This window comes from Pyrus communis, chromosome 13 (assembly GCF_963583255.1).
Source record: "Pyrus communis chromosome 13, drPyrComm1.1, whole genome shotgun sequence".
Taxonomy (NCBI): domain Eukaryota; kingdom Viridiplantae; phylum Streptophyta; class Magnoliopsida; order Rosales; family Rosaceae; genus Pyrus; species Pyrus communis.
This window is the reverse complement of record NC_084815.1, coordinates 22,036,673-22,106,666: the sequence shown is the minus strand read 5'-3', so window position 1 is coordinate 22,106,666 and position 69,994 is coordinate 22,036,673. Positions and strand designations below refer to the sequence as shown.

The 69,994-nt window shown below is 36.6% G+C and overlaps 8 protein-coding genes, 1 long non-coding RNA gene and 1 other non-coding gene across 10 annotated transcripts; 8 read left to right on the top strand and 2 right to left on the bottom strand.

Annotated features, from left to right (window-relative positions):
* Nucleotides 1–5,099: 5,099 nt before the first annotated feature.
* On the bottom strand, nt 5,100–7,282 carry LOC137711860 (transcription factor bHLH162-like). Its single transcript, XM_068451015.1, has 3 exons — nt 6,972–7,282; nt 6,005–6,361; nt 5,100–5,868 (listed from the first exon to the last, which is right to left on the bottom strand). The coding sequence occupies exons 1-3, from the start codon at nt 7,110–7,112 to the stop codon at nt 5,803–5,805; spliced, it is 564 nt and encodes a 187-aa protein (XP_068307116.1). The 5' UTR covers nt 7,113–7,282; the 3' UTR covers nt 5,100–5,802.
* A 16,240-nt stretch (nt 7,283–23,522) lies between these two features.
* LOC137713830 (uncharacterized) lies at nt 23,523–25,714 on the top strand. Its single transcript, XM_068453186.1, has 5 exons — nt 23,523–23,841; nt 24,257–24,502; nt 24,916–24,997; nt 25,101–25,315; nt 25,427–25,714. The coding sequence occupies exons 1-5, from the start codon at nt 23,591–23,593 to the stop codon at nt 25,545–25,547; spliced, it is 915 nt and encodes a 304-aa protein (XP_068309287.1). The 5' UTR covers nt 23,523–23,590; the 3' UTR covers nt 25,548–25,714.
* A 556-nt stretch (nt 25,715–26,270) lies between these two features.
* LOC137712370 (uncharacterized) lies at nt 26,271–27,368 on the bottom strand. The gene has a single exon (XM_068451458.1). It carries the CDS (start codon nt 27,366–27,368, stop codon nt 26,271–26,273), a length of 1,098 nt encoding a protein of 365 aa, XP_068307559.1.
* LOC137712368 (uncharacterized) lies at nt 27,367–28,872 on the top strand. Its single transcript, XM_068451457.1, has 3 exons — nt 27,367–27,467; nt 28,168–28,425; nt 28,632–28,872. Exons 1-3 carry the CDS (start codon nt 27,367–27,369, stop codon nt 28,870–28,872), a joined length of 600 nt encoding a protein of 199 aa, XP_068307558.1.
* A 2,420-nt stretch (nt 28,873–31,292) lies between these two features.
* On the top strand, nt 31,293–33,904 carry LOC137712539 (uncharacterized). Its single transcript, XR_011065230.1, has 2 exons — nt 31,293–31,468; nt 33,589–33,904. It is a non-coding gene; the product is annotated as an uncharacterized lncRNA (long non-coding RNA).
* A 6,079-nt stretch (nt 33,905–39,983) lies between these two features.
* LOC137713125 (E3 ubiquitin-protein ligase SIS3-like) lies at nt 39,984–43,260 on the top strand. Its single transcript, XM_068452384.1, has 10 exons — nt 39,984–40,244; nt 40,349–40,387; nt 40,483–40,549; nt 40,629–40,702; nt 40,809–40,947; nt 41,036–41,128; nt 41,253–41,318; nt 41,584–41,703; nt 42,235–42,348; nt 42,654–43,260. Exons 1-10 carry the CDS (start codon nt 40,216–40,218, stop codon nt 43,062–43,064), a joined length of 1,152 nt encoding a protein of 383 aa, XP_068308485.1. The 5' UTR covers nt 39,984–40,215; the 3' UTR covers nt 43,065–43,260.
* Nucleotides 43,261–44,724: 1,464 nt separating this feature from the next.
* Nucleotides 44,725–50,515, top strand: LOC137712748 (protein EXECUTER 2, chloroplastic-like). The gene is made up of 11 exons (XM_068451899.1): nt 44,725–45,225; nt 46,105–46,221; nt 46,307–46,372; nt 46,922–47,028; nt 47,099–47,180; nt 47,287–47,985; nt 48,468–48,594; nt 48,676–48,842; nt 48,951–49,025; nt 49,539–49,631; nt 49,775–50,515. Exons 1-11 carry the CDS (start codon nt 44,878–44,880, stop codon nt 49,874–49,876), a joined length of 1,983 nt encoding a protein of 660 aa, XP_068308000.1. The 5' UTR covers nt 44,725–44,877; the 3' UTR covers nt 49,877–50,515.
* Nucleotides 50,516–51,897: 1,382 nt separating this feature from the next.
* Nucleotides 51,898–53,986, top strand: LOC137713259 (CASP-like protein 4A3). The gene is made up of 3 exons (XM_068452549.1): nt 51,898–52,598; nt 53,057–53,192; nt 53,555–53,986. The coding sequence occupies exons 1-3, from the start codon at nt 51,988–51,990 to the stop codon at nt 53,747–53,749; spliced, it is 942 nt and encodes a 313-aa protein (XP_068308650.1). The 5' UTR covers nt 51,898–51,987; the 3' UTR covers nt 53,750–53,986.
* An 8,235-nt stretch (nt 53,987–62,221) lies between these two features.
* Nucleotides 62,222–66,226, top strand: LOC137713522 (serine/threonine/tyrosine-protein kinase HT1-like). Its single transcript, XM_068452831.1, has 3 exons — nt 62,222–63,309; nt 63,766–64,221; nt 65,800–66,226. The coding sequence occupies exons 1-3, from the start codon at nt 62,950–62,952 to the stop codon at nt 66,037–66,039; spliced, it is 1,056 nt and encodes a 351-aa protein (XP_068308932.1). The 5' UTR covers nt 62,222–62,949; the 3' UTR covers nt 66,040–66,226.
* An 858-nt stretch (nt 66,227–67,084) lies between these two features.
* TRNAL-UAG (transfer RNA leucine (anticodon UAG)) lies at nt 67,085–67,164 on the top strand. Its single transcript has one exon. It is a non-coding gene; the product is annotated as a tRNA-Leu (tRNA).
* The last annotated feature ends 2,830 nt before the right edge of the window (nt 67,165–69,994 follow it).

Here is a 69,994-nt window from a genome sequence, read left to right as displayed (position 1 = left end):
GCTCTTTAAATAAATCAAAAGCTTCAAATCCTCGTCAACCACTCCAAGTAGGCCCGAGTTGCCAGCTCGAGAGCCCAAAGGCAACGTGACGCAAGGTTGATGTTTGGGCGACGTCAGCCATCATCTCCTCTGCATTTCTGGGCCTCAATCTTACAGCTACTCGACCTCCGTCGTCCTTGGAAGCTGCGGAGATGACCCTCTTCGGACCCAAACCCACTGGAGCATCCGGATCCGTCTTCTTTAAAGGCCAACTTGGCATCGTGGGCTTTCCCAAAGTCGATGTCGTGCTTTCCTGAAGCCGGCGTAGTGACTTCCTCGAAGATGGTTGTTGGAGAAGATGCAAAAGATGCATAATTGAAGAAGAAGTTTTCCGATAAACAAACAAAGAAGGAAGAAGGAAATGAAGACGAAGATGCATAGTTGAAGAAGAAAAATTGAAGAAGAAGTAGAACCAAATCTGCAGAGAAGCAGGAAGAAGGAAATATGCGGAGAAGAAGGAAGAATGAGGAGGATCCGGAGATAAATTAATAATATAATATTAATTATAAATAAATAAAATACTAATATTTTATTGCCTATTGTTAGAGCTATTCAGTGTAAGGGTGGAGATGTAAAAGGCAGTTACTGTTTATTAATTGTAGTTACTGTTCACTGAGTGGATTAAATAGTGAATAGCCTGAGGGAGCCTTTGCAACGGTGGAGTTGCTCCTAAGGGGATGGATCCCCATTTTTTTAAAAAAAATAGGGGCACTCTCTTGATTGTTAGATTTAGTTTTAATGAAATTCTGTGGCCTGTGATTTAATCTCAACCACAAAATTTCATTAAAGCCAAATCTAATGGTTAAGAGGGTGTCCCCAATTTTTTTTTTTTAAAAAATGAGAATTCCTTCCTTTAAAGGGCCTGTATATATACACATTTATATTTGGGTTCGTGTTCGTGTTCTCTTCAAAATTTGTGTCGTCCCATAAGTCATTTTTGAATCACTCCAGCAAGAATTAAACTTGTTTTGTTTTGTTTGAAATTATGCATATAGCACACATGCACACCGTTTGTTAGGTTGGAAATTATGCAATCTTTGATCACCATGTGAATCACAGTAGTCAAGTACCAATCTAATTTTCTTGGCTGTTTGAAACTCAATTTTAGTCTCCGCCCAGCTGTGAATCCAAGAGCCTCAACCCTACGCCTCAATCTGTAACGTGATATCACTCATTGTTAATCCAAGAGCCATCCCCAACACAAATATATATATATATATATGTGTGTGTGTATTTATATATATACACATAGTAATACTAAAAAGAATACTCTTTATCAACTGAAACATTGTGAAATAACGAAGATAGTAAATTCAATCCATCTTACTTTTCAACTTTCTCTCCCCCACTTTCTACATTTTCTCACGTTACTTCCATTTTCAACGATTTTTTTTATTTTCTTTTATATTCTCACTTTAAATTGCACACAAATATTTCAACCGAAAGAAAATTTTAGACACGCATAGTGTGCGCGCTCCATCTAATATATATATATATATATATATATATATATATATATATATATATATATATATATATATAACAAATTCACATGCATCTATCAGCTGAAAAGATCATAAAGCTAATCGTGTTAGTTGTTTTTTTGGTAAAAGGATGATAAATGATTGAGGAAGTTAGCAACATATAAGGCTTGGTCATTGGTCTACCATATTAATCTTACTCTCTAAACCAGCACATGACAATTAGAAAGAATTAGGATCCCGAAATTTAGCCATCACCTGCAAATTAGGTTATTTCTTTCCTACTCAGAGAGTTTAGAAAGAGCTAACTCTACAATAAACTGATCCCTTGTCCCGTATTTATATAATTTTAGTAAATAATAAAAATCATTAAAGAATAAATGCAAGGGGGGACAAAGTCAAAACCCACAAAGAAAAAAAAAGATCATTATCGGATACGCATTAGTTTGTAAAGCGGAATCCATGCAAGCACACACAATCTGTAAACAAAGCAGTATGGACAACCGAGAATTGTGCCAAACCAAATTAGTAGAAGGCATGCCTATGTTAGCAAAACTATCGGCTACAACATTTCCATCTTGAAATACGTGAGAGAAGAAGAAGACAAGGAGGATCAAGATCATTCTAATAGAGAAATAGAAATAATACTAGAAGAGTTACTTTCTAACTACAGATAATGCCAATCCTTTTAAAAAAAAATAAATTCCACACCAATAATAATGAAATAAAGTTCAGTGAAAAGAGGAATTTCAATGGCCAATATCCTAACATAAACCACCAAAAAACCGATTACAACAATCTCTGAAAACGTCCCCTACAAGTGAGAGGATCAAAATTTCCTTTAGACAAACCATTCGTATAAAGTTTAATCCAAAAGTCTCAAGGAGGATATCATAACACAAAAAGAAAAATAAAGACCTTGTGAGGAATCGGCGGAATCCCTAAAAAACAAATAATACGAGCATCCAAACCTGAAAAGCGTGTTAGCTGGTTTGACGCTCAATTCCAAAATTAATTTTCTACATAGAATTTGACTCTTCCGTTCCCCTAAAAGACAAACTATTCATGCATGCGGCCGTACGAGTGGTCTTTGAAAGTCAGCCGTACTTGTTATAAACCTGCACATAGCTTTCCGCTGTCTCTGTGTGAACTTTAGTATCGGTATCCCTCGTCATGGATTTGGATTCCCTCTTGAGCACAAGAAAATAATCCTTCTGATCAAGCAGTGTGGATCGTTAGATTTTTATTTAACGATTATAATTAATATAATTTTAAAGAGATCCTCATATTTGTAGCTGTTAGATAAAAATCCAACAATCTACACTGCTTGATCAGAATGATCCTCTCATTAGGCTCAGGAGAGGATCCAAATCCCCTCATCATCACTTTAATATATTCTAAAATTTTCTCATACACATGCATTGGTGAATGCATGCGTTTTGATGACTAAATCATACGTGAGTAACATGAATAATTGGGACTGTGGAAGGTATGTTATATATGTTTGACTGTACAACAGTTAGTCTTCTTGGGTATGGGATTACAAAGTAGATCCATGCCGAATCGTAACTAGAAGATAAATCGTAATGAAAACAACAGTATGATGAAATTTTTTTAACTGCATGTAAGACTGACTATAAATATGTCTTACTAAAACATAACTATATATTATTATATTTATTTTCTGTAATATTTAATAAATAAGTGATGAATTTACTAACAGCTAAAACAAATGTCAAATTTTCATTATTCCCTTCGCCTTTTTATTCAATAAAATGATTAAAGCTTCACTTTATCATTTTAAAAAATATTTGGAAAAGAATGTGTTTGGTTTATATGGACATCTGTAATTTTTCCTTACAAGTTACGAATGTATAGGTAGTATTTTTGGCACATAGCTAGGAGAACAAACTAGTTATACGTACAAAAATAATTATTAATAGGGCAAATCCGTTACACCATATTTTTACTTAAAATTTAACACAAGTTTTAAACTATTAAACTATCCCACTATCAATAGTTGAGGTTTAACCAAATATGATAATTAATTAATTTGATTTTTTAAAAATAAAAAATTACATTGAAGGTAAAAATATGAAACCTTTCTTCTTCTTTTTTTCTCTTGGTCTTCACCAACAATCTCTTCTAATCCCCATTAACTTTCCATTTCTTTCCTTTTCTTTTCTCTTGGTCTTCACCAACAATCTCTTCTGTTCTCTATTTTTATTGAAAGTTAACCCCAGCTTTAAGTTCATACTTCGTACAGTGCTGCCAAAAAAAAAACTTCCATCTTTCTTCTCTATCCATCCTCACTTGAGATAATTTTTTTGCTTCTGCTAAACGATGTTAAATATTAATTGTGCAAATCATTGCAGAACTCTTTTGAATTCCAGAGATGAATAACAAGGAAGGGAAGAAATAGCGTTGGCTGATAGAACAATTTTGTTTTTTGATACTCATGTCGAAAAAGAGGAACCCTTTTAGTTTCCAAATTACCCGGATTAAAACTAAAGAAGAGCAATGAACCTTTTGTATTTGGAAGATGGTCAAATTTTTTTTAGAAAATTTAGGTTCTTTCACTCAACGTGAACAAGGAAAAGAGACGGAACAACTTTGAAAATCCAATATGAAGGAGTGCCTGCGTAGGGGAGAGAATGTTCTTCCTTGGCCTGCAGTGGTGAATAAAAACTGGAGATGGAGAGCCATTGAGAGTTTTCTTACTTGATTAACCTTTGAAATTCATACCATACGAGGCTTGATTGATTACTGTGCATTTTAATTGTTATTTTGTATATAAGTTAAAAAAAAGTAATAATAATTTCTTATGAAGGGAAATTATAATAACTAATTAGATATCAGACTAAGTCTTAAACATTGATAATGGGATAAGCTAATGGTTTTAAAACTTGTGTCAAATTTTGCGTAAAAAATATGGTGCCACAGATTTGTCCCCATATATGATACTAAAATAGTTGTACAAAAACTTATTAACCTAATGGTAGACAGGGAATAAACTCCGTTTCATATGATTAGCACATTAACACTGATTAGTTTTACACAAACTATATTACTAGAAAAAAATAGTTATGTTATATAATATAGTTTTCGAGCATTTTATGGGGTTGCAAGGGGGATATATATATATATAGTTCAAGTAGTTATAAGTATTTACTTTGGCATTTGAAGTCCTATATTTGTTTCTCTCTCCTTCGCTTTCGTTTCTTGTTAGAAAAGTCCATAATTTTAAGATGTTTATGTAAGACTTGTTATTTTAATTAAGCTTCACCTATGTATCACTGCTAGAATCCTAGCTACTAAATTTAGTCTTGCTGTAATTATATAAAATGGACGTTAATTTGCAACAAAATTTCTCGAGAACACATAATTCTACATGGTATAGGTTTGCCCTCTGCCTCACAACTCTAAAACCCTAGCTTTCCTTTCTTCTCTCCAAACCGACGTTCCTCCCCTGAAAACCCTAACCTTCACTTCCTGTATCAATGTAAGGCAATGATTCTATATATATATATATATATATAGATGCGAGTTTGAAACTTGTTTATGATCATTTAACCCTTATTTCATGTCTATACAAAAATCCTTATTGTGATTGAACTTGTCACTCGACTCATAACCTTCCAAAACACAACCAATATTTGTCCGAACCCCCTTTACTTGTAAGAATACATCTTGGATCAGCCGATTATGTTATGGCATGAGCCCCACTCATCGCGACATGTCCCTGGAGTTGAATATATACCTCATTCAAGAATTGTTTTAATTTTTATTTTTATCCAATCCAATAGAAAAGGCAAATCTCTTATGATACACCAGATCCAGCTTGGTTACTGATAAGGTGAATAGATTTGCCATTTCTTGAAATCTCTCTTCTGATCGATTTCATGAGGATGAATATGTGTAAAAACATAATATTAAGGATTCAACACCCTCTATGTGTAATCTTGTATATAAACATGAAATTTTCTAATTTTTTTTTTATAAAGATGGTTAAGAATCAATACTTTGAGACCGATGTAGAAAGGGGAAAAACAACAAACAAAATGCTAACTCCAGACATCTGTGAGTGTGTATATATACATACATATATATATATATATATATATTAATTGATTTGTTGACCATTAGCTCAATGGCTCGTCCAGCAACTGGGAACATCAGTTTATCCTAATTAAGCATCTCTCTCCTTTCGGATCTCCTTTATGATGCAGTTGCTAAAACCTTATTTATAAATCTTCAGTTTTCAAAAGGTAAAGCTAGCTAGCTACATCAAATCCTGTAGTCTCTGCAATACCGTCGAAGTATCTACTCCAACTCTAGAAATTTTGACCTACAAAGAATCATCACCAAAATAAAATTAATTAATTCCGTTTCATAAATGACCTTAATTAATTGTTTTAGTATTTTTTTTAAGGTTAAAATAAAGGGTTAGACGATATTAGCTTCTCGGATAAATGTTTTAGTACCTGAGCATGCACCGAGTGGAAAACTTTATCGCCTATGGTGGTAAAGCTAGCACTGACAACTTCAGCTCCTTCTTCCTCAAGAACACTGATGACTTCATAAAACATGAAGTTCTTATTCAACCCACTGATCAGCATCACTTCTATGCTTGAACCCGAGTCTCTTAATTCAATAACTGGCAATCTTGAGCCCATCATCGCGGTTTTTTCTGGGTCAATATTGCCAATGTCAGACTTAGAACTGCCTAATTGTGACCTCATTGCTCTCTCCTTCCTCTCTTTCAGATTCTCGATTCTCTCTCTCAGTTTCTTTATATAGGATGCCGCAGTATCAAGCTGATTTTGCTGTGACATGGTATCCTGATCAATAGGGGAAAGGAATATTGCAATCAGTAAAGCCAATAATAAAATTTGATTTCTATTGAAATATATTTAATAAGGATCAACGTTCTCTCATCCCAGATATTTGATATGTTACGTCATTAGATTATTGAATGATTCATATTCACCGTCTTACAACATAACATGTCATAAATGATACAGTGAATCATTTTTCCATTCTTAAGACCTGGTTTGGTACTGAGGTGATTCTGAAAAAAGCTGGTATCAAAAAAAGCTGGGAGCTGTTTTTGTGTTTGGTAAACATTCAGCTTCAGCTTTTTTTCACAGTTTTGGGTGAAAAAAAGCCAAAAACAAGAAGCTGCAAAACCTAACTTTGAAAAACTAGCTTTTTTTCACATCCGTTTTACATAAAAGTTTACCAAACATTATAATACTGCTTTTTTTTTTCAAAAGCACTTTTACAAAAAAGTTTACCAAACACTCTGCTGCTTTATTTCACAGCCGCTTATTCTCACAGCACAACAGAAGCAGCTTTTTTTCAAAGCACAACAATACCAAACCAACCCTAAGTAAAGGGATACTGATCTTTCAAAGCTAGTTAGAGAGGGTGATGACTATATTTGTATACCTTGGAGTTGGTGGTTTTGAAGTGTTGAGGAGGAACAAGTGAAGCAAGCTTGAAGCAGAGACTTTTCATGTGAATTCTTCTGTTTCTTTCCACTGTCTTCCTGTCCGGTTTGGAAGAAGACTCACTGTTACACCTCTTCATCCTCTCTCTCTCTCTCTCTCTCTCTCTCTCTCTCTCTCTCTCTCTCTCTCTAAAAAGAAGCAAAAGCCACAACACCCAAAATCCAAGGAAGCATGAAAAGCAAGAAATAGAGAGCAAATTAAGGGAGAGACTTTGGAAATAAGGAGGAGAGACTTTGGAAATTAGGAGGAGCTTACTGTAACCTGGATGCTTATATATAGTTGAAGCTACTAGTCCAGCCGATATAAGCAAAAACGAGTAAGGGGAACATACACTGAACTTTCGATGTCATTAACCTCACAAGCAACTGGGGCCTGCCCTAGCAGATATAAAGAAAGGTTACGTGACGGGATCTGAATTGGGTAGGACCCATTCTGGTTCTCGTGGATCCGTTGGATTTTGTTTGATCCAAAACGAAATATGATTTAAGGTGTCCGCAGAGGCGGGCTGATTTGCTGACTCTTGACCTTTTGACTGCTTGCTTCTCTGAGAAACCCGCGCTTCCACCGTCCACTTTTCATGTTAAATAAATACATTTTAAAAATATCTGCGTCTCGGTTGGAAGGGTTGTTTTCAAAAAAGAAACAAGTTTATATTTTGCCTTCACGGATCAAATACCTCCGATTATTGTATTTTGTTTTCAAATTAGTTTTGAGGATTTTTTTATTTTTTTTGCTTTTTTAACAGCCAATGTGATGTAGTAAATTTATCCAAATTGTAAGAAGAGAAGAATTGGAATGCAAAGCGAAAAACACATTGTTCTAGTCACTTTTTTTTTTTTTTTCAAATTCATATTTTTCAAACTTTTTTTGATATTTTGTGTTAGTGTTTTACAAAGGGTCATATTGAGTTCTCGTCACAGCTAAATGCGACTGTGACCACTTGTAGCATTTTCATTATTAGGTTAATTATCATTGTTATTGGAAAATTAAGATAGAGTCTCTCATGCCATTTTCAATCGAAAGGGCTAAACATAGCTCCGTTTAAAATTATAACTCTGTAAAACATTGTTTTTAAATGACCAGTATCAGTTCATACTTATATACCATCTCCAACTAAAAAGGCTAATAGCCCCTCAATAGTTTATTAGTTTTAACTTTAATTTATTAGTTCATTTAGATAAACTATCGTTGGATGTTTTCAAATGTAGCCGTTGAATTTGAATCAATTATTGTAATTGAGTAGCTGGACCCAAAAAAAAGGTCAAAAGGGGGCTATATTTGGCTAACCTGATGCCCGTTGGCCAAAAATGGCATGGTGGGTTTTTAGAGTTATAACTCAGTTTTCGGTTGAAGACATATTTTTTGACAAATCAAATCATTTTTTGACTTTTAGACCTTTAGCCCTCTTCATTGAAGATGGCCTTAGCTTTTCATTTTATCTCTCTTGTAACTTATCTTTGATATTTTGTGCTTATTACCCTTAACTAAGGGGTGACGAATAAGTAAAAGCGTTTTTTTTCCATCATTTTGCTTAATCTATCATCTCAGAATCCCACTTCTCCTACGACCATCTTCTCTACTCCATCTTTCATTGTTTTCTTACTGGCCAAAAAGGTTGTTCTTTTGTGGTGGAGCTTTGTACTCTTTTGGTTGTGCAGATAGGTTTGCGTCCATACAACGATTTAGTTGGGTTGTTATATTTTAGAGGGACAAGTCAAAAGATATACTGTTGTGTCGGATCGTGGACTTTGTCAAACCACTCCTTGAAGAAAGTAAATATGTATATGTGCCTCAGCCTAATTATCTACGGGCTTCTTGAAAGAGAATATTAACGTTTCATTTTTTATTGTAATTTTTTTACTGTAACTTTCCCAACATACTTAATTTCAACTCCACTAGAGATAAAATATTTAATAACCTTGACCTCCTCACCAAATTTGATTTAAAAATATATAATGTGACTTTACCGTTCAAAAGACGAAGTGCAACATTGAGTTTAGTTAATATAATTGTATCCGTGTATCACTTCGTATTTGTGAATTCATATTTAACTAAGTCAATGTTAGATAAAAAACAATAAAATTGGTATTTTAGCCGCACCGTGTAGCGAGGGTTTATATAGCGAGGGTTTATATTTTGTGATTGTTCTTGAGTCAATGTGTGACAATTGGTGGGGGAGTATTATGGAACTTAGTTGTACTTGCACCATCCACCAGTTTATGCAATGAGTTTTCACCTTCTCGTCAATAAAAGAAGAAGAAATTTCTATGTCTGCTTATGCTCGATGAAAGAATTCGAGTGCAGTACCACCAGGAAGTCAAGCAAATACACATATATACTGTACACGTCGCAAGGAAAGTCCGTTCATGAATCCATTTATACAATCGATTTTTTTTTTTTAATTATGACATATAGTTATATTGAGTGGTTTTACTTTTGATTACATTAATATTAATATTACTACTACTATTATTATTATTATTTTGTGATGAAACCTTCATATTGCCATGTCGTGCATGTGATAAGATATGCAAGTTAAGGACAACATGTCGTAGTTAATAGTAAGCCGTTGACTTGTTCTTTTGAAATCTTGAGGCGGTATTTAGTTGAACGATATGTAAGCCTGAATGGATGTGATGTGCATGTGGTCAGAAGCGGATGCACACTGGGACTAAGGTATTCCTTGAAATCTTCAAATGTTTTTTACGAGTCCTTTGTACCTACTAAATGTTTGATGTAAAACATGTTAGCCATATAGCTTGCATGGACAACACATGACAAATTCTCTCGATACTACTCATCAAGTGTTCGAACAAATGCCTCAATGAAAAAACTGAATTTGTTTTTTATACGTCTCACACACTATTTCTATCTAAAAAGCTTAGACCTTTAACATTGAGACCATCCAAGACTCAGAATCTCACCACTGCATGTGATAAGATGAAAGTTTGATGTGTGGGTGATAAAATACAAGGTGGAGGACAATAATATGGTTAGTAGAGAGCCAATGTCTTGGTTTTGCCGAAATCTTGACAAAGTCATGCATGTTAGCTTGACGAAATAACAGGCTGGCTATTCATTATCCTTTGGAGTTTGATGAGATCATCATCTTAATGCTCAGTTAAAGTCTAGACTCTAGAAACTAATTATAATTTTTCAGGAAATAATAACGATTTCGTTAGCAATTTTTTTTTTTAATACAAACATTAAGTAGAATATCATGAATTAAATCCAAATGATGATCAAACAAAAAGAACACTAAAACAAAAAAACAAGCCCAAGTTAAACAATCTAATACGGATTTCAGTCACGAGACAAAGATATTGCTGAAGTTTTAGGCAGAAATCACGACGCCAAAAGAGGGAAGTTTGTGTTCGAGATCAGGAAACAATAATGGGCCATATGCAAAGTCTTTCATTACTAATTATGGACGTACGTAATTCACATTGATAGGTACAGTGGTAGATTAGTCGTGTTCATATCGTTTTCGCGTAAAACCTATTATTTTAACAAGTCTTATCATGTTATACTTATTATCTTAACGAGTCTTATCATCTCGTTAAAATTAAGGGGCACTTTGATCTAGGTCCAAAAAATTCAGCTGTTTTTGAATTGGGTTCAATTTTATTTGATTTTCTATTACACCTGTTTTGCCCCTTGAAAATAATTTTTTTTTTAATTCTTTAAATTTGAATTTTTAAAATTTGAATCTTCAAATACATTTATTTACCCATTTTCTAATTAAAAACACATTATTACAAATCTTATAAGTTTATCAAAAATTAAAAGAAACATTGCCAGAGGTAGATAAAAAATAAAATAAAAAATTTGTGATGTAGGTAGAATCTATGATAGAGGTAGACTATGAACAACAACCTATTGTATGGATAGATAATACAAAATAATCTGTGATACAGATAGACTATGAACAAAAACATAGTGTACAAGTAGAAAACACAATTAATTTGTGATATGTAGGTTGATAAACACAATTAATCTTAGATAGATTATCAACAAAATATGTAATATATATAGGTAGATAAATACAATTATTCAACAAAAAAAAAGGACAAATGATATAGGTAGATAAAAACCAAAAAAAAATCGTGAAGAAAAATAATATTGAGGGAGGAAACACTAGTGAAAATGCTATCGAATTTCAAAGTTAAAAAAACATGAGATGAAGAACCCAAAACACAAGATTACTGGGCAAAATAACGCACTGTAAGGGAGAAACAAGAAAAGAGAAATGAATGGTTTGGGAAATGAGAAGAAAAAAAAAAAAGATTTAAATCCTAATCCTATAATTAAGGATAAGTGTCACATCCTCGCCCGGGCCCCCACCACATCCTCGGTTCGACTCTGGCGTAGCACGATATTGTCTACTTTGGGCTCCAACCATGCCCTTATGGTTTTTCTTCTGGGAACTCACACGAGAACTTCCCAGTGGGTCGCCCATCCTGAGAATGCTCTCACGCGCTACTCGCTTAACTTTGGAGTTCCTATGGAACCCAAAGCCAATGAGCTTCCAAAAGGCCTCATGCTAGGTAGAGATGGGAATATACATATAAGGCTTACGTGATCCACTCCCCTGGGCAATGTGGGATCTTACAATCCACCCTTCTTAGGGGCCCGACGTCCTCGTCGGCACACACGCGGTCAGGGTTAAGCTTTGATACCAAATTGTCATATCCCGTCCCGGGCCCCCATCACATCCTGGGCTCAAGTCTGCCGTATCATGATATTGTTCGCTTTAGACCTCGACCACGCCCTCACGGTTTTGTTTCCACCCCCTTAGGGGCCCGATGTCCTCGTCGGCACACACGCGATCAGGGTTAGGCTCTGATACCAAATTGTCACATCCTGGCCTGGGCCCAAACCACATCCCGGGTTCGACTCCGCCGTAGCACGATATTGTCCGCTTTGGGCCCTGACCACGCTCTCACGGTTTTGTTTCTGGGAACTCACACGAGAACTTCCCAGTGGGTCACCCATCATGGGAGTGCTCTTGCGCGCTACTCGCTTGACTTCGGAGTTCCTACGAAACCCGAAGCCAGTGAGCTCCCAAAATGCCTCATGCTAGGTAGAGATGTGAATATACATATAAGGCTTACATGATCCACTCCCCTGGGCAATGTGGGATCTTACAATAAGATTAACATTAATCACAAACGAAAAAAAATAGTAATTACTTAATTGGTCAATTTAAGGGTAAATTTGGCAAGAGAATACAAATAAGCTTATGTGGACAATGAATCATTGGACCTAACCCAAAAATTAAACAAAATTGGACTATAACTAATAATGGCTCATAAAATTGGACTCGTATTAAGTTTCCCCTAAAATTAATAAGTTAAATGACCCTAGTCCCGTTAAGAAATGAGAAAATTAAAATTAACGGGTGTATCGTCCTTTATTATTCATTACTGTAACTATTGTTTTTAATGGTTATTTCTCATTCTTTATTTTTGTATCTGGAAATTCAAGTATGATTTAATTGCAATGTCCATCGTTCTTTAAAAATAAACATTGACATGTACCAACTCTCAAATTGAAACGTACCTATACTAATTTAAAACATAGTCATACCGAATTACAATGTATGCTTACTAAATTGCAATTTGCCCATGCCGAATTGGAACGTACTATTAGTTTGAAATGTACTGGTAGTTTAGGTTACACATAACTTGCCGTTAGGTTTTCACATACTAAAATTATAATAACATAAACATATTAGTAACCTGGCATGTATCTAAACAAAAAATAAATAACATATCAAAATACTAATTTGCACACACATTTGAATTACATGACGTTACAATAATGCACCAATTTATTGGTACACTATTTTTAATATACATGGGCATGCATATATATATATATATATATATATATATATATATATATATATATATCATGTATGTAATATCATTTGGAGTACATTAGTATGTTTAAAATATCACCATTTAGTTTTCTTTTGTTAAAAAAATCGTCTTTTTGCACCCACAATTGAATGTCTTTTTTGTTATTATAGAAATTTTATTTTATTTTTTATTTTTTTTATTTTGAAATATTTTGAATTAATGGGACATAAATTAACTGTAACATCTCATATCGTCCAGGGGAGTGGATCCTCTATGCCTTATATGTATATTCCCATCTCTACCTAGCACGAGGCATTTTGGGAGCACACTGGCTTTGGAGTTTATCGTAACTCCGAAGTTAAGCGGGTTCGGGCGAGAGCATTCCCAGGATGGGTGACCCACTGGGAAGTTCTCGTGTGAGTTCCCATAAACAAAACCGTGAGGGCGTGGTCGGGGCCCAAAGCGGACAATATCGTGCTACGGTAAAGTCGAGCTTGGGATGTGGTAGGGGCCCGGGTCAGGATGTGACATTAACAATATCTTCTTTTGCAGATATTAGGAATTTTTTTTATATTGGATTAATTGTAAATTAATTATAATAACAATTTGTGAAATTTGAAATTAACCAATAAATTTTAATTAAAATTATAGAAAAGTAGTTTGAACAAATCTCTAAAAGCCTTAGATGTTTGGTCCAAGAAACTCAAAAAACAAGCATCTAGATCAAATGACCCTTAAGAAATTATATTCATAGAATTTGCACATACTACATTGCCACATAAATATATTTTATAGTATGTTTTTTAATAGTTTAAAATTATTAAATTACTTTTCTCAAAAAATTATTAAATTAATGTTTTCTTATCATGTAACGGTTCACTCACGTCGCATGTATACATGGACCGATGTGTTATCTTAACAGGTGATTATTGTGTTACCTAAACGACCTGAGTTATTAAAGTGTTAACCCGAAACCTATTAATTTTGTGTTATTTCAATCGTGTCAGGTTGATTGGTCATTTAAAAAATTGTCAGTCCTACCCATGCATAAACAACAACAAAAAAATAGAGCTAACCGTCCAAATAATGTGAACAAGTGACTACATTCATTGTATTGCCATTCCAAATATTTGCTATATAATGGTGATCGATTTCGGTTCCAAATGCAACACGGCTCTGCTTTATTACTTGCCTTTTACACCAACCAGATGACCGACACTTAGCCTCCCCTCATGTTAACTTTTTATCAACAACAACACTAAACTTATAGCTATGAACTTATGCCACAATTTAAGGTCTCACCAAACACGATTGGCTGCGTTCATTCTATTGTGACTGTGTTATGCCACATTAGGTCACTATCCCATCATAATTTTCCTCTTTCTTTCGGCATGTTTTAAATAAAGTGAGATTCTATCATAAAACTAATTGTTAATTGATAATCTATTGAAATCAAAGAGGAAATGAATAGAATCTAGAGAGCGAATTTAGAGAGAAATAATCGAAGAGAAAGATGATTATCTGTGGTTTTTTTTTTCTTTTCTCCTTTAGCTATAACTAATACAACTGATAGACATTAAGGTATTTATACCCGGATATACAAAGCTACAACAACTACACCAAGCCACTAATATCATGACACATGTCATTCACACACTTACAGTTGTCATCCTCTAGCCTAATTACTCTATTATCCCTATTCATATTCATGCTTGGGATATGGGTCCTCTCCATATTCATGTATCTTAATCCACCAAATTCATGAATCCGTGCCGTTGAAATTTGATCTAACAGCTACAAACAGGGGCCCACTTTAAAAGTTATAATAACTTTAGCCGTTGGATCAAATTTCAACGGCCCGGATACATGAATTTGGTGGATTAGGATGCATGGATCCGGAGAGGACCCATGTCCTCATGCTTGGAGGAACGCATGAGATTGTGGCAATGATATATGAGAACTGAGGATAACAGAGTATTTTTAATAAGCACATCTGCATAATGATTTGCAGAATAGACAAACTGAAGGTGCCAGGTTCCTTGATGTACACATTCTTTGACAAAGTGACAATCAACTTTTATGTTCTTTGCTTTGAAGTGAAGAACTAGATTAGTAGCTAAAGCCATTGTAGATAAATTATCACAATGAAAAACACGAACATGAAGAATTGAAATATGCAAATCAAGTAACAACTGCATAATCCAAACAACTTCATATGTGGTAGTGGCCATGGCTATGTACTCTGCCTCCGTAGAGGACCTAGAAACATTGTGTTACTTTTTTGAACACTAAGAAATAGGATTGTTGCCAAGTAAATCATAAACCTTGTAGTTGATCTTCTGTTATTAGGATCACCAACACAATTTGCATTAGTAAATGCTCTCAAATCCAAGTCTTTAGGCCTAAAAGTAATCCCAAAATCTATAGTGTCCTTGGCACATCGAAGGATTTTTTTACTGACATATAGTGAGACTCTAAGGGATTGTGCATCAATTGACAAACATGATTAACGGAGTAGGCAATATCTAGGCTAGTGAAGGTTAAGTACTGTAAGGCGCCGACAATATTCTAAAATGTGCAGGATCTAGAAGAAGAACACTACCAGAGTTGAGAAGCTTTTGATGTAAATGACAAGGAGTAATGTAAGGTTTGTAATCAAGCATATGAGTTTTGGTCAAAATATCTTTGATATATTTGGTTTAATGAACAAACAGAATGTTGTGTATAATCAATCTGTAACTCTAGAAAGTAATGCAAGATTCCCAAATCATTCATATCAAACTCGGCATATAGTTGAGACATGACAGCTTCAATAGATGACACATTATTTTCTATCAAAATTATGTCATCAACATAAGGTAGCACCAAAATTAGAGTCATCCTTGTCATGCTTCACAAAGAGATGATGATCAACATAAGATGCTATGAACCCTTAAACCATGTAGAAAATTGGAAAGTTTCTCATTCCAAGTCCTAGAAGCCTCTTTTAAACCATACACAATTTTGTAACTTTATAGACAAAATCAGGATGAGTGGAATCTAGTGGTTAAGCCATGTATACTTTTTCTGTAACATCCCACATCGTCCAGAGGAGTGGATCCTCTAATTCTTATATGTACATGCCCACCTCCATATAGCACGAGGCCTTTTGGGAGCTCACTGGCTTCGGGTTCCATCGGAACTCTGAAGTTAAGTGAGTTAGGGGCGAGAGCATTCCCAGGATGGGTGACCCACTGGGAAGTTCTCGTGTGAGTTCCCAGAAACAAAACCATGAGGGCGTGGTCGGGGCCCAAAACGGACAATATCGTGCTACAACGGAGTCGAGCCCGGGTCGGGATGTGACAATTTGGTATCAAAGCTAATCCATGGCCGGAAGTGTGCCGACGAGGACGTTGGGCCCCTAAAGGGGGTGGATTGTAACATCCCACATCGTCCAGGGGAGTGGATCCTCCTCTAAGCCTTATATGTACATGCCCATCTCAATATAGCACAAGGCTTTTTGAGAGCTCAATGACTTCGAGTTCCATCGGAACTCCGAAGTTAAGCGAGTTGGGGGCGAGAGCATTCCCAAGATAGGTGACCCAATGAGAAGTTCTCGTGTGAGTTCCCATAAACAAAACCATGAGGGCATGGTCGGGGCCTAAAGTAGACAATATTGTGCTACGGCGGAGTCGAGCCTGGGTCGGGATGTGACATTTTCCTTCAAAGTACCATGTAGAAAAGCATTTTTAACATCCATTTGCAATAATTTCTAGCCAAATTGAACATCCACGGCTAGAATTAATCTAACTGTCACTGTGACAATCTTCATCTTTTGACCCATGCATATAGCCAAGAAAATGAAAAATTATATGTTGTCAGCTCTTGCCTTTGGCTTTGGAGTCAGCGGCAAACTTCTTGAAAATCATTCTTCGTCTCTTCCCTCTCACTTTTCGTTTACTTTATTTGGTGTTGAATTGTCGTCGTGAAACATTGTAGTCACCGTAATAGTCATTGTCTTTTAACCCACGCACACAGTTAACGCAAGGTTTTGGATCCAATTATCACATTCGATATATGGTTGAAACGAGCAGCCATATAAGATGTCGAATTGCATCGAGATCGAATTTAGTCAATACGACACTTTGGATTAAGCCAATGCATGGATATGGCTTTCGAATGTCCGAAGGATGTGGAGCGGCAACACAATTTTATCCTTTTATTTTGTTTCTGTTTAATAATTTCCAGGAGTTGTCTTGGAGTTTGGTTTGATATCTCTGCAAGAGAGTTTGCTAGTTGATTGCTCTCTATAGGAGAATGCTTGATTTTAATTTATGTTTTGGTGTGCTACCTCTTTTGGATCTATGTGTGAAGGTTGGAACTATTTGATTTGCTGGATCTACTTCATTTAGTGTTCTCACATGATCTCCGTATAACACAAAGCTTAACTATTTTATTGATGTGTAATAGTGCAGTTGTCAATGACCTCGGACGACTGCTTAATGTCTACTCATTGCTTTGCAATTAGTAATGCTTTATTATAATATTTTTAGATCTAGTTGCAAGGACCCTTTTGGGACCGAGTTCTTCGTGATATGTGTTTGTAATGCTTTTTTGTATCAATGAATGAGATATCATACTTTTCATTATAAAATAAAAAAATAAAAAAAAAATGTTGCAAGTAAGAAGAATATTTTCTCTCATCCCCTCTCTCTCTCTTACCCCCACAACCTTTATGAGACCATCTTTAACTCTTAAAACCTAAAGTTTTTAACTCAGAAATTTTATGTTTTAACCCACAAATAATTTTTTTGCCAAACCTTATGGGCTAAATTTTTAGTTCTGGATTATTAAAGAATAAATTTAGGATAATTTTTCCAAAAATAACTTTAAAAAAAAATTATGTAGACTATCCTAATTTAATTTTATGAAAATTTTAACCTAAAAATATTTAGATTCCAATAAATATTGAAAAATCCACTAAACTGACACCATAAAACTCGTAAAACACTGAAATAATACGAAACATATGAAAGAAAATTTTAATTTTTTTTTTCGTTGGGTTTAAATTTGAACCGTTATATCTTTCTTTTTTTACCGTTAGATTTGATTATATTAAAACTTAACTATTGGATTCAATGAATTTATAAATATAAAAAATACACATATATGACGTGCTAACTCACTAATACATGGAGAATTCGAGCCTATATTTGCCACATAAATGAGTTTTCAGTTAAAACTCATATTTAGCCCAATGGTTGGAATAAGTTGGGATAGATTTAAAACTTAAATTTTAAGTTTTACTCCAAGGATTTAAGTCTGATGAACGGAAAAAAAAAATCATAAATTGACTTCCAAAATGATTAATTAAAAAAGTATTGTTATGTAAGGGGTGACGCAAACAATATTGGTCATTTTCTTACCCTTCACTATCCTTCACTGTTCTCTTCTCCTTCTAAGTCAAATTAAACAGTTCCTCAGCGAGCAATGCAAATTGTAGCAACAAAAGTAAATGTCATTTATGGTATGCTCAACTACTAAAGCATGCTAAAGGAAAATTAAACATGTCCTACCCTTGTTTGAATCAAATCTTGCGCGATTGATATATCTATATTCTACAAGTATTTGCTTTTGTTAAATTTGCGTGTTAATAATGTCTGTTGGATCATGTATTATGGCCTTTGGAATACGGAGCAAAGCGCGGCATGGAACAGTTCAACGGGGATAAAACCACAACAGATACCCAAATTCAATCACGTGACTATTTAGTATTATTCCGTGCTGGGTTTCACTTTTACCATATGGCTGAGACTTTTTTGTACCAAGGCATCTTTTCACACCAAAATATGTTCTCTCCCAATGATGATTTTTCTTTTATTTGGCAAATCAGTTCCCCCCATTCACATTTCACGTCAAGATCCTGCGTTTCGTTTTACTTTCAAACAGTTGGCTTTGATTCTGAAATATTACAATATTTTTTTGGAAAATTTTTGTTCTATATTTAAATATACTTCAAAGAACTCTAGTTAGGCATAGAGAAAGGATATTGGTATCAACACATCTATTTTTAATTCTTACACACTCCATTATTTTCGATCGTTTGATGGAATGAATAAAAAAGTTAGGGCCGAAAATTACCAAAGTGAAATTTTTTGAAATGATGACATTCGAAAAAATATATATATATATATATTTAAAATTTTCATATGAACTAAAATTTTATGCGATTTGTAATACCAACATTCGAAAATCATTAATTTGTCATCTCACCATAAAAGATCGCTATAATTTTCTAATTTTGCACTTTAGAAAATTCGTCTTTCATGTACCTAAATCAGTGAAGGGAATTTGCCTACCCTCCTATATTTATCTCACCCCCTTTTCGTTCTTCCTTTTCTTTTTGCAATTCTTTTCTTTTTTTACAGCGAGGATAGGAGATTTCATTAATCATAAAGGGAACATACTACACAGCAGGCAAGCAAAATGCATTGCCACAGTTAGACACTTTCATCCACTAACAAATTCGGAACGAGATCAAGTGGCTCCTCAAACCAGAAACAAGAAGCGGTCTCCATTCGAAGAGTATGACGCGCAAGACGATGCGTGATTTCATTGACTTGGCGACAAGTGAGGGCAACTGAAGCCCCAATGGACCTAAGCAGTAACGCCTTTGAGTCCTCCACAATATGTTCCACGGTAGACGTATCAGTTGAGTAATCTTGCAAAGCTTTCACGATCAGTACAAAAACATATTTGAAGTAGAAGGTGGTGGTTTTTCTTTGGGGAACAGCTTTCAAATATCACTAGTGGAGTGATTGTTACACTCCCAATCTCTCATTTTGTACTCACTCACTTTATTTTTGACTTTTTGCTTCTTTTGTCATTAAGTTATTATTAATGTTAGAAAAAAAAGTAAGGAGAAAGAGAAGAGAAACTCTAGGGAAAAACAATAGCCGCAAGAGAAGAGGAGGACCTCTCATTGTTCACATTTGAGTCTTAATTCTAAATATTATTAGAGTTCTATTTTAAGTAGAACTAGAATATGTAAGCTTTAAAATTTAGTTTTTTTTTTTATATTTTGTAACTACTTTCATTATAAAATAAAGTGTATATGCCTATATTGTAAATCCTAAAAGATAAATAAAATAACGAAATATTACCGTATTTCTTCTTGACATCAAGAGCTTGGTTTTGATCTGAATTCTAAATAGTAAATTGTGTGTACAATTGCTGTATTTTTAGCAATTGTACCGTGTATTGGTTAGTTGCAGTGTGTGCTTGTCTGCTGTTTCTCGGCAGTGTCCCGTGTTTGAAACTGGTGCAGCTTACCAACGTGTGCTTGTTGGTTTGATAAAGCAATCAGTATGTTCTGTAATTTCAGTTTTGGACATAGTTTTAAGTGTGCTGTGCTGCAGTCAGTGTTGTAATTGCCGCTGATTATTGGATGAGGATCCCATCCGAATTCAAATGGTGGGGATCTTAGGGATCCTCATATCCTAGTTGTTCATTATATCGTGCAATCAGTTTTTGTCAGGTACTATTTGTGTTTAATTTTAAATAATAAAATTCAAATGATTTCTGACCGCACGATATATGATCAACGGTTAGAATGTGAGGATCCCTAGGATCCCCACTGTTTGGATCGGGATGAGATCCTCATCCTTGATTATTGCAATTGCTGACCCAAATCCTTTCTGAATTCTTTTAAGGATTTTGATGATTCGTGAATCATGTCCGTTCATCGTACATCGTGTAGTCAGTTTTTCTTAAGTACAGTTTATGTTTATTTTTAAATAAAAATGTTTAAAATAATTTCTGATCACACGATATACGATGAACGAACATGATTCATGGATTCCTGAAATCCTCACAAAGAAGATCCGGCAAGAATCCGAACTGATTGCTAACTGCAATTGCTGTTCTTTGAAAAATGATCCTCACCGGATCATTTTCCTAGGGATCCAGCAATTGTGTCTGATCATCAAACTTCATTATGATTTGCCTGTGCGATTTTGGCCAACCTTATTTGATGACGATTATTAACTGCTATTAGTGGATGACTTATATGGTACGGGTACACAGCCACATGACATCTCGTTTCAGTGAAACACAGACATATGGACAAAAACTTACATATGTTTTATTTAATTGGCACAGGACGCCGCAATGGCGGTGTACTTCTTCTATTAATGACTCTTATCTGCTATTATGCGCAGTTGGATCATTAAAGATTGATATTCTCCTTATCCATTGATGAGTCCATATTATACCATATATTTTACCCTATTCTTAGTATTAATTTATTGGTTATTTTGGTAGAATTTTGATACTTTGTTATGTATTTTCAATGTAGGACATTTGACTTTCTCTTAAGCAAAAAATGATCAAATGGATGAATTTTGGAGTGATTCCAATTGTAGGATGTTCGTGAGTTTTTCAAGATGATTGTAGCAAAGTTCCAGATTTATCTACCAAGCCGTTTGGCCATGGCAAAGAAAAGAAGGCCCAGCGTGCAGCTTTCTTAGATTAACGTTTCTAGACGTTTTGGGTATCTTGGAGGTCTAGATAGCATAATTTGAGGAAGATTCCTTCTAAGAATTTGTAGTGGACATCTGAAGTTTTCAAAAGAGATTTTTTGGGACCAAATCGAAGTTGAGTGTGGCTTCGATTCATGGTGGTAGTTATAGTTTACGGCTATGGTTCAATTTAGCTTTTGGGTTATGTGGGCTTGAACAGGGATTATGCTGGATTAGTTGTTTCTACAGGTGTTGTATGCTTTAGTTTAGTCTTTTGAGGTTATTGATTTTGCGGTGATGTTAAAAAATTTATCTTGTGCATTGTCTTTTATGTACTTTTGGACCTTTATTAAGGAATGTTGTTTTTTAAATATAATATTAGCAAAAGAAAATGAAAGAGCGCAACAATCACTTCTTACATCACTACCAGTATAACAACACAACATATTGATTACTTTACTTGAGACTATTTGCTCTCACCATAATAAGACACTATTGACAACTTTGACAATATATCGATGAGACTCTCTTATTCTACCGTATGATAAAAGCTGGCTAGGCCACAAGTTGGACGGTTCTTTTGAGTATCATCTTTAGGAAGGTCAGGAGTTCAATCATCCGCTTATAAAAAATCCTTTTTGGGAGAGCTTTCCATAAAAACAATGACCCAGCTCGGAGTGATACCCCACTACTACCCCTTTTTTTATTTTTTTAAACACAGATACTGTGATAGTGCTATTCAAGACCCAGTTTCATGTTATCCTAAATTGAAGAGGGAAACCTGGAAAATGGTGTGGCCTAGTTCATATAGAGTTTCAGGAAAGCATATATATTTAATCTGGTGTAGCAGACAGCAGCAACTGGCTCCTTTCAGTGAACCATGTCATTGTGTCTTCAGAGATCAGTTACAGAAAACAGGGGGAGTGAGATTTATATCAACATATTCAAAGGGACTCGAACATCGAAAGGTAGCTGCAGCTAGCTGAACTAGATAATGTTAAGTTTGAGTTCACATATGGGGTTTGGTGAATCCCAGAGCTTCTAGTTTATAATACTACTAAGGCAAAGATGCTTCATATTTTTGGCTTAAGTTGCTCACTAATTTTGTGCAGCGTGCATTTCAGTTACTAGTCCCTGCTACATATATAAAGCATCACTAACCAACAATATATCTAGTTAGTAGCTGCAGCTACAAATTATTAAGAGGCCACCCCTTTGTTTTCTGTGATAAAAAAAGGGGATAGAAGCTCGAACAAAGAGAGAACGTATGCAACAACGGCTCTTGACTTGGCAATTCCTATGGGGGGTGGCCTCGCAGTCTCGGTGGTGGTTTGCGGTACGTCTGGTTTGCTAGGTTACTGACGGAGGGGGTGTCAACGGGTGGAGTTTGCGATGGGGTGGCCTTGTGTGGAACGGAAAAGGGGAAGAATAGTTGAAAACCAAGGTACGCTCTACAAACAAAGGATTACGAAGAATGCCGAGACGTCTACATAACTCAAAGAGACTATATCTTTACTGACTTATTCACAAGTGGATAACAAACTTCATATTTATAATAAACTAAACCCTAATCTCTAAACGAAAACCTAATTCTAATAGGCTGGACCCAAATCCTAAATTAAACTTATTATTTTCCAACAAGAATGATAGGGAACAGGAGGGTTTCCAACTTTTCACATTTTTTTCTTTCAAAATTTGTTGGCGATTTAACTATTAGCGTCCCTATGAAAAAATTTGACTGGCACATGTGCATACATGTGGAACCAATATTTGTTACTTCATCAATTAACAACCAATTTTACAGAAAACGTAGATTTAAAAATGATGTATGAGATTACAGTTGCACTTAAACTTAGAGATGCAAACTGTAATTTATCCAAATCTAAGTTCGACTGAGACAAGGCTGTAGTGGGCTGAGCTGGAGACTTGGATGTTTATGACCTGGATTTTCTGGGCTTTGGAGTGGGGCCAGTGGGCTTCGTTGGAGGAATTTGCCTTTGGATAGAAGACGGCAATTTGCTTATTGTACTTCAGGAGGTAAACTACATGTCGTATCAGCTCCAATTGGTCTGCGCCTATTGGCTTGGATTTGGTTGGACGAAGTGAAGACTGAATGAAATACAGAGAGCAAGCACAACCAAAAGTAGTGGTTTAGTTAGTTAAGACTCACTCCGCCCCCCAAACACCCGCCAAAAATGCTAGCAACATCTTCCTCCATTAAACCCCGCCCTCCTCCTCCTCCTCCTCCTCAAAGTCCATCGTCAACAACTCAAAACCCCATCAATTCGTTCCTACCCATCAGCCGCCGCAGCCTCCTCGCCGCGCTCACGGTCTCCACCGCCGCCGCAACCCCATTTGCACACAATTTTCTCAGCCCCATGTCAGCACAAGAAGCAGCCTTTGCTCGTGGCCTATTCCAGATGCCCCCAGTCAGGCTCACCAACCGGTAATTCAGCAAACCATTTTTCGTTTATACATGAATTGCAGTTTGGTTTATGAGAAAATTGAATAAAATCATGGATAACAAAGTAATGGGTTTTGTGGGATGTGGTTTGTATTGCTATTTGTTTCCAGAAAGCTGGAAATTTTTGACCCCATATTAGCTTTACTAGTGACCAAGTGATATATCATATATGATGTTTAGGGTAGACTGATAGTAATTTTCACGCTCCCGTTTTCTCTTCCTGAGTCTATATTTATTTATTCAATCTAACGGCTAGAAATAAAGAGAGAACTGCAGAGGAGAAAAATGAATGTGAAAATCATTTCCGGTGATGCTAATATATAACCATGGTGCCATTGCATTAGCTGCTTGATGAATATTCTTTTGACTGTTGTTTTTGGGTGAATGGAATTGGAAGGTATTTTCTGGTGAGGGCAGGGGAGTCTGAGTACGAGAGCATAGGAGTAATCAACACGAATCCGGTTGCAAAGACTTCTGTCGATAACGGATTGTCAGAGAAAGGGAAGAAGCAGGCAGTGAGGTCAGCTTTCGATTTGAAGGAAATGGGGGCTTGTGACAAGAACTGTTGGATATGGCCTTCTATCACTCAGAGAGCTTACCAGGCCGCAGAGATCATTGCAGCCGTTAATGGGGTCAGTCGAAGGTGCGCAAGTTAGTATTATGAACTATGAACTCTAGTGCTTCATTTGTTACCAAATTAGAACTAATTTACTAAAGAGACTGATTAAAACCGTTTTCTGACAACCTAAGATGCTTATGAATATAGTTGACAGAAAAACCAAAAGTGTTTTTTGGGTGCTCCTCTAGGAAGCTCTAAGGTTTTTAATTTTCGACTGGTTCATAATAAAAGTACTTATAGTATTCAAAGGGGAGGCCATTTTCCCGAATCAAACTCATTGTTTCCATGCATTTTAATCTGAATTGGTAGCATGATTTTCGAAATTTCGAGGCCAACTCTGAATGATAGCCACTGTGGACCATGCTGATTGAGTATACCTCTATAAATCTATCCAAAGATGTTGGCTTTGTGCAATCATCATGCATTTCTGTTTGCAGTTATATCGTCCCAGAGTATAGCTTTCTCGACGCCCGTGGATTGGGGGCTTATGAAGGAAAGAACCTAGAAGCTGTTTCAGAAGTACCATTTCCAATGAACATCCACACTTTTGTTCTCTCAACGAAGTAGAATATATAGTGATTGATAAGCAAGTATGATCAGTAATTTTGTTAATGCACCTCAGGTATATGCATCAGACACTCTTTCTCCCGCAATCAAGCCTCCCCCCATTGATGATGGAACCCCAAACGAGAGCGTCTCAGATGTATTCGTTCGGGTGATACAGCTCATGTCCATACTCGAGACTCAATACTCCGAAGACACTGTGATCATTGTCTCACCAGATTCAGACAATTTGACTGTCCTGCAAGCTGGTATAATTGGACTTGACTTGCGCAGGTAACTCAATACTCTCTTCCTTAACACGATCACTATCGTCATAACAAGAATCTGTGATTGTTATCGAGCATTGTAAGTGCTAAAATGTCGTGATTTTTTTTTGAGTTTCAGGCACAGGGAACTTTCTTTTGCACCAGGAGAAGTCAGATTTGTTGATACCAATAGTGTACCTACTTACAAGCAACCTGCATCAGCTGTGTATAAATGCCTAAAACCACCAAATTGTAACTAACGTTATTTCCTTTGATAGACTGAACTTTATCGGGCTTGCAAGAGGCTTGTATCTCATTTGGTTAAGTGTATTCACTCCTGTGCAGTTGCACTGGAGGTCCTGAGTTTGATTCTCCCTTCCCCAATTTTGCTCACATTAACAGAAGTATTGCCCTAGGGTTGTGATTCCAGACAATTTAGTAATAGAAATCTAATTATGATTGTCCTCAATCGAACTTCTTCCTTTCTTTTTAATCCTTTTAGTTTCAAAAAAATTTGAAGGATGTTGGATAGGCCTGGGCCTATTCTTGTCTCTTTTTGGCTCCGTCAGCACAGTTTATCGGCAGAGCCAAGTATAAGGCTCCAATAAGCTATAACTTAGGGTTCATTAAGCCTAAAAATACGAATTGTTTGACCTATTTTATGATTTTTTTTATAATTGTGGTAGCCCTCCTAGAAAATGAAAAGTTTGAATCTTAAGAAGTGTTTTTAGGGAAAATAAGAGCTAATAAATGTTAAATAAACTCATCACTTTAACCATACTAAAATTTAATAAATTAAGACTTCTATACAATAATATATTCATTTGAAAGTTTGAAGGCTAGAACCTAAAAGCAGACTATAAAATTCTTACTTAAATTACATAGCTTTACGTAGGCAACGAAAAAAATTGAGCATTTGATTTGGTAGTAATAATTTTAACTTAACCCACCAACCTAATAATTCCTGGCTCTGCCGTTGCATCTCATCCCTGTTGCTGCTTGTAGAGGTCTCCCTTCCGTTTAGGAAGTGGCGTCGGCCACCATGGGTGCAGATATGGAAAGACAACTCGTCGTTGTAGAACATGATCATAAGTGAGCTCAGTTTTCCAAACCACTTTTACCGTTTTTGCGCCAATGTTATACATAACAACGTATCCAGATAATTGTAGATATAAGATATCCTCATTATTTGGGTCAAAACCGAACGTCCTTACCTTTTTCTCCTTCGATTCCATGGTCAATGGATTTTGCGAAATCATCCAGTCCAGGGAAACTCTGCCTACTAAATACCAATATTTGCCAGCGTTATTGGCCTCTTCATCTTCCAAGTACTCCCAAACACTCAGAAAAATTGGACAGTTTCGATTTTGAGTGAACTGGCACATTCGCATACAATATCCTTTTCGAGATCTTGCTTTAATGGAATCTAGGATTTCAAAATATGAATGGATGGGAGTGATGAACTGATCATCTTGAGGCCTACGAATGCAATGCCATTTAAGATGTTCAATATCCAAATCGATCGCCCAGCCAGCGTTAAAGTTCCACCAATATAGATTTCCATTGAAAGCAACCGCTGTGCGATTCAAACTACTAAGTGAAAATCCTATTTTGTATAAGAAAATTTGTTCCATCCATTTACCAGTCTCGGAAGTGAAAATCTCGAGCTTTATTTCCAAAGGCGGCGGCAAGGATGAATGAGTTAATCGTACGATCGTGTACCTCCTCTCAACGTTAAGTTGGAATGTATTACTTTTTTCCTTTCGGCTATCATTGCCATCTTCTCTGCATTCCTTCTTATAGTAGTAGGGTTCGCAGATGAATCCGACCCACGCTTCCTCTTGGCAGCATTGATGAGAAAGGGAAGGAATGGCGTCCCATTGCTTGGTGGATGGATTGCAGACGTAGTAGTCTGAACTAGTCTTGGCTGCGCAGCATAATACTAAGTCCCGACATGCCGCTACTACAATTGGTTCCTTGTCTGGTGTGTCGACAGGCCTTTGAAAACAAGGGAGGAAACTCAAAGAGAAGCTGCGGGGGCGGCCTTGGTTTTCCGGCATCAGAAGAGGCTGCTCGGACATGGTAAAGAAATCCCTCGCATCTTTTGGATTCGTGAAGATCAAAGTAGTTGGCTCCGGGGTCTGCTTTTCATCCTGGACACACAAAAAGCATAAACGAAAGTAATCATCAGAGAGGAGACTGAACCAATGCTTGGAAACACACCTGCATCGAACTGCGGATTCGTGGGGGAGTCGACAAAGGATTTCCACCAATACAAAATCAGGGAGATCATCAATATACAACATGAGCTTTATCGTTTGATCGATGTAGTTGTGATTGTGCAGATTGCTTGATTGCTAATGGCTCTTATTAATATATAGTGTGTTTGTGATCCTGGTCATATTTGGAAAGATATCCGTTATGAAATAGGATGATGAAGAACAATCAAATTAGAATGCAAATTGGAAACCAACTAATAGGATTACATTATTTATTGATTAGGCTAAACTAGATCCAAACGATTCGTCAAATCCTAATTCAATAAAAATTCTTCTTTTGTGGGATGTGGTTTGTATTGCTATTTGTCACCAAAGCTGGAATTTTTTTACCCCATATTAGCCTTACTAGTGACTAAGTGATATATCATATATGATGTTTAGGGTAGACTACTTGTAATTTTCACGCTCTCGTTTTCTCTTTCTTGATTCTATTTCCATTTATTCAATCTAACGGCTAAAAATAAAGGGAGAAGTGCAGAGGAGAAAAATGAGTGTGAAAATTATTTCCGGTGATGCTAATGTATAACCATGGTGCTATTACATTAGTTGGTTGTTGAGTATTCTTTTGACTCTTGGTTTTTTGGGTGAATGGAATTGGAAGGTATTTTCTGGTGAGGGCAGGGCAGTCTGAGTATGAGAGCATAGGAGTAATCAACACAAATCCGGTTGTGAAAACTTCTGTCGATAAGGAGTTGTCGGAGAAAGGAAAGAAGCAGGCAGTGAGGTCAGCTTTCAATTTGAGGGAAATGGGAGCTTGTGACAAGGACTGTTGGTTATGGCCTTCTCTCACCCAGAGAGCTTACCAGGCTGCAGAGATGATTGCAGCCGTTAATGGGGTCAGTCGAAGGTGCGCAAGTTAGTAATTGCGAACTATGAACTCTAGCGCTTCATTTGGCACCAAATTAGTCCAAATTTACTAAAAAGACTGATTAAAACCGCTTCCTGACAACCTAAAATGCTTATGAATGTAGTTGACAAAAAACCCAAAGCGCTTTTTGGGTGCTCCTATAGGAAGCACTAGGACTTTAATATAATTTTCGACTAGTCATTGACAAGCATGATTAGTAATTTTGTTAATGCACCGCAGGTATATGCATCAGACACTCTTTCTACCGCAATCAAGCCTCCCCCTATCGATGATGGAACCACAAACGAGAGCGTCTCAGACATATTCATTCGGGTGATACAGCTCATGTCCAAACTCAAGACTCAGTATTCTGAAGACACTGTGACCATTGTCTCACCAGATTCAGAAAATTTGACAGTCCTTCAAGCTGGTATAACTGGACTTGACTTGCGCAGGTAACTCGAGACTCTCTTCCTTAACGCGATCACTATCGTCATAACAAGAATCTGTGATTATTATGCCTGAACTTCACCGGGCTTGCAGGAGGCTTGTATCTCATTTGGTTAAGAGCATTCACTCTTGCACAGTTGCATTCGACGTCCTGGATTCAACTCTCCCCTCCCCAATTTCGCTCACATAAACTAAAGTACTGCTCTAGGGTTGTGATTCCAGACAATTCAGTGATAGAAATCCGATTATGATTCCTCACATCAGTTAAATTCCCCTCATTCCGATCCCGGATTAGTAAACCCCTCCACTCATTGTGAGGATTATTGTGATGAAGTGAATTGAGTTCACTTTGTTTATTTTTATTTTCTTTGCATTACTTTTTTTTCTTTCAGTATTAGGTTCCTATCAGGGAGGAAGGGAGTGGTGGTGGTGGTGGCTAGTGAGGAGGCGAGGAGTAGCACTTGGAGTAGTGTTGATGAAGATAATGGTGTTGGGAGGAGAGGAACATACGAAGACGGAAATGAAGGGTATGACGAGGAAGGAAATGGCAAATGATGTGACGGTGCTGTACAATGAATCAATTGACTGATGTGAACCGAACCATAAGTAAAAGAAATGCAGGCACTATAAACCTAAACCAGATATGCAGAGCAGCACCATGCTTACACAAAGCAGCATATCTACAAGGCGACTAGAACGGCTAAATCTCTAAACTGGTGAACAATTAATTCGACAAGCATGAGGTTTAAAAAAGGTTAACCGAATTTGAGTTGAGTTCTTCATCAAATGAACCAATAAATTATCCAACAACAACTAGAATGGCTAAATCTCGTAATGGTAAAACTAAAATTTGACAAGCATGAGGTCATAAAAAAAGTGAGTCTTTCTCATAGTAGTAAGTGGGTTATTGATCTTATTATAACTTAAGAGAGTTTTGTTTTGTTTTAGCTATTTTAAGAGTATGATTAAGTTGCCCTAATTCTTGATAGTTTTGATGTGCGAGTTTGTCATTTCTTATGCATTACTGTACTTGTTTATCGTGTCAGTGAGTTATATTGTAGTTGTATCGTATGTAGTCTGTCATTTCTTGTGCATTATTGTACTTGTTTATCGTGTTAGCAAGTTATAGTGTTATTTTATAGTCTCATGCTAGTGACGTGGAGAAAAACACATCGCTTAATTATTGAGACACCACGACAACAATATACATGTTACATGTAATTCTTTATCCACTAAGAGCATCCCCAGTGAGGGGCTCTATATGAGGTTGGAAAAGTGGTGGATATAGCCATTTTTAGATCTTTCATGAATCTTTGGAGATTTATAAAAGAATATCTCCCAATTAGAGACTATTTCTTTGGGCTCTATATGGGGCTTTATATATTTATTTATCTAGTAATTTGATTATCCGATAATTTTTTTTTGTGTGTTAACTTTCTTGAGTTGATTTTTGAACGTGCTATCTTTTTTTTTATTTTTTAATTTTTTTATGAACCTTTCAACCCAAAAAAGTTCAAATTGTGACAAAATTAGATTTTATCACTAATGAACTGTTTGTTAGATTAGATTCTCTTCTCTCAATCTTACCCGTTGAAAGATACAAACCACAACTTCGCCCTCTGAAATAATTTGATTTTCGCATACAACACAACAATTTACCTAGTACCAATTGGTAAATTAGTATCCCACAATTATGAAAAAAGATTATTTGAAAATTTCACCCACCATTGACCATGAACGTTAAATCAATTGAAATTATAATTCTTATGAATTTTAAAACAATAATTTATTAGCCAAATTGCAAGAAAATATGTAAGAAAAAAGAATTTAAAAAAAGAATAAAGGAGAGTATAAGTATATTTGCAAGTGGATGGAGAGTGATAGAATTTTGCTCACATGAGTTGCTATTTTTTTTGTGGGACCCACTGTTTTTGGGGCTAAATGAAGCCCAATTTTATGCTACCCAATACGGGAAGTTACTAGCCTTAGTGGTGGATCTAGCCCTATTTTTCTGCTCATTAGGAATGATATTTCTCAATAAAGCTTGAAATATAGTAGCCTCATCTATCTTCTATATATATAAAGGGAGAAGGCCAAATAGGTAAAGCATTTCAAAATGCCAAGAAAGCCCTTTTGTTTTCTTCATAACCAAACCCAAAACATTTCAAAAAATGAGGATAAACTGGTAAAAAACATAACAGAGTATAAAATTATCTTAAAAAAAAAAAGCAAATTAAAAAAATACCCATCTTAACTATAACAATTGACAACCGCCAGATGAAAATACTTGCACTTCAAATTCATTTTGACCCTTGGATTAATCCTCCCACAAATACTGCATTGTGTCTTTTCGAAAGAAATAAACGTAAAAATAAAAAAATAAAAAACACTCCACGAAAGAGTAGAACTCTCAAACACCACATCTAATCGCAACGGTTGTCAACACATGAGGAGATGGAACCGCCATCTACTACACATTCTATAGTGAACAGCAGGTCATACATCGGGAGAAACGAACCCACTTTCGTCTTCCGCACAAACCCCTCTTCTTTGTGTTTTTTCAAAGTTCCGTCGGCATCCACACTCGATTTAGACAAGATTTCAGGTGATTTTTCCTAAATTCCTTCGCTTTTTGTCTTTACAATCAATTTCGATTGGATTATTATTGTTGGGTTTTCAATTAGAAAAAAACCTAAAATGAAGTATGAGATTTCAAATGCCGGGGCATTTGCGATTCTTTGTCCTAACAAACAACTTGGGTTTTGCATAGTGTGATTCTTCAGTTATTAGAGATTCCAAATTTTTAGAAAACGGAGTTTTTTAAATCCTCTCAAAGTAGTAGGATTTGGAAATGAACTCTACTAGAGAAGTAATTCATTGTGTTCAAATTTCACTCGGTAAGTTTAGTTTCATATTACCTTTGGTAGTTTATTTGTAGTCGTGCAGAAATCAAGGAGAAGACAACGAGGGGGAGGGAGAAAAAGACAAATAGATATATTGACAAAGACTCTTCCTCTACATCGACTGATTCTTATTGCATATAACTTTCAATCTTGGATTCTCCATGATCTCTGCATTCTTTTCCAATGGTTGTCCACCATTAACCAAATTCATTTTTCCTTCTATTTTCATGTATGATTGTTGGTTATTTTCTTTTGAGTGAAAAACTTGGATTTGTTTCTTCTCTATGTAAGTGTCTTTATGTTTCCCCTTGCATTCGTTATATTCCAATGAAGCCCGTTGGTGAGGTTCATATGCTTACAAGGAAACTCTTGGCTCTGGGGAGTTTTTGTTTATATTAATCCATTTTCCAATTATTTATCGTGCTTTTTCCATCTTTTGCTGCTTCAGGCAAAAAAAATGCACAGTGCAAAGCTTCCTGTAAGGCTATAAGAATCTAGACAAATTGTGATTGTTCTATCAATTAATGGAATTTTCTTCTACATTTGATTTTGCTTTCAATTCTTCTTTTTATTTTAATGAAATTTCTAATCTTCCTTTAATCATGAGTACCTAATCGATTTCCCTTTCCGTTTTTTATCCGCCATTTTCTCTAATTTTGTTCATCAAGATGTGGTCTGCATTTTCTCTTTTCCATTGTATTTGAAATTCACTAATTCAACCTCAAATGTTTGTCATATTCATCTCACATATATAAGCAATGTGTAGATCTTTCACCGAAGAGTTTGACAACGACTGTTGTATAGGATAAATACGCAGGTCAGTCGTGGAATTTCTTCTACTTTTGATTCTTTTTTTTTTTTCCTAACCACCTTTCATAAGTGGAATTTCTTCTCTTCATTTTTCCAGTTTTGTTGAATTTATTTTCTGTTCACGTCTTTCCTTTCGTTCACAAGTTGATTATTTCTGTTGGGTTCTTAATATGGATGAGTTGGTTGTGCTTATAACATATTAGCCAAAATGTTTAATGTAATATGAAGTTATTGTGGTTTTGGCATTCTTTAATTCCCTCCAAATGGAGTTAATTTCAATTATATTGCACATTTGAGGTTTTTTCTTATTACAACAATGTCTGCTTAATTTCAAAATGGTTTCTTAAATTTTTTGACAATTGGCATTTGTACATCACTTTAGGGTCGATCAAGTGCACAGTAATTGCTTAATTTCAATTGATTTTTTTTAGTGTGATTTCTTTTAGCTTATGTTTTCTCTTGGTTGTTTTTACTGCACATTTGGGTTTTTCAATTGCAGGATCATCCACTTTTAGCTTCCTTTTTTTGTTTTTTTCTTCTGGTTAATTGAGTTAATTCCTCCTCCATATAGGAAAAGATTGCCCATTCATATACTCTTAAGGTTCTTCTTCTTTTTATTATTTCCATTTGGTAGATACTGTATCATGCTTTAGAATTTGAAAAAAACAGAGTAAAGATTCTGTACATTTGAGAACTCTTTTGTATTTATTGTGTTAATATTATTGTAGACAAAAGCATTATAGTACGTAGTTACTGTAAACTCTTCTTCGAAGAGGTTCTTCTTTCAATTGTTTAGATTTTGGTAACAAAAGCTAATTTAAACAGCTCCAAATGTCCACGAAATGCAAAGTAACGGGTTTTACATTTGATATTATGTTTGATTGAGCTTCTGGTCAATCTAATTGGATATGACTCTTTTTTTTTTCCTTACTTTTTGTCAATGTATGTATTTAAATACTACAAACAATTTGCACTTCAACTCATATTTTCATTTCAAACACTTCTTTTGCAGCTATGGAAACAAGCATTAATATTGTGGTAAATTTGAATTGACACAGCAGTTTCATGTGGAATGGGAAAGTGTGACATATATGTCAAGAAAAAAGTAGATATTACGCTACGAAGCCATACACCCTATGAACTCATCTTTAGCAACTTTGAATAAGATAAACTATTCAAATAGATTTGATAGAAGTGATTCGGATATGTGGTACTGTAAGGAAAAGAGGATGGATATGTATTCTTAGTCTTCAGCTTAATGTCATAGATTAATTGTTTAGTTTGTTCTCTAACACTATTATTTGGTTCTTACTGTATTTCTTCCTTTATTTCTTACTATATTTATTCCTTGGAAGAGACAATGTATTCATTTGATTCAGTTGAGGATGACACAAGAAATTTGTATCAGCCAGAGTTCTTGAATTCAATCTCACTTGGTGGTTTACCTCCACACAAGTTAACTCTGAAAAGAGATGCTCCAATCATGCTTTTAAGATATATTGGTCTGAAATTGGAATTGTGTAATGGTACAAGATTATTGTGTCGTGGTTCTTACTGAAATCTTATTGATGTTGAAGTTCTAACTGGACAATTTCCTGGATCTAGAGTTTGCTTACTAAGAATTCCTCTTAAAAGTACTGGTATTGCTGGGCTTCCATTTGAACTTACAAGAAAGCAGTTTCCAGTGAAACTAAGTTTCTCTATCACTACGAACAAATCTCAAGGTCAGACAATACCACATGTAGGCGTTTACCTTCCATATCACATCTTCAGTCATGGACAATTATATGTGGCTTTATCTAGAGGGTCTTAAAATCAACCACAACCGTGTTAGTAAAAAATGGCTCCATAGTAGGCCAAGAAGGTGTATTTACACGGAATGTGGTATACAAAGAAGTCTTGCTTCATTCCAACTAATTATGGTGATTTCTAATAGGTAACAACTTTATTAATGATAACCTTTTAATATGCATTTCTCACTTATCAATTAACTCTTTTTATTTGATTTTTAATTTTCTTACTATCGTTTGTAGATTGGCAATGAAAATTTGGAGCCTCAATCATGAACAAATGGGTGGAAATTGCAGCATTGATGTCAATATGTAAATTTTCTTTTCAAAAGAAATAGTGACATATAGACTTCATGGGTATTGTGAATAATGTATATATTGTGATGTAGGTTTTATATTTTGACATTTAAGTTGTTTTGTATTTTGTTACGAGTACTAAATATTTTCATCTACTCTTTTTTTTATTTACATCTACTTACTATTGTTCATGAATTTTATTTAGGAACTTGCATCCAAAATCCCAAGTTGTTTGACAATTGTATGAATAACATTTAAATCATTATGTTACACAAAGTGAAAACGAAAAATATGACAACTTTTTAGGACTTGCATGGTAAAGAAAAAGTTCCTCTTTACATAATACATTTAAAATATATCTTGACAATTACAATAAAAAAAATTAATGCAATACACCTTTAGGGGCGCGTAGCGCCCATTATGCAAAAATTAACGTGCGTGCTGAGAGGCTAATAAAGGATAAAGCCCCCATTGGGAATGCTCTAACTCACTATATAGAAGTAAGAAGGACCATTTCTATGAAATTGAATAACCTAACCTTCCATGCAGGGAAAAACACCACCCACCTAACCTATCCTAACCAAACCACGAAAGAGTTTTTAGTGTGTCTGGAACACAGCTCAGTACACTAAGTCTAATAATACAATTGGTTAGAAATTTGAAAAAAATATTTCCAACCAATTGTATTATGACACTTAGTGTACCATACCATATTCTCGGCACACTTAAAAATTTCTCCCTAACCACCACCCACCTCTATGAAATTGAATAACCTAATTTAACCACCCACCTCTCTCCTTTCTCCTTCCAATCCCTCTTTATAAAGTCGGTCTATCTTTGCACTCTTGAAATTTCTGTAGCAATCCCTCCCAGCTCTCTCTCATATAACCTAGGGAAATACTCTAAAATGGGATAATTTTTTAATCTTGGGACAAAAATAGAACAAACCGGTCATGCACAAGCCATGCACACCACACACAAAGTCAAAATTACTAAATACCCACATATAAATGGGTTATTTGCTCCCATTTTTTTTATTTCTCTCTCTATTCTCTGTCTCCTTCCCTATCTCTCTTATCTCTCTTTCTCCCTCACGCACTCTCTCTCCCCTTTTCACTATGCATACACGGTGCACTATTGTCCCGACCAACATCGTCCAAATCGAAGCCATCACCAATTTCATCTCGTCCTCACGGGTCTAAAACACCTAACCTTGTCACAAATTTTATCCCTGATCGTTGGGATCGAAGCTTAAGCAAGTCGCGAGTTTTCCGACTATTTTTCGGCAACACAGTAAAAAACTGAGGCTCAAGACCACCACTACTGGACTTGCATCGAGGGTGGGAACAAAACCCAGTCATTAAATGTCACGCCCTGATCCCGACATACGCCCACGAAGAATTCCATTTAATACAATAGTGGCAATTTTGTTCTTTTACTTATCGAAAAAATATACGCCGTAAATATGAAAGCGTCAAAGCTATGAATATGATGCGAAATTTTAAATAGTGAAATCCGGGGACGGGATTTCACATCTTTCCCCCATTAAAAAAAATTTCGTCCTCGAAATTTCCTGATAACGAAACACAGAATGGTGTTCACACTTCATCGATTTTCAGATTAAGCCATCCTTAAGTTCGATAGTTCTGAACTTCAATTCACCATGCAAGAATAACCACAAACATAGCCATATCATCAAAGACAATACCAATTCCATGAAACAATTATTAACATCCACAGGTAAAGGTACTTAGACCTAATACCTAAGCTCTGATACCACCAAAAGTTGTCACGACCCGATCCCGACATATGTCCACGAAGAATTCCGTTTAATACAATAGGGGCAATTTTGTCCTTTTACTTATCAAAAAAATAAACGCCGTAAATATGAAAGCATCAAAACTATGAATATGAATACGAAGTACGAGATACAAAATTTTATATAGTGAAATCCGGGGACGAGATTTCACATTAAATGTTGGTGTTTTGTTGGATGAATTTTTCAGGATTTGTCCACTGTATGTACACAACATGCACATGATATGCTCACATATCTGAGCCAACCTAAAAACACAGATGAATTAATACTTAGAAGTTAAATTAGGGTTTGTGTTTCATGTTGAGGCCTATGGGTTGTGGAATAAATTTCAAGTTTTGACGTGCCACAAAACTGGGATGGAATAATTTCTGGTTCAAGTGTCCAATTGTAGAAATTTGTGAAAATTTCTTTGTAATGTGCATGTGGTGTTGCATATGATGTGCATGGCTACATCTTAATATGTGAAGTGGGAATGTTCACTAATTATGATGCACGTATGTTGTTCTAAAATTTAGCGAGTATGACCACAACCTAATTGGCCTCGGCGAAAAAAAATTTAAGAAAAAGCTTAGAGGATGTTAAAGATCTTGCATGCCCATGAAATAACGACAACGAGTATCATGTTTTCCATGTGAACGGCTAAGCGGTGATTGATGTACATAACAAGACTTTTCAAACTACCACTATAACCTTATATACATAACATTTATATTTTAATTGTATCTATTATACCAATAGGTAGCCGTTAAAGTTTCTTATTAATGCAAAAAGAAGCTCGCTGCTCGATCTCCAATTCTGTGCATATCATGTGCATGTTATGTACATATGATATGATGTGGTGTGCATATAGTGTATATGGTGGTGACGTCGCAGGTGATGACGTCATTTTTTATATTTCGAAAAGAGAGCTGTGAGCTCTGGGTTTTTGGAGTTAAAATATTATTATGAAGTTAGCCATGCACACCATATGCATACTACATGCACAATACAGAAAAAATTTCACAAATTTATGTAATTGGACACGTGAACCAGAAATTGTTCCATCCCAGTTTTATAGCACGTCAAAACTTGAAAATTATTCCACAACCCATAAGCCCCAACATGAAACACAAGCCCTAATTTAACTTCTAAGTATTAATTTATCTGGATTTTTGAGTTAGCTCAGATTTGTGAGCATATCATGTGCATGTCATGTACATACAGAGGGCAAATCCTGAAAATTCATCCAACAAAACATCAACATTTAATGACTGGGCTTTGTTCCCACCCTCGATGCAAGTCCATTAGTGGTGGTCTCGAGCCTCAGTTGTTTGCCGTGTTGCCGAAAAATGACCTGAAAACTTGCGTCCTGCTTGAGTTTCAATCCCAACGATCGGGGATGAGATTCGTGACAAGGCTAGATGTTTTGGACTCGTGAGGATGAGATGAAATTGGTGGTGGCTTCGATTTGGATGGTGTGGGTCGTGATAACAGTGCACCGTGTGTGCACAATGAGAAGGGGAGAGAGAGTGCATGAGGGAGAAAGTGAGAGAAAAAGGAGAGGGAGGGAGAGAGAGTAGAGAGAGAAAAATTAGGAAATGGGAGCAAATAATCCAGTTATATACAAGGGCAATTAATTCATTTCAAGGTGTAGGAAAATCTTATTTCTGTCCGATTTTTGTGCATGACGTATGGATATTTGAAATGTCTTATTTATGTCCCAAGATTAAGAAACTGTCCTATTTCTGGGTATTTCCCTATAACCTAATGGTTTCCTCTCCAAGCTCTCTCCCATCAAACCTAATGATTCCTCTCACCCGCATAAAGATCAAGAGTTTGTGTCTCTTTTAAATCCATTTTAACAGAAAAGTTAACGGAGGTCTAACATTGCAACGAATTTGTAAGATAAGGTATGACATTGCAATGTTTAAAACATGATGTATGATATTGTGGTTCAATTTATAGTTAAGGTAGTTTTGTGTAATTTACCCAAAATTATACAATGTTTGACTTTTGCATGAATAACATATAAATAATTATTTTACGCAAGGGTAATGTTAGGAGACCAAAATTTAAATCAGATTTACAAACTAAATGATGTGGTTGTGGATGATTTAATTATTAATTAAGTGTCGATTAACGTGTTTATTTTTTTTATTGGTAATACATCATTTGATTTGCAAATTTGGCTTATAAATTGAGTAAAGCTAATGATACTAAATTTGTAAACTCAATGATATAGAAGTTAATAACTAAATTATTAATTAAGCGTTGATAAATATGCTTATTTTTTATTAGTATCATTTAGTTTGAAAATTTTGTTTACAATTTAGTCGTCCTAGCATTACTCTTATAAATTTGGTCTTTCTAGCATTATCCTTACACAAAATTATAACAAAAAATATGAGACTTTAGCCGCTCGTGATGGAATGTAGCATGCTTTGCAGCATAACTGGCAATGTATGATTCTAGAGAGTGACGTGTTGTAGGCAGATGGGGCGTTGAGGGGGAGCCAAATGTACAATCGCAATTCAGGGCCCCTAAATTTTTGCCATCTAACATCATGTAATAATGTTCTATATTTATATATAAAAAAAAAATTGTTTTTATTCGCACTTTAAACCGCATTGTGCACTCCTTATAAGTAAAAACTTGGAGTACAATGAGATATTTTGAGTGTCAATAATAACATCCTGAAAAACGGCAATTTCTTAATTTTATTATATAACAACGTTATACATTCAAGTGAAACTTTAAAGTTGGAGCTTTGATATTTTTTTTCTTTTCATGTTTGGCTGTTTAAGATAAAACTGCTTTTGATTATTTAGTGAATGTTATGTTTGTGGCTCTTTTTTACTTATCATTAAGAACATTTGTAAATATGCAATCAATGAGTGCTAAAGTTTGTTTTTATTTTTTTTTATTTTTTGAACAAACAATACTATCTATGTTAAGAGGGTGGGGGAGTGGGATAAGCTTGATAATGGGCTAACAATAATGTAGTTCAAATTTGCTTTTGGTGAGAATTGAACATAAGACCTCTCACTTACAAGTGAAGAAGAATATCACTAAACCGTAGTATTAAGTGGCTTTGTTTTAATTTAAGTGAATGTTGTCTAGTATCAATATATTGTCATACTTTTTTAAAACAACTATCTTAAGGAAGACCCATTTGATAAATTTCGTACAGAATCCCTAAAATCTCAGAGACGGACTTAGTTGTAGGTGGTTCTTTCTGTTGGCAGCCCTCACAATGGTTCTTCCGTCTTTGATTTATTAATTGAGGGCGTTAAAGCTAGTTCGCAGGGTTTTGAAGCCTCACAAGTGTAACTTCTAGTTTTCAATAGTTGTTTGTTGTGGAGCTCCGGAGGTAATCCATGACATCTCCTCAGTGATTGTATGCTTTCGTAATATTTTAAATAAAATCACTATAGTTTCCGTATATAAAATAAATAAATAAAAACTCTGAAAATTTAGGCGCGTGCGGATATGATAGTTGGAAGAAAGTCAGCATTTGTCACAGCAGTCCTTCTCCCTCACCGTCACTCTCACCGCTTCATACTCTCTCTGTCTCTCTCTGTCTCATCGGTCTCTTTCTTGCTCGCCAGCTTTGTTCCGTCCGGAATCTCCCTCCTCTCATCTCAGTCTCTTCGTACGCAAACTTGCAAGCATTTCTCTCTTCAAATGACCACCGTCGGATCTTGGAATTCGCCGTCCTCTGCGTAGCGTTCTTCCGCACAGCTTTTCCTCCGCCATGGCCGTCCGAGGCGTCGATTTCAAGTGGTAACTCATCTTTCTTTCTTTCTTTGTTTCCACCCGCCTCTCGATTACTGCCTGTGGGTTCTAAGGATTTTGAAGTCGAATTTTCGATTGTTTTGCACTTGCAGGTACGATGGGTTCTTCTTGTCGATGATCGCGACGAGTGTGTATCCTTTAATTTTATCTAAATTTGGGTTTCTAATTTCGTATCGGAATCCCAATTTTCCCAATTGTTCGTTTTCTTTAACGGTTTGGGTAACAGAGTGATTGTTGCAATTAATTGGAAGCGTTACCATACTTGTACATTCCCGTTGCACATATGGATCGTGGTAGGTATATATATATTATCTGAATTCCCAGCAAGTTTGATATGGGATTGTTTAGATATGTGTTTGGCTTTAATGTCAGGTTGATTACACTGCTGTGTTTGTTTTTCGGATGCTGATGTTTGTGGATAATGGGCTTGCCTCTGGAATGGGTTTGTAAGTCCATATCTTTAGTTAATGTTTCCCTGGTACTTTGTTCGATTTGTGTAGTTTGAATGGTTCCAAAACCGTGTTCTTCCCCTTCGAATTGTTATGGTATTAGGGATCTTGGGTGGCAGCAAAGATATGCTCGTTTCTGCGGAAGAGTAGTGGTCCTTTCGATTCTTTCTCTGTTGCTCTATCCATTTCTTTGGACTTGGACAGTAATCGGTACGCTGTGGTTTCAAAAATCGAAGGACTGTGTAAGTTATATATCTTAGTTCTTGGCAGAATAGTGGTGTTTAAAGTTTAAACAATAGTGGCGGTGCTAATGCATTTTAATGCTTGCAGTTGCCTGAAAATGGTCACAAATGGGGTTTTCTCATTTGGTTGCTTTTTAGCTACTGTGCACTACTCTGCGTTTCTTGCATGTCGCTTGGGAAGGTTAGTGGTGCCTTGTGTCCTTGTCCATCTTTTAGACTCAACCAGGACTTTATTCTATGTGAGCTCATTAGAAAATCATATTCAGAGATGTTCTAATCCTCGTTTTGGAACCCCTCTATTTCAGTGGTTGACACGAAGAGAGGCACACTTATTGCGTGCTCAACAAGGGATTCCTGTGTCAGAATATGGGGTAAATCCTGAGACGTTCTTTTTCCCCTTCACGGAAGTGTTTCTTATTGTAATATTTATGAATGTATACCCTTAGTGTTTTGTTCCTTAATTTAGCTTATGCTAGTATTGCTCTTGTACCAGATAGACAATATATGACAATGCTGTTTTGACCATGTAATTCGCCCACTTGCTGTTGATTGCACATTAGCGTTCAAGGCTCTTTTATTCTGTGTTGATCCACTTCTTCCTATCATTCCTAGTAATGATTTCTCCTCATTGTTAAGGTTTTGGTTGATATGATTCGGGTGCCAGATTGGGCATTTGAAGCTGCCGGTCAAGAAACAAGAGGGATGGGCCAAGATACTGCTGCATACCAACCTGGACTTTACTTGACTCAAGCACAGGTAACCCCCCACCCCAAAATTCTCCTGCTGAGGAAATTGCTTAATTGCCCTTAGATTCATGGCTTGTTCAGTTTTGTGTCTAATTGTTATCTTCACCCTTTTTACAACATATTATGTGTAATATAAAAAAATTATATGCGGCTGTTTTATTGAATTCATGATAGTAGTTACTCAAGCTATTTAAGCAGTAGCATTTTGGATGAATTCTATGCTTAAAGCATTGGCAAAAGCAATGTCTAGAAGATTAGGGATTCTAGTGGGTGTTGCTGACACGTATGCCTGTGTGTATATATATACTTGTTACTCTGTCTCAAACTCTCAAGTACACTTGGACTTTAGAGGCCTAGTATAAAAGTGTTTATTAATTGTTGTGCTTTACTGGTGATAAGGGGACATACTAAAAAGAAAAATTAACCTCTTCAATGGCAGTCCTTTTTTTTCCAGTGTGAATTATTCGTTGTCTATGTCAATTCACTATTGATATTTTATTTCTGGGTTCTGATGGTTGACGTTCTTATCTTGGTGTTGCAGAGAGAAGCAGTGGAAGCACTTATTCAGGAGCTTCCAAAGTTCAGACTGAAGGCTGTTCCAACTGATTGCAGTGAATGTCCAATCTGCTTGGAAGAGTTTCATGTAGGCAACGAGGTAAATTTTTTATGAATACCTATCCTACTTTAAACACCACATTGATCTGAATTATTCCATGCTTCTCGGGTAGAAGTCAAATCTTTGTTTATATAAGAATTGGATCAATGGACCCCTTTTGTGGCTCCCTGTAAAATGTTGAGAGGATTTTAAGAAAATAGGAACCGAGTGCATAGCTTATCGTTTAAGCAATGCAGATGACTTCTCCAATTTTATGAACAGATTGCCCATACATATTTTTACCTTCTGATAATGCCTCAGTTATTACAAAGTTCAACAACAGATTCTTACAGGAAGTTCTGCAGGTTCGCGGCCTGCCTTGCGCTCACAATTTTCATGTAGAATGCATTGATGAGTGGCTTCGACTGAATGTGAAATGTCCCAGATGCCGTTGCTCAGTCTTCCCAAATCTTGACCTTAGTGCTATATCCAATCTCCGTCCTGACTCTGAGCGTTCGTCTCTCAGTGTGTTGACAGCCAACCGGTATGTGAGAATCCGACCTGACAGTCAGAGGCATTTGTTGAGGTTGCAGGAAGCATTCCGCCCAGTTCGTACTGAAAATGCAGGTGCAGGCAATGAGGCAGACACTTCTTTGGAAACTTCTGAGGAAGGGGGTATTGCTCTCTCATCTACTCGGGATCTTTCGAGCCCAAGGCCGGTCCCTTCCGCTGAACGTATTGTCGTTGTCGAGTCCCCCTCACAGCAACAACAATAGGGGTTCCTTCCTGGTTTACATTTTCTAAATTTTAACTGAATTTTCTAACCCATATGCTGAGGGAAGGCGTTAACGGTATAGATCTGTGTACCTCGCCATCGGTCAGCATGCTTTTGCAATCGCTGTTGCTTACTGAAAGTCTCAAGGCTTTTTGCCATGGTTTGTCATTGTAATGATGGATATACATATTCATGGATATGAGAACTGGATATGATCGGTTAACCAATGCAGCTACCTCTGTTTCATGAAATTTTCCTCTTCTTGAGGGCTCGCATGAAACGGCGACGCCAAGTTGCCGGTGTACAAAACCAATCATATTGTTCTATATAAGAAAGCTAAAACACACGGCGAAGCCTGATAGGTTCAGGACACTGCCGCTTTTAGCATGAGTGCCGCTTTTAGCAGTTTCCGTTTCATGCAAGTCTTTTCTTTCTCTTCTCATTCGAAGGATTAATTGATTTGAAGGGGGTCCTTGGCCCTCGTGGAGATTACAAGCCAAGTGGCAGTACACGTGGCGTATTTTTGCAGCCGTCTTAACGTACGTGTGTAAACCTAACTTTTGTGATAATTTATTAATTTGTAGTCCACTCATCCAATTTTGACAAACAATCACGGCTGTATGTTTTGGGAAATGAATCATTTCAGGATCATTCCTCCTAATTCGTCAAATTAGTGGATTTGTGTTATTGAAATTTGATCTAACGGCTATAAATAAGGATTTACTTTAAAAGTTATAATAACATTAACCGTTAGATCAAATTTTAATAATGTGAATTCACTGTTTTAGTGGATTAGGAGAAAATGATCAGAAGAGGATCCCCTTCCTATGTCTTGTTGGCACATCTAACATGTGGCAACGGGCAGAGAGAAGTGGATGGGTCAAAAGATTGATTCTTGGGTTGGCACATCTAACATGTGGCAGCCGGCAGAGAGAAGTGGATGGGTCAAAAGATTGATTCTTGGGTTGAAAGAGAGGATCCTCGTCGGATCTTCTTTGTGAGGATTTTGGGAATCCACTAATCACATCCGTTCATTATACATTATGCATGTATTCAATTTTAAATAAAAAAATTACAATAACTTTTTACCGCATGATGTACAATAAACGGATGTGATGTGAGGATTCTTGAGATCCTCACAAAGATGATCCGGCGAGGATCCTCACTCGGGTTGAAAGATGCACATTCTTATCATATAGAAACAATTTTTTTCAACTCATCTAATGACAAGTTTACAAAAGACTAAACAAATCTAACCAAAATTTAACCCGTTGCTCGACACCCTATTTATCATCATTAGACGGGTTCAAATTTTGAGATTTATCCATTGTATAGATTTCGAAAATTAAACTCATTTAACAATAATAAATAAGGAGAACAACATCACCATTACTTGATGGCGATGAACAAAAACATTCCCTTCCGTTTGCAAAAAGAGAGGTAATGCTAGGTGCTAAATTTATATACAAATTTTGTAAATTAAATAATATGAAAATTGGTAACTAAATTATTAATTATCAATTAACGTATTTATTTCTTATTAATAACATATTATTTTATAAATTTGATTTAAAATTTTCATCACTGAGAAAGAAAACCCACAAATCTGTGGGCCTGAGTTGCCTGTGATTGCAAAACTTTTAAGGCGGCGATTATAAGATTTCTATCCATATATCTCTTCCAGTCTTCATCTTCGTCACCAACTGCGACAACGCAAAAAACTCGGAAGATATTCATTTCTCTAATTCCCCACAAAATACACCACACAGATAATTGTGGGGAAGAGAAAGAACCAGAGAGAAAACCAGAGAGAGATGGCGGTGGCCAATGGGTGGGGCGTGGGACAAGCAATCCCACTGCCTCAATTCGGACCCAATTGCTGCTCCGGCTTCTTACCCAACACCAGGTCCAAATTCAACACTTCCAATAACAATCTGAGCGTTGTTCTAAGTTGGGGCTGCTCTGTCCAGACCAATCTCTCACCTTCTTCGTCTTCGAGTAGTAGCAGGAGTCGAAAGAGCTCGAATTTGTGCTGCCGGTGCAGTGAGAGCAACAGTTACAGTGAGGACTGTATTGGGTCGTCTTTGGAATGGGATTGGAATCGGTGGAGCCGCCATTTCTCCGAGGTCGAACAGGCCGAGAGCTTCGTCTCTGTTCTCAAGGTATGTGGGTTTTGTGTACTTTTTTGCTCGGTTGCTAATTGCATCGAAGTTTCAGTTTTTGTCAGTAGTATTGTTTGGGCAGAAATGCTAGTTCTCTAGAAGAATTATGCTCATCAGAGCTTTTACTAGAAGTACTTTTATCAGAATCAAGTTATGTCAAACGTAGTAAGAAGCGCTTTTGGTTTTGGATAATTGTTTCTTAATTTATTTGGAATTCTGTTACTTTTCAATGTACAGTTTCCAGTTGCTGAATATTAGTTATGTTTACTAATCTATTAGTTGAATTGCCAAGTTCCTAAATCCAAACGTAAGCTGAATTTATTTGAAGTTCGTAGCCTTTGATTGTTATATATCATTGATCATGCTCATTAATTTCTTCTTCGTTGAGCGTATAATTATTTAAATCCGTCTACCTTTTGCTACCATTTCTCATGGTTTTATAGAACATTATTCACCCCTTTGGACCTTGTTTCAAGACAGCTGCGAAACGTCAAAACAAATTTTGGAACTTGGTTCTTGAGAAATTTAAGATTTACTTTGCATTGTTTGATTTACATGAGAAATTTGGGAAGACGTGGAGAGTTTGTTCCCCTGTTCTCGGTAGATTAGCAAGTTTTCTTTAAGTTGCTAAATTGTCAAATGGCAGTCAGTGATGGACCGATGGTACAAAATTTGCTCCATCTACCATTTCTTACTTTCTGTTGAACCATGTACCAGTGCAAATATTGTAATTTTTTCTGGAGTCTCGGTTGCTTGGGTCTGTTCACTGTGCATACAACCATGTACCAGTACAAAGAATCATACGCAACTGAACATAACCACACGTACACAAATTACAAGCATTTTCATTTTTGTTTTATGGCATGATGCTATAAGCAGTTTCAACTTGAAGATGCAATTGAGAAGGAAGATTTCCAGGAAGCTACAAAACTGAAAGTGTCTATTTCAGAAGCTACATCAAACGACACTGTTACTGAGATCATGTCACAATTGAAGGTTAGTTGAGCATTTATGCTTTTGTAATTGTGTACTTGCTCACATCAATGTCTGTTTGTTTACCTGGTGTGTTGTATGTTTGCAGAATGCGATTGAGGAAGAGCGTTACCGTGATGCTTCAAGGTTGTGTAGACACACAGGAAGCGGACTGGTAATCTTCCCACATGCTACTGGCTTATATATTATCTTCCAATTTCTAACAGCATGGCTTCGCAACTCAATTTTATTTGTTGGCTGAAATAGCCAGCTTTTACTCTTTTTTTCTTTTCACGCTTAGTTGAAATACTGAAGTATTTCAATTGGAAGAAATTAGATATATCAGGTCATCCTTTGTACATGAATTTTATTGGCAGTCATGGAAGTTTTGGTGGGACTCCAAAAAGTGTTGAGGGGACGAAATTATTACATTTATGATTTATCATATAATACACCTTTGTTGGAGGCAGCTTCTACCATCACCTACATCCTGCTGCCTTCCAGTTTTATCCTACGCATGATAAAGCCTTTTTCTTTTCCTTTTTTGTCGAAAAAAGATGAGTTTACCTTTGGCTCTTGAAGCATGAGTCAGAGATATGTGCCTAGTTTGTTTTTTCCTGGCATCTTTAAGATATGTGAATTTTATTGATAGGCCTTATTAATTAGGCCTGCTTTGTGGTAAATTTTCGCTGTGTCCTTTAAATGGGTCTCTCTGTATCTGCAGGTAGGTTGGTGGGTTGGGTACCCAAAAGATTCAGATGATCCTTTTGGAAGGCTAATACGAATAACTCCTGGTGTGGGCAGATTTATTGGGAGGAGTTACAGTCCAAGGTAAGATCTTTTGGGTTTTGATTTGTTTTTCATCTACTGGAGAAAACTACTGATTTGTTATTTGTTGCAGACAGTTGGTTGAAGCATCACCGGGAAGTCCCCTATTTGAAATTTTTGTGGTAAAAAATGGTGATGGGACATACGTTATGCAGGTAAATACAGATCTTTCAAACGAACTATCTTTCACCTGTCTAATGCAGTTTGTGTAAAACTCTCTTTCCCTCCCTCTCTGGTCTTCTGATATCATATCTGTTGCAGGTAGTGTACTTACACCTACCCAAAGGTAGTTCAACAAACTCCGCTGTTACACCATCCAAACCTGAAAAAGGCTCATCCACTTCCGAACTTGAGAGTGCAACCGTAGTAGATGTACAGAAAAATGAAGGCAAGGCAGAGAGTAGCGAGGTGAAGGGCATTAATATTGAGGGAGCAACTGAGGAGGGGATAAAAAGTGTTTTAAATTTTCTTAAGACAAAAATTCCAGGACTGAAAGTTAAAGTCATGGATGTTGATATTGCCAAGGAAGTGAGAGAGGATGACAATTCTGTGAACCAATTGAAGCAAGAAAATAGTGACTCGTCAGATTCTGATGAGAATTCTGAAGACGAAGTGGATAATTTGGATGAAATTCAGTCTGACGAGGTCACTCTAGGAGAAGGTAGTGATACCATAGAAGATGAAAGGGATTTGGATATGAAACTTTTTATTGGTGGGGTTGTACATAATAATGAGGATGTTCCTACCAAGGATGAGTATGTGCGTCGGCCTGCTGAAATCAAAGATGTGGAGAAAGATTCTTTTGTGTTGCACATTCCAGGGAGAAGCCTCGATCACAACACGGGAGAAAGTAAGGAATCTAAGTTCAAGGTGGCAGCTCTAGCAGCTAAAAGTGCCGCTGAGCTCATGCCTTCTGAGGTTGCCAAGGCATTTTTTAATTCTGACAAGCTTTCTTCAAAGGTCAGTTGAACTTCTACGCCATCAGGAAAATATGATATGGAGATTGCACATACTAAAAAACTGACTCTTCCAGTTGGTAAAATGTGATTGGGTTCATGAATAGAATCATCTGAGTTGGATACTTTTGTTGTACATGGTAGACTCATGGAAAACAAGGGTTTAGAATTTGGATTTTCCAAAGACTACCCTTTTCTATCATTTTTAGATTTAGTATTTCTAGGAAGTTTGTGTCATGTCTATAGTTTGGCTCAGCTATAAATTTTGAGGGCAAAATGAAAGTTTCGGGTTTGTTTTTAAATTTAGATAACTGGTGGAAGGTTTTTGCAGTTTTAGATCTATATTTTAGAAGAGACTGATACTAGACAGTTAAGATTTAAAAATTTCCCTAAATTCTCATTTCTTCTGGGCCTCAATATTAAGTTTTTGTTGACAGTGGTGTGAATCGCTCATAGTGCGTAACTTTCCTTTAAATTTATAAACAGATGACACGAAATATGCGTGAAGTAGTCAAGTTTGCCGTTAATCAAGCTCAGAAGCGGAATAGATTATCTGAGTATACAAAGTTTAGTCGCCTCAACACCTTAAGAGGAGATTTGGATCCATTTGAAGGTCAGTTTTCTTATCCTCCACATTTTACTTTTTTTACTTAAAAGGACAATCTTCTGAGGAGTTCTTCTGTTTAAAGTACAGGCCTGTATGTTGGTGCATTTGGCCCTTATGGGAAGGAGGTAGTGCAACTCAGGCGTAAGTACGGGCACTGGAATAGCTCAGAAGGCAAAGAATCTGCAGATATGGAGTTCTTCGAATATGTTGAGGCAGTTAAACTAACTGGGGACCTGAATGTTCCTGCTGGCCAGGTTTATAGCTTTCTAAATCTTGTGATACCATGATACTTGCTCTGTGAAACCACATGTTCACTGTATGTAGCATGTGTTGTACTAAACTCTGATTTTTTTCATATCCAGGTGACATTTCGTGCTAAAATTGGGAAAGGGAACCGCCAATCTAACCGTGGATTGTATCCAGATGAATTAGGAGTGGTAATGATACGTTGAACGGTGTCTGCATATGTGCATGTGTTTGGTGTGTGTGATAGTTTTCTTTTATACAGTTCTAAGACCAAAAACTCAAGGAAGCTTGTTTTTCTCAGTACCATGGTAACTAGCAGATCAAGTTGTGCCTAAAAGTTTTAGAAAACCCTGTCTGCTCTTTTCTGCATAAAACAGCTAGAAAATTTTCGCTTTTGTTAGTTGAAAATCCCCTCTGGCGTGTACAATTGTGGATACCATTTTTCTTATTAGGGGCATTTCTAAAGTACCATATACATACTATAAGATCATGAGCCCTGTGCTGGTGCTTCATGTTTCGTGAAGTAACACGTTGATTTCTCCTGATACCATTTCAAACCACACAAGGAACTGTGTGAAGAAAAAGTTCCATATACCCTATTTTGGCATTATAATAAATTACAGATTGAACTAAAGAACGTCTTTTAGGCTGCAACAAAATGAAATTCTGGATATATGCTGCCGACTAAGTGTTCATTTATCCAGGTTGCAAGTTACAAAGGACAAGGAAGAATAGCAGAGTTTGGGTTCCAGAATCCACGGTGGGTTGAAGGAGAACTTCTCCAACTCAGTAACAAGGTGAATAAACCACCAGTTCAGTATGCCTACTAGCTTTTCTTCTTTATACAATCGGAATAACCAAAACTCTCAAAAGAACCGGCCTCGTATTTATTTTCTCTCATTTCCCTTCTTTTGCTTGATGTTTGTAACTTGGTGTGCAGGGCATTGGACCATATGTCAAAAGTGCAGATCTTGGTTTTCTTTACATCGTCCCCGAGCAAAGTTTCCTTGTACTGTTCAACCGCCTGAAACTACCAGAATGAACCACTGATTCCCAATCTGTTCGAGTTTTCACCACTTCGATATGGCAAGCAAAGATGTAAGAGAAGAGTTCTTTAAGTGTATCGTATCTGAGCAAATACATATAGCCGGTTGATTCCCAATCTGTTCGATTTTTACCCCGTTGTAACTCCATGAGCTGTATATCATTTTTGCTGACCGAATATATACACGACCGGTACTGAAACTACAACGAGGCTCCGAGTCATGAGCATTTCCGGACACTGCTAGGCTTCCTCTGCATCGACTGTTAATATGTTCTTCTCTACAGACGGTTTGTTATCATGACTAGTTGATGAAATAGTTAATGGAAACTCATCAATCATCAGAGTAGCAAGTCTTAAGAAATCAGTATACCATGAAAAGTTGATTGCGAAATATCCTGTGGCTTGAAAACAAAGGTATTGGTGCTTTCTTTTTTTGTTAATTTTATCACCAAAACCATTGTGATTGGTCGTTTTTCAAATTTTCATGCATACTTTCAAAATAGTGTTCAAGCGTAACTATCAAACGTGATCTTTCTTGATGATTTTGACTGACAAGTTATTAACATAGCATGTTGGGCTGTCTGACAACGGAAGGATATTATCAATTATTTATCGTATAAGTGCGTTTTATTCTTATGAATGGTATTCGGAGGCAGATTGTTTGTCATCCTGTTTGGGTGTCTTTCTTATCCCCTTCTATTTTGTGCGGTCACGGTTAAGTCACGTCAACATTTTATATTGATTTTTTAATAGAGATAATAAGACAAGAAATAATATGAAGTGTGTTTTATTCTTATGAATGGTATTCGGAGGCAGATTGTTTGTCCTCCTGTTTGGTGTCCTTTTCATCATCTTCTATTTTGTGCGGTCACGGTTAAGCTACGTTAATATTTTATATTTGTAATAGAGATAATAAGACAAAAAACAATATAAAGTGTGTTTTATTCTTGTGAATGGTATTTGGAGGCAGATTGTCTACCCTCATGTTTGGGTGTCCTTCTTATCCTCTTCTATTTTGTGCGATCACGGTTAAGCCACGTCAATATTTTTTATTAATTTTTTAATAAAGATAATTAGACAAAAAGTAATATGAATATAAAATGTTGACGTGATTTAACTGTTATTAATTTTTTAATAAAGATAATTAGACAAAAAGTAATATGAATATAAAATGTTGACGTGATTTAACTGTGACCGCACAAATAAAAAGGGACGAGAATGATACCAGCATACAATCTGCCTCCCATGGTATTCACGTGAAGAGGAGGAATGCATTTACACGAAGGAAAAGGAAAAAGTTGGGGATGGAATTTATGCCTTTTAGGCTTTTAGCGCACTAGTAAATTAAAGAAAACTTTATATAAAGCTTTTCCACTTAAAAGCTTGCTTGGATTTTCTACGATTTTATTTGTTTTTCTTGCTATTACCTTACCCTTGCAAGGCTTCCTCTTGTGGCTCTTAAAGCTCTTGGCTTTTTCTTTTTCTTCTATCACTCTTACCACTAAATGTTTGAGCAGATAATAAACTGGTTTGGTAATACATTGGTATTTTTGTTAATATAAGTTAAGGGATCGAGAACCCCCTTAAATTTTACTATTCTTATGTCATTTAGTACTACGCTATGGTGGTATTCTTCTTTATTTGTAAGTGAGAGGTTTTAGGTTCGATTCTCTCTAAAGACAAATTTGAATCACGTTTTTGAGCTGATTGTGAGGTTTAACTAACTCATCCATCCACATAGTATTGATAATATCGTTTAAAAAAATAAATAAATAAAAGAATCCAAAATTTAGTTTAGAGAAACATGCATACTATATTGGTCAACTGACTTAATTCACATGTGATGATTAACCAGTCATGTGCTAACTTTACCTTCCGCCAGTGTAAAAGAGACAGGTAACGACGTCGTATGAATGAATCAACTTAACTTTAGTAAGTAGTAAGCGGGAAACAAGCTTTCCACGTGGCCGACTTCCCCACAGCGCGAAAGCATCATCAAATTAAAGACTCCGGAGTCCCACCCATCACTTCTCTTCTCACTTTCTCAGTTCCCAAACACTCTTTTTCCCACTGCATCAAAATCCCGAGAAAATTTTATACGCGCCCAAATGGAATCCCAACCCCAATCCCAAAATCCCAACCACCACCCCCAGAAATCCAATCCCAACATGAAGAAGTCTTGGTCTTTGAAATCCGACGACTCGGCCCAGGCCGACTCTCCCCTCCGATTCCACTCCCCGATCCGATCCGATGCCTTCGACCCGCCCGACACCCCGCCGTATGAGTCCGTCGAGAACACGCCGGAAAATCCGGTCGACAACTCCAAGGCGATCACGGTCGTCGACAAGTTCACCCAGTACTCGCCGCTCCGGCCTCAGAAGCCGCCGGAGAATGCCAAGGCGCCGTCGCCGGTGGTGGTGTACAACCGGGCGGTGAGGGAGGAAGTGGCGCCGTCCGTGTCGAAGGTTGGGCCGACCGGCGGAGTCAACGGTGTTGGAGGCGGGGAGGAAGGCGGAGTCACCGGTGTTGGCGGTGGGAGGTCGAGGGGTGCGACGAATTCGATTCTGAGACGGTCGAAGAGGGGGGAGATGCTGCAGACGGCGGCGCTAGGGTTTAGAGTGAGCGAGTTGGTGCTGTGCTTGATTTCGTTCTCAGTTTTGGCGGCGGATAAGACTCGGGGCTGGAGCGGCGACTCCTTCGATCGCTACAAGGAATACAGGTTCCTCCTCCGCCTGACTTTCAATTTAATTTCCCTTTTTCAGAAAATTATTAATGATTAGCAGATTAAGTCAAATTAGTGTTTTAATTTTCATTCAAACTGTAAAAGATTTTTTTTAGTCAAAATGGTCTTCAGATTGTTATAATCGATAGAAGTAGTCCTTGACATTGTTTAGTGTCGCCCGCTTTTGTCTTTATGTTAAATTTAAAAAACAAAAATACTATCAATTTAACGAATTTTTTTCACAGAAATACCAAAATGATTCAAACAACCCCACGGACCATTTTGGCTAAAAAGCCTCGATAAAATTTAAATTTCAACCAATTTTCTTGCTTTGCTCTGTTATTTTTTTAATGATTTGTTGAAACATTTTTTACTGTGAATTTGGTTCTTGAATTTTTGTTTAATTTTGGAGATAATGTTATGATGAATTGAAGATTATGTGCTAAACTTTGCAGGTATTGCTTATCTGTGAATGTAATTGGATTTGCATATGCTGCCTTTCAAGCCTACAATCTATCCTACCATATGGTCACCGGGAAGTACGTGATCCGCCACCATCTTCGTCGCCACTTTGATTTCTTCATGGATCAGGCAAGTTACTCAGCCGGCCCGCCTGTCTTCATCCTGTCTTCATCGCTATTTAACATTTCTATTGCTAAATGTATTATCTTATATGTTATGTTAGTGGAGTAGGATTACATTTCTATTGCTTGTATGGTTCTTGTTCAGAAGGTAACGAACATCGGTTAGTGACTTGAAAACTTAGCTAAGTTGGTTGCGACCTAACGCCTGTTATTTGTTTCCGAAATAGGCTTCTGCGTTATTATTATGCTTACAGCCGAAGCGATGCCATTTTAAGATTTAGGGTGTACTGCCTCAGCTCGAGGGAAGCTAAAGATTTGTGTACTGATAAGCAATGCGTTGTGCTTTTGTGGTGTTGGTTCAATTTGCAGGTACTGGCATACCTTCTCATTTCAGCATCGTCGTCTGCAGCCACCCGGCTTGACGACTGGCAATCAAATTGGGGGACGGATGAGTTCACGGAGATGGCCACTGCTTCGGTCAGCATGGCCTTCCTGGCTTTTGTTGCCTTTGCGCTTAGCTCCCTCGTATCTGGTTACAACCTCTGTACCTATGATTCTGCATGATATATATCCTACCTACACAGTAGGAAGTCAGCACTAATGCCAAGCCCACACGTCCTCCTCAACAGTCGCCTTGCTCTCACTAGGCCTTGAGGGGGCGCAAACCAAAGTGTGAGTGGATCATAATCATTTATAACCGACAACCCGTAGACTCAATTTTTCATTTTCTCAATGTTGTTTGTAAAGCTTCAAACATGTTCCCCACATGGCAATTTGTGTGTATAATTATAGCCTTGATAAAAATAAAGGAAAACTAATGAAAATGGCTTTAAAATGTGGTTTTTCATTAAAGTGAATAGTACCATCATTGATTTTTTAGTGTAAAAATATGGTTTTTCATTAAAGTGAACAGTACGAATGATTTTTCGTTAAAGTTCCCCAAAAATAACAGTGAAATCTTGAGTTGTTAATATGGAAGCATTTCTTTGCATTTTGTGCCTTGGGGAGTTTGCAAATTCTAAGATTGAATTCTACCTCTCTATTTGTTGGGTAGACATAGGCACAATGATGTGCAAGAACAATATCTCAAGTCAATAACGCACGACTATGCGTATTAACTTGTCCACGAAATAATGCTTGATTCGGCCATATGAGAATTTCTCGTTGTACGGAACTTCTCCTTGGTGAGATTACAAGCTCCTTCACTAAAGGAAAACATTCCTTCCATAGCTACAATTTTCTTATATGCATATGCATCAAACTTTCATATTAATTATCACGTTTTATTACATGAAAAAGTTAAAATCATACAAAATTACAAAATATACTAAAACAACTCATTAAAAACATAACGAAATCTTTTTGCATATATCAAATTTTAACTGAGACAAGAAGAAAGGGTAACTCTTTCCCTCAGGGAAGAGTCCAAGCTCAGCTAGTATCACCTGCGCACGGGGTTAAAACGCATGGAATACGCATAGCCGGGGGCCGAACCAATCTCAACCATTGCTTGGTTATTCCAATAAAACAACCGTTCAAATTCGCAATGGGCTAAGCTTCACAACAGGCTAGTAACAATGTGGTTCAAATTCGTCTTTTATGAGAATCGAACATAAAACGTCTCACTTACAAGTGAAGAGAAACCATTAGACCATAATACTATGTGGCACAAGTATTTTATGTTGGGTGTTTATCACAAATGGTTCCTGAAATTGACCCTCACCATTAGGATGGTCCCTGAAATTAAAAACCAATCAATGTAGTCCCTGAAAATACATGTCGCAAATCAATGTGGTTATTTCATCACAATTTTGTTAAAAATTCCGTTAAATGCTGATGTAGCACATAAATGAGCCCCACAAGATTTACGAGTTTTTATCACAAATGGTCTCTAAAATTGACCCACACCATCAATATGATCTCTGAAATTGAAAATCAATCAATGTAGTCCTTGAAAATAGGTGTCGCAAATCAATATAATCCTTTTGACACTGTTCTGTAAAAAAATTGGTAGACAAATCCCTTCCATAAATTCTCAAAGGCACAAGGCTTAACCAAGACCTAAGAAGGGTTGTGGAAATTTTTTTCAACCAACAATAGACGCACCTCAGTTATAACCTCATTATCTCAAGGCAGACATCGCCGTTCTTTGCATCACCAGACCACCAGGGAAGCGTCAAACAAGCTCTCTAAGATTAAGGTTGTGAGGATGTTGATCACCTAAATGTTAACAGTGATGTCCCAGAAGTTGTTGCCAATAGGGCAAGCCGTCACCATTGGTGATCTCGACTCAAGTTCAATTCGGTGAAGAGTGTCGAAGTGTGTAAAGATAGATGTATTGATTTTTTTTTTTTTTTTTAAAAGAGAATAGAGAGCGAATGAGGTAGAAAAATGTAGACTAAGATAAGAGGTGATTGCAGGACTAGGTTTTTGGGTTGACAATTTTTTTGTTAACTATTAAATTATTTAGCCTATTTGTAATTTTTTAAAAATTTAATTAGACTTGTGTGACCCATTTATGTGTCATATCAACACATAACCGAATTTTTTACAGAATTGTGACGGAAATACTACATTGATTTGAGACACTTACTTGTGGGACTACATCGATCAATTTTCAATTTTATGGACCATTTTGATGTTGCGAGTCAATTTCAGGGACCATTTTGTTGTCGTGGGCCAATTTCAAGGATCATTTGTAAGAAAAAAAGAACTTATGAGACCCATTTATGTGCTACATCAACACTTAACATAATTTTTAATATAATTGTAACGGAATGATCACATTGATTTACGACACCTATTTTCAGAGACTACATTGATTAATTTTTAATTTCATAAACTATCTTGATGATGATGGTTAATTTCAAATCCCATTTGTGATAAAAACCCTTTTACGTTTAACTTCTAAAAGAATAGAGTCCGCATCTTTCTCTTCTTGCCGGCGCCAGGCAGACATCGGTACAGTGGGCCTGAAACACGCAAAAAAGCACCAAGTAATTGGGCGCTCAAAAACTTGAGAAATCAAAACTGAGCCCATTAAAGGCCCATTATCTGATAGATATGAGAATTACAAATTGGGTAAGAAAAATCCAAACTTTTGTCTCTTTTATTTTGATTTCATTGTCCAAAATATATATTCTTTTTTAATTTTTAATTTGTTGTAAGCTATGCCATTGTCATCTGCCATATGTGCCTTGCTCCCGTGGAATTGATAAATAATAATTATCACGACACAATTTATAAAGTTGTAACGCAAACATTTTTTTGAGAGAAAGTTGTAACGCAAACATGAAGCAAGTTAGGTTTTGTTATCAACAATGGTGAAGTCTCGGCATCAAACCATTTACAAGAAAACATAACAACATTTGTAGTAGGCGTCGATTTAGACACATCATGTCTTATATCCAAACAACCATCATAAACGTTTCATGCAGTTGTTCCTTACCTTACTAGGGTTGCTCTCTCCTCTCTTGTTAAGTACTATGACCCAAAAACCCTAATCATGTTATGCATTGGAGGAGTCTAAAACTTACCACTATGTGTACGAGTCATGATTCTAGAGAAAACCCTAATCATGTTATGTAGTGGCGGAATCAGAAACTTGCCACTAATTAAGTATACGTATGGGGTCATGATTATATATGGAGGAGAAAATATTAATTAGTAATTTTTTTCTTCTTAACATTGGGTTTAGTTAACTTAGTTTGTCAATATTGTGTGGCCAAATTAGCAAATTAGTGGGAAAAAAAAAAACAAGGTGTTAGGGTTAGGTGACTTCCTCACCTTCATTGTGTGGCCAAATTAACTCTATGCTTTAATAGTACAAATAATGAAAGGGATATGTTATTCTTTTCTATAATTCTACGAATAATATTCGTGGTACCAGATTAATTTTAGATGAAGCAGTTGGATTATTAGATGAACCGTTAATCATTATATATTGCTAATTTAGTTGATAATCTAATAACATAATATACCAATTAATCACTTGTAAGAGTGTCATTAACTAGTAAGCATGATCATACATGGAATGTCAAGCGAGCAGAAGTTCACGTGGTATCCTCCATCAGCCATGTTCATGCAATACAAAATAGAGCTAGATGACAAACATTCCCTATCAGTCCCGGCTTTTTCTAATGGAAAATAGTTAAAAGACCAAATTCTTAGATCATGTAACGTAGTAGACGATTGGATTTATTTTTTAATAATTTAAAGAAGAAATTCAACTATCAATTACCGTTTTCAAACTAAGCAGCCAACCATCCTTTATTTATAGTCTTCCTCCCTGCACATTCGCTTGTCCTCTATCGTAATAGTGTAATACACTCATCGCTACCGTCCATGCACGCACAAACAAATCTCAACCGTCCGATACATAAAAATCCACGAACAAATCCAAATCCCATGCAAACCCTAGCTATATAATATCGTCGTATATTATATTATCATTGCCGAAACAATTATGTCCATGGTCCATACACAAGACTCACTCGAAAATGCAACATGCCTATCCTTTACTTTACACCTCCTAAACTTTGTCATTTAGGATAATTAGTATTCTAATTAATCATGGTTAAAGTAATGTAATATCATTAGACAACAACCACGATTTGTACGGGCAAGGGACATATTCTGTACCACAAGTTTTGGCTAGATTTTCGAATCTTGATGAGCTGGTGCTACACAACATGGACACGTGGTATTTTCATCAATGTTTCCAAGGTACACTTGCATGTGCACCGCCCTAATTTTGTGCTTCTTCGTTTTGGTAATTGCAGCGTCCCCATGATGTTAACAATAATAATAGGTAATCATTTTCACGTTCTCGTCTTCTCTTTTGTACTCATCTTGTTTTCGTTTAACGATTCTCTTTTTACTTATTCAATTAAGGAGTGATAAAAAGAAAAGATTGTAAACGGAGATATTAGGATAATAATAAATTTCACACTTCAAATTTATCATTTTGCATTTCTTCTCTTGTTTTTTGTGTTTTTGTTTATTGATACTTCTTACTTATTTAAATCAACAACAAAGAAAGAAAAGAGATATGCAGAGAAATGATGGGTAGTGATTTTCAGAATCTTAAATGTATCCATCATTCAACATTTTTCTTTTATTTTCACCGCTTAATTTTTCTTTGTATTTAATCCCAAAACTATAAATAAGACGAGTACCGTAGAAAGACGAAACGAAAGAAAAGATCATTCCGCAAGAAAACGCGAGTGCGAAACTTACTACTCTGATAATAATAATGCAAGCTTTTCGCATTTTATAAGATTAAAAATCCCCCAAAGGTTCTTTGCAGCAAATAAATTAAAGAAAAGGTTATCTGTTCATATTGTGATGCTAATATACTATTAATATATAGTAATCAGTTTGGAATATTGGCCGATTGACAATGAGTTGACACCCAAAATACTCAAATTGCAGTTGAAAATAATATACAGATTGAAAATGCTTGGTTTTGTGATTCCTTGCCCACTAAACTAAATCACAAGTTTCCAACTCCTGATTAAGAAATTAACCAACCTAATTAACAATATCTTAAGAGATACTGATGAACGTTAATCATCTGGTACAGCATGCCAACCTACCAAATAATGCAAAATCGATCTTCAATGGTGGGCAAAATTTTTTTTTTTTATTTTATTTTTTTTGTTGAGAAAATGGTTGGTAGATCTTGATGATAAGGTTCAAGCCACAAAATAATACCTCATGTAGCATCTAACCTGCCTTGCTAGATCAATTTGTACACACCATTTGAACAAATCTATAAATCGTCGATTTAAGTTGAAGTGTAACAACATCACAAATATCAAATTGTGTGGATGGCAAAGATTTTATAAAAGATTGATTAACCAATGAATTGCCTCAAACACGTTTGTGTATAACATTAAAATTAGTCGATCATGTTCAAGTGGGAGATCCAACCAACCATAAGGGATAGCTTTTGGTCTTCATTGTTATATGTCCACATATATCAACGACTAAGATTCAACCACTAACTTATAGACAGTTGTTTCAGACTCAACTCTAAAGCTTTAATTCATAAGGTATTGCTGCGATATGAACTAGCATACATCAACGGCTGATATTCAACTGCTAAGATATAACAACGATTGATCCAAACACAATTTTAAAATTTTAACTGATAAGCCTATACATACATCAACGACTGAGATTCGACCGCTTGAGCGTGAACAACCAACTCGATGCACAACACAATGAAGCATTAATGATGTTTTAGACCTGTTTAGATTGGTAATGGATCCAGCGGGCAAATCAGGACCCAGCCAAGTTGTAGTTGTAAGGATGGCAGAGTCCCCCAACATTTAAATGGTTTGCATGCTTTGTAAACCTTGTACCTTTTGGGTGCATTTTGAGCTGTACCTCTTGTCTGTGCCAACCTAGACAGACTTAGTTGGCAAAGTCACACTCAGAGTGAAACATACGCGCTCCAAGAGCGGATCGGTTTTCTTTCTTGTTTTTTTTCTCGTTTTTATTGTTTATTTAAAACAAAAAATGTATTAAATAAAACAAAATCTCCATCGATAATGAGAGATTTTTTAATTGCGGGCCTGAAGCAGTATTTCACATGTCAAAATATTTTCAAAGAAAATGATATATTTTTTTATGTCTCTCTACTTATTTTATAATACATTGAGCGCTTGCTTAGATACGACCAATGTTCTAAAAGACGCTAGGCGCTAGTTAGATGAGCTTAGGCTTGGTGCCTAGACGGCTGGATCCTAGCGCCTAGGCGGACTAAGTGGATTTGAGTAAATTTCTTATATATTGTATAAATAAGTGTCTGCTTATATTTAAAAAAAATAGAAAATGAAGACAAATATGATAGAAGACAATATAAGTTGGAGGAGGATGTTTTTATTTAGTTTGTCTTAGCTTTTTATGGGGGTCTAATACAATATACAAACAGATATACTTGAGGTTTTTAAGTTGTTGGGGTCAAAGGCAACCAATTACCCTATACTAACTCAGTCACTGGCTAGACAAGTGCCTATGCGGTCTAGGTAGGTTTTTATGCAGGTTTAAGCACATTTTCTTAATTTTTAAATACTTAAAAATTAATTAAGATGATAATTAGCTGTCTAACGCTTAAATAGAACCTCGACGGCCCTAGCCAGAAATTAACCGTGGATACGACACTTGGGAAAAATTCTCATCAATAATGGTTTGAAGGAAAATGAGAATAATGGTTTGAAGGAAAATTAACAAAAAAAATAAAAAAAATAAAATGGAATCAGAGAGGAGAGAGAGGGGAGGAGAGAGAGACCGTATACGGAAGAGGACCATACGGCTTTTCCGACACACCCACGGATCCCTCTGTGTGAGCGTGGGGCCCACTTGCTTTTCAGCCATAGCATTTAGTCCTATCCTCACTTCGGTTTCAGTTACAGGTTTGTAACGTACGTCCTACTTCTTGAAATGACACATATACCCTCCTGTGAAATTTGGAGGGACTAAAATAGCCTTGGTGTTGGTGCTTTTACAGTTTTAAACATGGTTGTTAAAAGATAAAGGTCACTTTATTTTAAATTTTGAATGACATATTTTTACTATAAAGTAGTAAGACCATCTCAAACCGAATGAGTGCCAAAGGGCTAGTTTTAGTCTTCTGGCTCTCAAAAAAAATTAATATTTTAACGAACAGTGCATGTTCATATTTCTTACCGTCTCCAATCAAGGGTCAGACCAAGCATAGCCCTATCACAAAAAAACTATCTTCAACTGAGCGCCAAACATAATTTATTATTTTAATTGAATTACTATGGTTACTTAAATTAAATTACCTCAATAATTTTATGTTATGGATTGTCAATAATTTTCATGTTGTTAATTTTTTTTATGTAGTTTAATGTTACTTAATGTTGTTTAATATTGTTTAATGTTGTTTCATGTTCCTGAATGTGAAAGAAAAAAAAAAACCAAATATGATGTCAGCATGTGGCTTGGTTTGGGGCCGGTTGGTTGGCCCTCGGGCCTTTTTTTTGTCTAGTAGGACCCACGAGCCATTTAAGGCTGGTTTGGTATTGCTGTGCTTTGAAAAAAAGCTGTTTCTGCTGTGCTGTGAGAATAAGCAGCTGTGAAATAAAGCAGCAAAATATTTGGTAAACTTTTTTGTAAAAGTGCTTTTGAAAAAAAAAAGCAGTATTAGAGTGTTTGGTAAACTTTTATGTAAAACAGATGTGAAAAAAAAGCCGATTTTTCAAAGCTGGGTTTTGCAGCTTCTTGTTTTTGGCTTTTTTTTCACCCAAAACTGTGAAAAAAAGCTGAAGCTGAGTGTTTACCAAACACAAAAACAGCTCCCAGCTTTTTTTGATAGCAGCTTTTTTCAGAATCACCTCAGTACCAAACCAGGTCTTAGCCTGGTCCTCGGTTGGAGACAATTTTCAGGCTATTTTTGGCTATCTGGTTCCTTCAGTTGGAGATGGTGTAACTAATTCTTGACCAAATCTTTGAATAGGAAAGTCAACAATGTTTTTTATTCTCATTTTATCAGACTTTAATATTGAAAAAATTTCTAAATTTGTAAGTAATTTTGTTGCTGTATAACTAACGCTTTTAAATTCAATCAAATTGAATTCCAGTACTAATCTTATGGTCAATAAACACTTTTAAGTTAATTGAAGGACAAACTTTAAATTGAATTCCAGTACTAATCTTATAGCATGTGTATTGCCCACAAATCATATTATTTGTCAAAGAAAAACTACTAACCACTTCTTTTCAATCTTTTGCATCTTTAGTAGATGATGACTACAACAGAGGTCAGATATAAAGTAACTTTTTTTATTTTTCAACTCATTAGTAATGTTTTTCTTCGTAACGTCAAGATTGAAAAACAAAAAAAACTAACCTATCTTTTTTTTTTTTTATCACAAATGATTGAGGCCGACTAATTAACATTCTTGGTGCCTGGTATTGCTGTAAGCAAAGGGGCATGTAGTGGCATGTTGGCTTTGCGATATAAAGGGCAAAAAGGGAAAATCAGATACAGGGATTCAGTTTGTCTCCTCAGAAGTGGATCTTCGCACGTTAATGAAATGGAGTTCGTAGAGAGGAGGAGCTGTGAATTTTATGGAGAGAGATGACGAGAGAAGTACAGCCAGCCACCTCCCCTACCCATTGCATATGCTTTCACTGCACCACCAACAACAACGTCCCAATTCATCTCTCAACCAACTCATTCCTCTCTCTCTCTCTCTCTCTCTCTCTCTCTCTCCCCCCACTGTTTTTGTTTTCTAGCTTCGCATTATTACAAGCTCTCAACTTTTTTCCCCTACTTTCTCTTTTTAACTACTGCATCCTTGACCACCTGAGCTCTTTCCCTCAACTTCTCAAAACCCATGTGTGTTTTTGGGCTTGGAAGCTCAAAAACCATATTTTGGGAGCTTCTTTTGCTCTTTTAAATGGTGGGTTTTTGTCTAAATATGTAGAGATTCAAGATTTCTGACCGAACTCTCCACCTTTTGCCCAGAAACATGCTTATTGGCCTGAAACTTATCAACTTTTTTCCCAGCTTCTGCTTAATCTGAACCCACCTGCCTTTAAATGCACAAAGATTGATGAGATGATTTCAAAATGTAGGTGTTTGAAAAACAACACTTTAATCTTTCTGGGTCGTCTCCAAATCCAAGTTTTTCTGCAAGTTTGGAGGCTTTCTGCTAGTTGAGGAGTGCAAATACTAAAAGGGGTTCTGAGATTTTTCTGATTCTTTTAATGAGTTTTGACGCCGACCCATGAAGAATTTCCACTGGTTTAAGCAGATTTCCAGCAATGGCAAGCCTGAGAGGAGCCTCTCGCTGGGTGAGTACAATCGTGCAGTCTCATGGTCCAAGTACTTGGTGTCGTCAGGGGCTGAGATTAAAGGGGAAGGAGAGGAGGAGTGGAGTGCGGACATGTCACAGTTGTACATTGGGTGTAAATTTGCTTCCGGAAGGCATAGTAGGATTTACAGAGGGGTTTATAAGGAGAGAGATGTGGCGATTAAGCTGATAAGCCAGCCTGAGGAGGATGAAGGGTTGGCTGTTTTGCTTGAGAAGCAGTTCACTTCTGAGGTTGCTTTGCTTTTTCGATTGCACCATCCTAATATCATCACTGTAAATCTCTCTCTCTCCTCTTTGTTAGGTTTATGGTGGTGTTGTTTGCCTTTTCAGATCCTTTGCAAATGCAGTTTTTGTTTTTCTTCTTTTTCAAGTTTTCTTCCTGCTAACTTTTGTGATCTTTTGGTCTGCATAAAAACGCAAGATCCCCTTTAACCTTGTGCAATTTAAGATTTTACTCCAAGAAATCACTCGAAAAAAAGGAACCGCTTCGGCATAAAATGTTAGAAGAAATCTGTTCCGGTTACATCAATTGGTCATTGATTGATTATTGCACAGTCCTTACCTTAGAATTCTCCATCCGACCTCAATCTTTGTTGGTATTGCGTATATTCCGAAAATTGGAATCGGTTCTTCTAAGAATTTTGTTGTTCTTTTAGTAACATTTAATGCTGGAACAATAGCTGTTTCTTTACGTTTTTTGACCTTCATGTACCAATTTTTGTTGTGCAGTTTGTTGCAGCTTGTAAGAAACCTCCTGTGTTCTGCATTATCACCGAGTATTTAGCTGGGGGATCGTTAAGGAAGTATCTTCATCAGCAGGAGCCACATTCTGTTCCGCTTAGCCTAGTTATGAAGTTAGCCCTCAACATTGCACGCGGGATGCAATATCTCCATTCTCAAAGTATACTTCATAGGGATCTCAAGTCAGAAAATTTATTGCTAGGGGAAGATATGTCTGTAAAGGTTGCGGATTTTGGTATTTCATGCCTAGAATCACAGTGCGGCAGCGTAAAGGGATTCACGGGTACTTACCGCTGGATGGCACCCGAAATGATCAAAGAGAAACACCATACAAAGAAAGTCGATGTTTACAGTTTTGGAATAGTTCTGTGGGAGCTTTTAACGGCATTGACCCCATTTGACAACATGACTCCTGAACAGGCTGCATTTGCAGTATCGCAGAAGGTATTTTTTTCATTGTACCCCGTAATATTACTTACCCTGGTTTGCGGTTAATGATTTGTATCAATAGATTCAATACCTATTAGTTATAATTAAGTGTTGATATGGTGATACCTGTTATTGAAAGAGGGGATATTATTGTGGCAAGTATTAGTCTACGCGTTTAAACGAGGCCAAGATATCCATTCTTGAGATATTGAACTCTTTAAGTAACAGGATTATAAAAAACCCAGTACTACTGAAAATTAATTCCGTCACCCATATGTTTTTGAGTTTTCGAAACTGTTAGAGAATTATGGAAACAGAGAATGATAATGTTCCTTTCTGAATCATTTGCTTTTGCTGCATATTTTCTTCCCATTCTTAGCATACTAAGATACAATTTAGAGAACACTTTATATATGTGCCTCGTAAACTGACTGCTCTAATAGCTCTCATGTGCATTGATAATTTTTGAGTTTCCTTAGAAATCTCTTTCAAGTGTCAGCTCTTCTACTTCACAACATTTGATAAACTTTCTTAAATTCCCACGCAGTAAAAGTAACTTGTCATATCAGAAATTACAGTTTATCCGTTATCGTTTTTAGTTTCTATTCTTCTTGATGCATCTGTTACACCTGTATGTTTCTCACATGCATCAGAAGTGGGGTGAGAGACGGTCATTTATATGCTTGTCTTTGTATTATCCAGATCATGTGGGGACCTGCTGCATTTGGCCATCCTTATTTTTGCAGGAAATGAAATCTCCTAAAATCGGAGAAATATATTAAATCCTACATCTTTTTCGTTGTTGATAAGACATATTAAAGCACTGGTGATCATGCACTAATACAGGTAGACATCTAAAGGATGTGGAGAGTTGCATTTAATGTTTGTTTAATTCCTGTCTCATAAAGAACGTAAAACTTCAGCGATTTCCTAATCGCCTTCTACCAAGAAGAAGCATGCTGGCATCTAATGATCTGTTTCAGTTTTTCCTGTTGGCATCTTGCACCTGTTATGATTTTGTGGAATAAATGGGAACTCTGTCTGTTTCCCACCTTGAATTCTCACTTGCCACCCATGTAAACCGCTTTTGTTGCTGTGTTTTGAAACCTTTTAACATGAAGCTGACCTGTTATGGAGATATATGTGTCGACCTCCTTTTAGTTCTGAACTATGGATATTCAACTTGTTCGTGTCATTGCACTATTCTGAACAACGCCTGGTATGTAATGGCATCATTATGCAAATCAGTTTACTTGGTTGTGCTTATGATTCCTGTAAACATGAAAGTCAAATGTTTTGAGTAAACAAACCCGAATGTGCTGGAAGTTGTTACAAAAGCCAGAATTTGGCGTGTTCACAGCTACAATTTGTCATCGAAGTTTGGTTGCAGGAACTGAAGATGAGATGAATCTAAAGTATCAAAAGCTGCATTAATGTCCTAATTAGTTGAAACGTTGTCAGGTTGATCTGATTTTTTGTATGAGCACAGTGGACTAAGATTTCTGCAGTGGCTAATACAATGATAACAGTGTGTTAAGTTTCCTTTGTAGCAAAGTTTATTAAACGTGTTATGTGCTCCTGAATTTTGTGCAGAATGCAAGACCCCCTTTGCCGTCCACATGCCCGGTGCCATTCAGTCGCCTCATTAGCCGATGCTGGTCAAGCCATCCAGATAAGCGACCTCATTTCGATGAGATAGTGCACATTTTGGAAGGTTATGCCGAGTCCCTTGAGCAGGACCCAGATTTCTTCTCATCTTACAAGCCGCCCCCAGATCACGCCCTGTTGCGATGCTTTCCAAAATGGAAGGGTCGCCGTAGTTCTGCTTCTTGAAAGATTTAGGGATTCGTTTTCTGGAATCAAAGTATTGAAGTTAAATGTACCATATGCTTTTCTTGTCAAGGTTCCCATCTTCATACAAATTATGATCGTGAACCTTTTTTCCTTTCTGTCTTGTTAACCTTTTTATCCTTTTGTCTTGAATATATTGGAATGAAAAGCACTACTTTTATTGGTGTTTTAACTTCATTTGCATACTTCATATAAGCACTTTCAATAGAAGCACTTTAAATTTGATGTGAAATGCTGAATGTGACATTTTCAATAGAAGCACTTTTGGAACTTCCTCTCCATCACTCCTAATGCGCATTCCCACTCTTGGGATAGTATTGGCATGAGAGATTTGGATATGAAAACTTATTATATGCGCTGATTATATATCTTGAGTTTAAGACTTCATGACACTTCATTGTAGTATTTCAGATCAATAATATAATATCATGTGGAAACATGAAAACACATGACATTGCGTATTGGGGTCTAGCTTAGTCTATGCATGCAAAAATGCTTCCAATTCTTCAATGTCTTCTCTCACTCTAATTTACAATTTCACTTTGTAATTAGCTAATTTTTTTTTTAATTTTTTTTAACAAACGATATTATCTACATTAAGAAAGAGGGGGAGGCAAGCTAAACCTTACAATATGTTAACAATAATGTGGTTCAAATTTGTCTTTGATGAGAATCGAACCTAAGACCTCTCACTTATAAGTGAAAAGAAATATCACTAAAGACCGTAATACTAAGTGACAACTAATGTTTTTAAACTAATTCATTTTACTTTGTTTTCTCTTAAAGAAAAGCGTAATAGATAGGGTAGTTCTATTCACACACCTATTTTTATTTCTCATACACCCTCAATTTACGATCATTGGATTAAATGAATTCAAAAAGTTTAATGTCAAAAAATTAATGAAGGTGCAAGGTAAAATAAGTGTAGAATAATTGCTTGTGAAACGTCAAAAAAATAACAATAAAACTTACCCAAATATAGTTAGTAAAAGCGTATTTATAAATTTTGTTACCTTATAAAACATGTGACGGTTTGGCCGAGTGGTCTAAGGCGCCAGATTTAGGCTCTGGTCCGAAAGGGCGTGGGTTCAAATCCCACAGCCGTCAGATTTTTTGTTCTCTTTAAATTTTTTTTCTTGCACTTTTTGAACTATTCATTAGTTTGCCACAAATTTGAAATTTACAATGGCAAGGTAAGAAATTCAATTTTTTATTTCTATTTGGATAAATTACATTTTACCCCCTTATGTTTGGGATCGATTTCAATTTCTTACAGCATCTTTAAAACATTTTAATTTCATACATTTACTTATCATTTTATTTCAATTTCATACAACCGTTAAAAAATCTATTAAGTTAACCGTTAAGTGATGACGCGGCAAATATGAGGTCTTCATTTATGCTGATATGACTGCCATATTTATATCACGTGGCTAAACGCTTAATAAAAAATTTAAAATATTAAAATAATTAATTAAAGAAAAATATAAAAAAAAAAAAAAAAACCAAAAGTCCCTTTCGTCTTCCCCACCCTTTCTCCCCACCGGAGCCCATCCCCACCCTCTTCTCCCATTCCCCATCACTCGAGCCTCCCCGCAACCTTCTGGTACGCCCAATCGGTCTTAGATAGCAGAAAGCTAGAAATTGAAGGAACAGTGCAGAGATAGTAAAAGAGAAATGAGATTTAAAAGGAAAGGAGACACATTTTCATTCATCCATGCCCTAACAGCATACATTACACTATTTATATTCAACTGAAAGGGAACCCTAGCTCCAAACAGGCTGGGCCTTGAGCAAAACATAGTTGTGGGTTTACAGGTATGGGCTGAGACAAAGAGCTAATAGGCCCCTAAACAATGTGGTCCTAACAACCCCCCCCCCCCCCCCGGTTAAAGAAAATGCATGTCCTCAGCCTTGAAAATCGGGATAACGAGCAATGATGTCGTCGGCGACTTCCCAAGTAGCATCAATGATGGCAGTCCTATCCATTTGATGAGCCATTTGGTGACTGCAGCATTCTTCTTCTTGAACATGTCGCGGTCAAGTACTTTTTCTGGTTGCCAATGTAGAAGCCCTATGGGGTCAAGTGGTGGTAAAGTTGCATTTGGGGAAATATGATCATCAATTTTCTTCTTGAGCAAGGAGACGTGAAAAATCAGATGTATCTTGGAAGTATGTGGGAGATCGAGTTTGTAAGCCACAGAACCAGTACGTTCCCGTACTTGAAATGGTCCATAAAACTTGGGGGCAAGTTTGTTGGATTTACGCAGAGCAACAGATTGTTGACGATAGGGTTGCAGCTTTAGGTAGACCCAATCACCCACCATGAATTCATGCTCTGTTCGGCCCTTGTCATAGATTTGTTTCATGCGATTCTGAGTGAGTTGCAAGTTAGCTCGTAAAAGGCGAAGCAACCTATCTTTGTCTTGTAAAGCCATATCAACTGAGTGCACTGCAGTGGTTCCAAGTAGATAGGTGTGAATGGCAGGAGGAGGAACCCCGTATAGAGCTTGAAATGGTGACATCTTGATGGCAGATTGTAAAGTGGTGTTATACCACCACTCAGCCTATGGAAGAAGAGATGACCACTTGGTTGGTGTATCGACTGAAAAACAACGGAGATAATGTTCGAGAGTTCTATTGAGGACTTCAGATTGACCGTCCGATTGAGGGTGATATGCAGAGCATGAAAGAGTTTGCTACCTTGATGCTTGAAGAATTCTTGCCAAAAGTTATTGAGAAATGTTGGGTCACGGTCAGACACTATGGATTTCGGCATACCGTGGAGACGGAAGATTTCCTTGATGAATGTTTTTGTAATGGATGTGGAAGTGTACGGATGTTTGAGTGGAATAAAATGGCCGTATTTGGTTAAGCGGTCCACAACCACCAATATTGCCGTGTAACCATTTGAAAAGGGCATGCCTTCTACAAAATCCATGGCAATGTCTTGCCAAATACCATTTGGGATGGGTAGTGGTTGTAAAAGGCCTAGGGGGTGTATCGTCTCATGGTTCTGGCGTTGACATTCTGGGCAGTGGGCTACAAAGGTCTTCACATCATTGCGGATGCCGGGCCAAAGGAAACTTCTTGAAATTCTGTGGTAAGTACGGAGGAAACCCGAGTGGCCGCCATGTGAAGTGGAGTGAAACTCCTCCAGAATTCGGGGACGCCACTTGGATGAGGAAGGAACGAATATTCGTTTTTTGTAGTGGAGGAGATCATTAATAATGGAGAATCCTTGAATAGTTGTGTTCGGGGATTGAAGTAAAGCAGTCCATATATTCATGACCTGGGGATCAGTGGGATAAAACTGCTTGAACTCAGAGATGTAATAAAAAATAGGAGAGGAAATACCAAGAAGTGGCAACAACTCTTCTTGGCGTGAAAGAGCATCTGGAACTGTATTTTGAGACCCTTGTCGATATTCCACCGAGTAATTGTATCCAAGGAGCTTGACAAGCCACTTGTGTTGTTAAGGAGTGGTGATACGCTGCTCAAGAAAATATTTGATTGGTTTGTGGTCTGTGACGATTCGAAAGTGTTGTCCCAATAAATAAGGTCTTTAATGTTGTACTGCAAACACAATGGCTAGCATTTCTTTGTCGTAAGTGGAAAGAGCAAGGTTGTAGCCTGATAATGCTTTGCTAAGGTAAGCAATGAGATGTCATTCTTGAGTTAACACGGCGCCGATGCCCACACCAGAAGCATCCGTTTCGACCATGAACTGTTTGTTGAAATCAAGGAGGGCAAGAATTGGAGTGGATGCCAAAGCTTGCTTGAGCTTGGTAAAGGCTGCAATGGAGTCGGGTGTCCATGTAAAGTTGTCGTGCTGGAGCATGGTGGTCAGAGGCTTTGCTATCAATCCATAATGATGGACAAATTTATGATAATAATTGATGAGTCCCAAGAATCCCTGAAGACTTTTGATAGATGT

Coding starts and splice junctions, on each gene's coding strand:
- LOC137711860 (XM_068451015.1), bottom strand. CDS start 7,112: ATGAAGAGGTGTAACAGTGAGTCTTCTTCCAAACCGGACAGGAAGACA. Junction 6,362..6,971: donor TCAAAACCACCAACTCCAAG/GTATACAAATAT, acceptor CCTATTGATCAG/GATACCATGTCACAGCAAAA. Junction 5,869..6,004: donor TCCACTCGGTGCATGCTCAG/GTACTAAAACAT, acceptor GATTCTTTGTAG/GTCAAAATTTCTAGAGTTGG.
- LOC137712370 (XM_068451458.1), bottom strand. CDS start 27,368: ATGTCCGAGCAGCCTCTTCTGATGCCGGAAAACCAAGGCCGCCCCCGC.
- LOC137712368 (XM_068451457.1), top strand. CDS start 27,367: ATGGTAAAGAAATCCCTCGCATCTTTTGGATTCGTGAAGATCAAAGTA. Junction 27,468..28,167: donor CACAAAAAGCATAAACGAAA/GTAATCATCAGA, acceptor TGGAATTGGAAG/GTATTTTCTGGTGAGGGCAG. Junction 28,426..28,631: donor AGTCGAAGGTGCGCAAGTTA/GTAATTGCGAAC, acceptor AAGCATGATTAG/TAATTTTGTTAATGCACCGC.
- LOC137713522 (XM_068452831.1), top strand. CDS start 62,950: ATGAAGAATTTCCACTGGTTTAAGCAGATTTCCAGCAATGGCAAGCCT. Junction 63,310..63,765: donor ACCATCCTAATATCATCACT/GTAAATCTCTCT, acceptor TTTGTTGTGCAG/TTTGTTGCAGCTTGTAAGAA. Junction 64,222..65,799: donor CATTTGCAGTATCGCAGAAG/GTATTTTTTTCA, acceptor AATTTTGTGCAG/AATGCAAGACCCCCTTTGCC.
- LOC137713259 (XM_068452549.1), top strand. CDS start 51,988: ATGGAATCCCAACCCCAATCCCAAAATCCCAACCACCACCCCCAGAAA. Junction 52,599..53,056: donor GATCGCTACAAGGAATACAG/GTTCCTCCTCCG, acceptor TAAACTTTGCAG/GTATTGCTTATCTGTGAATG. Junction 53,193..53,554: donor TTGATTTCTTCATGGATCAG/GCAAGTTACTCA, acceptor TTCAATTTGCAG/GTACTGGCATACCTTCTCAT.
- LOC137713125 (XM_068452384.1), top strand. CDS start 40,216: ATGGCCGTCCGAGGCGTCGATTTCAAGTG. Junction 40,245..40,348: donor CGAGGCGTCGATTTCAAGTG/GTAACTCATCTT, acceptor TTGCACTTGCAG/GTACGATGGGTTCTTCTTGT. Junction 41,704..42,234: donor TTTACTTGACTCAAGCACAG/GTAACCCCCCAC, acceptor TTGGTGTTGCAG/AGAGAAGCAGTGGAAGCACT.
- LOC137713830 (XM_068453186.1), top strand. CDS start 23,591: ATGCTAGCAACATCTTCCTCCATTAAACCCCGCCCTCCTCCTCCTCCT. Junction 23,842..24,256: donor CCAGTCAGGCTCACCAACCG/GTAATTCAGCAA, acceptor TGGAATTGGAAG/GTATTTTCTGGTGAGGGCAG. Junction 24,503..24,915: donor GTTAATGGGGTCAGTCGAAG/GTGCGCAAGTTA, acceptor TTCTGTTTGCAG/TTATATCGTCCCAGAGTATA.
- LOC137712748 (XM_068451899.1), top strand. CDS start 44,878: ATGGCGGTGGCCAATGGGTGGGGCGTGGGACAAGCAATCCCACTGCCT. Junction 47,181..47,286: donor ATGGGACATACGTTATGCAG/GTAAATACAGAT, acceptor TATCTGTTGCAG/GTAGTGTACTTACACCTACC. Junction 49,632..49,774: donor TTCTCCAACTCAGTAACAAG/GTGAATAAACCA, acceptor CTTGGTGTGCAG/GGCATTGGACCATATGTCAA.